General features: G+C 41.1%; 1 protein-coding gene and 1 pseudogene across 1 annotated transcript; one reads left to right on the top strand and one right to left on the bottom strand.

Moving 5' to 3' along the window:
- The first annotated feature begins 19,560 nt into the window (after window positions 1-19,560).
- Window positions 19,561-19,679, top strand: LOC126471864 (5S ribosomal RNA; annotated as a pseudogene).
- Window positions 19,680-22,281: 2,602 nt separating this feature from the next.
- On the bottom strand, window positions 22,282-59,461 carry LOC126469627 (uncharacterized). The gene is made up of 3 exons (XM_050096753.1): window positions 59,186-59,461; window positions 39,484-39,671; window positions 22,282-24,197 (listed from the first exon to the last, which is right to left on the bottom strand). Exons 1-3 carry the CDS (start codon window positions 59,328-59,330, stop codon window positions 23,985-23,987), a joined length of 546 nt encoding a protein of 181 aa, XP_049952710.1. The 5' UTR covers window positions 59,331-59,461; the 3' UTR covers window positions 22,282-23,984.
- Between the last annotated feature and the right edge of the window lie 12,628 nt (window positions 59,462-72,089).

The raw sequence follows: 72,089 nt of genomic DNA, 5'->3' as shown, positions 1-72,089 counted from the left end.
CGAGCAAGCTCCTTCATCTCCCATTACCTACTGCAACCTACATCCTTCTGAATCTGCTTAGTGTATTGATCTCTTGGTCTCCCTCTACGATTTTTACCTTCCACACTGCCCTCCAATGCTAAATTTGTGATCCCTTGATGCCTCAGGACATGTCCTACCAACCGATCCCTTCTTCTAGTCAAGTTGGCCACAAACTTCTCTTCTCCCCAATCCTATTCAATACCTCCTCATTAGTTACGTGATCTACCAACCTAATCTTCAACATTCTTCTGTAGCACCACATTTCGAAAGCTTCTATTCTCTTCTTGTCCAAACTATTTATTGTCCATGTTTCACTTCCATACATGGCTACCCTCCATACAAATACTTTCAGGAACGACTTCCTGACATTTAAATCTATAATCGATGTTAACAAATTTCTCTTCTTCAGAAACGCTTTCCTTGCCATTGCCAGTCTACATTTTATATCCTCCCTACTTCGAACATCATCAGTTATTTTGCTCCCCAAATAGCAAAACTCCTTTACTACTTTAAGTGTCTCATTTCCTAATCTAATTCCCTCAGCATCACCCGACTTAATTCGACTACATTCCACTATCCTCGTTTTGCTTTTGTTGATGTTCATCTTATACCCTCCTTTCAAGACACTGTCCATTCCGTTCAACTGCTCTTCCAAGTCCTTTGCTGTCTCTGACAGAATTACAATGTCATCAGCGAACCTCAAAGTTTTTATTTCTTCTCCATGGATTTTAATACCTACTCCAAATTTTTCTTTTGTTTCCTTTACTGCTTGCTCAATATACAGATTGAATAACATCGGGGAGAGGCTACAACCCTGTTTCACTCCCTTCCCAACTACTGCTTCCTTTTCACGCCACTCAACTCATATAACTGCCATAACTTCATAATATCAGCTTTAATTTGAGAAATACATTTCTAAGAATGTACGTTTGGTACACAGCTTATGGAAATGAGTCATGGACTATGAGGAAACCTAAAAAAAAGAGAATCTTAGCGTTTGAGATGTGGTGCTACAAAAGGAAGTTGAAAATGATGTGGACAGATAAAATAAGAAATGAGGAGTTCTTCCACTGATCAGTGCGCAGAGGAACGTTTGGAAAACGGTTATCAGAAGAATAAACAGAAAGAGAGACATGTGTTAAGATATCGAGGAATAATTGACATGTTACTTGAATGAGCTGTGTAGGGTAAAATCTGTAGAGTAAGATAGAGATAGGAACATATCCAAAAGATAACTGAAGGCGTTGGTTGCAAGTGCTATTTTGAGATGAATAGGTTGTCACAGGAGACGAAGCTGTGGTATGACGAATCAATCCAGTCAGAAAAAGTTTGACGAACTGGCAATAAACGTCATGTGTAAGGTTTGTGGCCAGGGATGTATTTACGTGAGTCGTTTCTGATGACACAGCAACTGAACCACTCTTCAGAGGGTCTAAGAGCGGATAGGCAGAGGGGAAGGGTTGTTGTTGTTGAAGTCTTCAGTCCTGAGACTGGTTTGATGCAGCTCTCCATGCTACTCTATCCTGTGCAAGCTTCTTCATCTCCCAGTACCTACTGCAACCTACATCCTTCTGAATCTGCTTAGTGTATTCATCTCTTGGTCTCCCTCTACGATTTTTACCCTCCACGCTGCCCTCCAACGCTAAATTTGTGATCCCTTGATGCCTCAAAACATGTCCTACCAACCGATCCCTTCTTCTAGTCAAGTTGTGCCACAAACTTCTCTTCTCCCCAATCCTATTCAATACCTCCTCATTAGTTATGTGATTTACCCACCTTATCTTCAGCATTCTTCTGTAGCACCACATTTCGAAAGCTTCTATTCTCTTCTTGTCCAAACTAGTTATCGTCCATGTTTCACTTCCATACATGGCTACACTCCATACAAATACTTTCAGAAACGACTTCCTGACACTTAAATCTATACTCGATGTTAACAAATTTCTCTTCTTGAGAAACGATTTCCTTGCCATTGCCAGTCTGCATTTTATATCCTCCCTACTTCGACCATCATCAGTTATTTTACTCCCTAAATAGCAAAACTCCTTTACTACTTTAAGTGTCCCATTTCCTAATCTAATCCCCTCAGCATCACCCGATTTAATTTGACTACATTCCATTATCCTCGTTTTGCTTTTGTTGATGTTCATCTTATATCCTCCTTTCAAGACACTGTCCATTCCGTTCAACTGCTCTTCCAAGTCCTTTGCTGTCTCTGACAGAGTTACAATGTCATCGGCGAACCTCAAAGTTTTTATTTCTTCTCCATGAATTTTAATACCTACTCCGAATTTTTCTTTTGTTTCCTCTACTGCTTGCTCAATATACAGATTGAACAACATCGGGGAGAGGCTACAACCCTGTCTCACTCCTTTCGCAATCACTGCTTCCCTTTCATGCCCCTCGACTCTTATAACTGCCATCTGGTTTCTGTACAAATTGTAAATAGCCTTTCGCTACCTGTATTTTACCCCTGCCACCTTCAGAATTTGAAAGAGAGTATTCCAGTTAACGTTGTCAAAAGCTTTCTCTAAGTCTACAAATGCTAGAAACGTAGGTTTGCCTTTTCTTAATCTTTCTTCTAAGATAAGTCGTAAGGTTAGTATTGCCTCACGTGTTCCAACATTTCTACGGAATCCAAACTGATCTTCCCCGAGGTCCGCTTCTACCAGTTTTTCCATTCGTCTGTAAAGAATTTGCGTTGGTATTTTGCAGCTGTGACTTATTAAACCGACAGTTCGGTAATTTTCACATCTGTCAACACCTGCTTTCTTTGGGATTGGAATTATTATATTCTTCTTGAAGTCTGAGGGTATTTCGCCTGTCTCATACATCTTGCTCACCAGATGCTAGAGTTTTGTCATGACTGGCTCTCCCAAGGCCATCAGTAGTTCTAATGGAATGTTGTCTACTCCCGGGGCCTTGTGCTCTGTCAAACTCTTCACGCAGTAGCTTATCTCCCATTTCATTTTCATCTACACCCTCTTCCATTTCCATAATATTGTCCTCAAGTACATCGCCCTTGTATAAACCCTCTATATACTCCTTCCACCTTTCTGCCTTCCCTTCTTTGCTTAGAACTGGGTTGCCATCTGAGCTCTTGATATTCATACAAGTGGTTCTCTTCTCTCCAAAGGTCTCTTTAATTTTCCTGTAGGCAGTATCTATCTTACCCCTAGTGAGACAAGCCTCTACATCCTTACATTTGTCCTCTAGCCATCCCTGCTTAGCCATTTTGCACTTCCTGTCGATCTCATTTTTGAGACGTTTGTGTTCCTTTTTGCCTGCTTCATTTTCTGCATTTTTATATTTTCTCCTTTCATCAATTAAATTCAATATTTCTTCTGTTACCCAAGGATTTCTATTAGCCCTCGTATTTTTACCTACTTGATCCTCTGCTGCCTTCACTATTTCATCCCTCAGAGCTACCCATTCTTCTTCTACTGTATTTCTTTCCCCCATTCCTGTCAATTATTCCCTTATGCTCTCCCTGAAACTCTGTACAACCTCTGGTTCTTTCAGTTTATCCAGGTCTCATCTCCTTAAATTCCCGCCTTTTTGCAGTTTCTTCATTTTCAATCTGCAGTTCATAACCAATAGATTGTGGTCAGAATCCACATCTGCCCCTGGAAATGTCTTACAATTTAAAACCTGGTTCCTAAATCTCTGTCTTACCATTATGTAATCTATCTGATACCTTTTAGTATCTCCAGGATTCTTCCAGGTATACAACCTTCTTTCATGATTCTTGAACCAAGTGTTAGCTATGATTAAGTTATGCTCTGTGCAAAATTCTACAAGGCGGCTTCCTCTTTCATTTCTTCCCCCCAATCCATATTCAGGGGAAGGGTATGGCAAATAATTAACCAGACTTTTAAAAAGAGAGTTTCACTTACTAACGAAAGGGAGCTACATCAAGTATGGTCCCTCGAACCAGAATTTAGGGGATGAATGTGGTAGCCATAAGGATGTAGAGAGGTGATAGAAATTAGCTGGAGAATGGTGAGTTAACTTCAGGCGTGACAAATTGTTATAGGCTGCTGAAAGACGAAGTCTATCGTCGTAGAGAGCGAATGGCACAAATTATTGCAGAAAACGATTTTTCTGGCCGAGACCATGAAACCAAGATCTCCGATAGACTAGCTTCCACAGGACAGCACGAAGCCCTGTCGTACGCCATGGGTCTCTAGACTCCAATGTGACGCTTTCCGCTGGAAGGAGGAAATGTTTATCTTGTTTCAAGAAAGAGATTACAAACAGAAATTAGAAAAAATAAAATAAAATGTTTTCTCGGGTGACTAGTCAATGGTTTGGCACACCACTCCTCCACATGAGCGTTCTTTTTCGTTTGTTCTTCACTTACATGTAACATTAATCTTATTTCTGATAGAGGATGTGCACAGGAATTTCTCATTTACTAATCTCATTTCTATTAAAATGGGTGTTTGATAAAAATCAGGTGTCTAATTGAAACAACGTTAATCTGCATTTACAAAAAGTTTCTCAAAAATTGTTTCACTTTGTTTCTCAATCTCTTGTGATGCTAAATTAGATGCAGTAGAAGGTCGTGGTTATTGCTTTTCTTCTTGTGTTGTATTTGGGAAGATCACTTTTACTCTCAAACTCGAACATATTATATTTAATTAATTCCATTAGTGCAAAAATGTACGATGGAGAGATAGCAAATACTCGCTGTTGTATAAGTGGAAACTTACAGGATATGAGGTTGCGCTGAAACGTCTCTGTTTGATTCGTTTCATATTATTTAACTTCTATTTCGTGACCTCATGCTCAATTACTTTTAATTTAGTTTTGTACTTCGTGTTTGGCCCCATTCAGTCGTACACAGTTACATTAAAGTATCAATTTTTCCAGTAAGCATCCAGTCCTATGTACATTACCTACATTTTGTGGTCCCAAATTTCCTTTCTCTCTTTATCATGTGTATGAATGAGTGAGTGAGTGTGTATGTTGCATTTGTCTTACATATGGTAAGAGTACAGCATCTGGCTGCCTGCTCTGGTAGCAACAATGTAGCCAGCGTAGCTTTCTCAGTCAAGGCAAAGAGATTTGTACCCTTTCGGCAGTCATTCGACAGTGGTTAAGTTAGTGGTGGAAAGGAAACCCCTAGTCTCTCCCGGCTACGGGGGGAAGTTCGTTGCAGGGAGTGTGTTCTCTCGGTACTCTGGACTGGACCTTGGGTAAGTGAAGATGGTAGTCTTAATAGCGACTTGGCGTTGGTGAATGTGTTAATGTGCGACAGTGTGTAGCTATTCTGATGTACACGTTTGATTTGCTAGTCAGTTTTTATGTTCGGTAGCCGAATCCTTGTATTTTTCAGAGTGTAGTCACAAGTATATTTTCTGTAATTAGTAAGTCTTTCCGGTCCTTGATTTGTGTAACCTGAACACGTGGTGTAGGAAGTTAGTTACTCCAGCACAGGTTTAAAATTCAGTTCCCTGACTTCTCTTTCAACTGTAATGGGACGGACGGAGTGGCCGAGCGGTACTAGGCGCTACAGTCTGGAACCACGCGACCGCTACGGTCGCAGGTTCGAATCCTGCCTCGGGCATGGATGTGTGTGATGTCCTTAGGTCAGTTAGGTTTAAGTAGTTCTAAGTTCTAGGAGACTGATGACCTCAGAAGTTAAGTCCCATAGTGCTCAGAGTCATTTGATTTGAACTGTAATGTATGTGTGATCTTTTCTCGCGTGTATGTGTTTTATTTCTTCTACTTTTCATTTCGTTATGATTGACATTTGTGTCCTTGAAGTTCTCACAAGCCGTAATAATTTTGCTTTGCCCACGAATATTCACGGGATTTGCGGGGGTTTCGCGCCATCGTAGCTCAGTTTGATGTGCAAGGTGAAGCAGATAAATTTCTTTGTGTGAAAGTGTTCCATAGTATTCTTATTCACATTAATTCAGTCATAGCCATAAGGATGAATCTCTGAGCCTTCTGACTTACTGTGATGGGTAAAATTCGTTTTATCTCTATTCTTGTGTTTGAGCCGTGTCTCTTTTTGTGAACATTTCCTTTTCATTTATCACGGCAAAATACCACAGCAATGAATATAATAAAAAGTGAGGTAATGAATTACATAAGGCAACGACAGATCATAGGTTAGAATTAGTTTGTGCGTTTTCAATATGATCTTTTATTTTAATAAACTATGTTAAACTGTGATGACTGTTTCTCAGACGAACCCGTCCGCTTTTGTAACACTATTTTTAATACATCTCATCTGGTGTTTCCGAAGGGCAAAAGGCAAGCATTATATTTATAGACATTGTCTGATTATCCTATTCTGTTTTTTTGAGGCTTAAGCTCCAGCTTCCTCTGAATTATTTGATTTAACGGTTGTACTTAAATTGTTCCCGCATGTTCATTCTATATATTCACTTGGATCTTTTTATTAATATTGACATGTCAGTTATGCTTACCAATTCAGTGTTTAATTCAGTTGTTATATTAAATTTTCCCAATTTTAATTAAATTGGGTGGCGACCCAGAAAAAAATTTGTGGCACAGAAAACTTACAGTAGACTGCAGAGTTTAACAGTGACTAATTTCCTCCAGTATCTGTTTGCAAATCACTCTTCAGATAACCATACATCCATTAATAACCATTCAGTGTGAACCACACAAAAAATCCCTGTTGCTTTTTGTTGTCGAATGTATGTTTTAAGCACAAGTGGGAAGCTGAACTAAATAGGTATGCAATGAGAGTTGTGAACCAAAGTAGGTCGTCGATGACATCATTGAGGACGTCACTGGTGAGTCATCGCTTATCCCCTCCCATTCCCCCTATGACTTCATGCACTGTTGCCAGATTTACCCTAATTGGCCTCATGCCTTATGTACAAAATGGCAGGGAATTCAAAACTTGGTGGGAACTTCAAAAATAGCCCAATTATGCTACAGCGTTTTACCCCCACCCCGCCCCCAACTCCTATGATGTCACTGTAGAAAAATGGCTATTTTACTAAGAATAAATTGGCTAGAAATTCAAGAACCTTAGATGGCACATTGATCTGTTGATGGAAGAAGTTCACTTGTGCCAAATACAGAATTCAGGAATGGCCACTGAGTTTTCCACTGATGTCACCGTGGAAGTAGAACTATTGTCCTAAGTACAAATTTGGGGCGAATTCATGATGGCGCATTGTCATGTTGGTGAAAGTAAGTCACTAGTACTAAATATAGAATTCAAAATTACCACTGGGTTTTTTCCCCTAATCTCACTCATCTGAGACAAAAGATGTTTGTTTCCCCTCCAGGTCGAAGCCTGTATATTAGAGAAAATACGCCAGTGCGTCTAGGACAAAGGAAAATAATTGGTGTGCTGATCAATTTAACGTTTTCTAGTAAGTGCGCAGCCCTGCAGAGGCCTGTAAGGCTATTTATAGCAGTCAACTCACTTATAGAATTCCTGGGTTTTCCCCTGTGACATCCCTATGTAAGCAGTTGTCACCATAAGTTTACGTTTGGCCGGAAATTCCAAATGGTCAGCACATATGTCTTGTAGCACCGTTTTATTTCAATTAAAAAAGTCGTAAGCCCACTTTTCCCCTAAGTTTACACAACTCCTGATGGCACAGTTTGACCAAGCTGTTGAGCAAATTACTTTAAAGCTGTGTGGTTGTCACTATTATGTTGTGTAGTAGGAACAATTGCGTCTTTATTTAAAACAAAACCGAGGAGCACCTTCTGGCAGCAACGCCGCCGCCGTGAAGTCCGCGCGAAAATACCTGCTCGGCCGTCAACCACAGCCAGGGCTGCCAGTGAGAGTAGCGTCGACTGTCCTCCTTCAACTGCCAACGAGACATAGTCAACTCGACCTCATATTTTAAAGGGAAAAGACATCAGCCCAGCAATCGATCGCGCCCGAAAATTTTTGCCATAATTCTGATAGTACGCAGTTATGAGCTTCCGAAAAATGAATGCAAATACTCCACAGGCGGCGGTAGGTGATCCTGAGGTGTAATCTGTCTCCTTGGTCCCTTCATGCCTTTCCAGAAGACAGACAGCGTCATCCTCTAGTGGAATTTCGGCGATTTTCTCTCCCACTTGAGCCGGCCTGAGTGGCCGAGCGGTTCTAGGCGCTACAGTCCGGAACCGCGCGACCACTACGGTCACAGGTTCGAATCCTGCCTCGGACATGGATGTATTAGTTAGGTTTAAGTAGTTCTAAGTTCTAGGGGACTGATGACCTCAGAAGTTTAGTCCAATAGTGCTCAGAGCCATTTGAACCATTTTTTTTCTGTCCCACTTGACTGAGTTCTGTCAACCTTTAAGCCTTAAACCTCCTTTTCACGTTGCCCTTCATGAAATCTGGTTTCCCGTGATGCGGTACCCTGCCCTTTATGGTTATGGGAGTATTACAAAAACCGTCCTGACTGTGACAGACTGTCACGAGGAGTTTGCATCTGTGTCCTTACCTCTGTCTGTAGCGAACCTACGCCCCTGCAAATACCTTTAGAAGCTGTGCCTGTTGGGATGAGGACACCACAGGAAATACCACCTGTAACATCTACCATCCTCCAAATGGTGACGTGCCGTGTCATTTATTGGGTGCAGTAATTTTCTAACTCCCCCCACCTTTTCTATTTCTGGGCGATTTTAACATGCCTTAACCATTTGTGCGGTGGCACCAAGATTACTGGCTGAGGTAAAGATGTCGAGGCTCTACTAACTCAACTAAAACTTTGCCTCGTCAATACAGGTGTCCCCACCCATTTCAGTGTGGCACATGGCACATACTTGACCATTGATCTCTCGATTTGCAGTACTGGCCTCCTCCTGTCTATACACTGGAGAGCTCACGATGGCTTTTGTGATAGTGACCACTTGCCACTCTTTCTGTCTCTACTCCAGCGTCATTCACCTGCTTGCTTGGCCAAATGGGCTCTTACCAGGGCTGACTGGGATGCTTCCACCTCTGCTATCACCGTTACCACCGTTGAATCTCCGTTGCATGGCAACAGCGATGAGGTGATCCAGACCACCACTAATATCATTCTTGCTGCAGCTAAATCTTCAATCCCTTGTTCCTCGTGTTGCCCCCAGCACAAGTCGGTGATTTGGTGCTCTTAGGAAATTGCTGCGGCCATTAGGGACAGTAGATGGGAGCTCCTACAGCATAAGCGCCATCCGTCCGTGGAACACCTCATTGCCTTCAAACAGCACCGCGTCCAGATACATCAGCTCATCAAACGATAGAAACAGGGGTGTTGGGTTCAAATGGCTCTGAGCACTATGGGAATTAACATCTATGGTCATCAGTCCCCTAGAACTTAGAACTACTTAAACCTAACTAACCTAAGGACATCACACAACACCCAGTCATCACGAGGCAGAGAAAATCCCTAACAACGCCGGGAATCGAACCCGGGAACCCGGGCGCGGGAAGCGAGAACGCTACCGCACGATCACGAGCTACGGACTGGAGTGTTGGGAATGATACGTCTCCACCACTGGATCACGTACCTCTCCTTCCCAGGTTTGGACCAATGTCAAATGCCTCTAAGGATTCCTGCAGGTGTACACGGAATTTACACATGGAGCTGTATACATCGATCCAGATGTAATCACAGAATGTCTTGCCAAGCATTATGCTCGCACCTCTGCATCTGTGTAATATCGCCCTGCCTTTCGTCTCCTAAAACTGCAGGTGGAACAAGAACACCTACCTATTGCTCCACGTCACCCTCAGCCATATAATGCTCCCTTCAGTAAGTGGTAATTTTTCAGTACTATTGCCGATTGTCCTGACACAACCCTTGCACCAAACAGAATCCATTCCCGAATGGTTAGACATCTGTCAGAGGACTACCAGCGCCAACTTCGTGACGTCTTCAACCATATCTGGAGCGACGCCGAATTCCCGTCTCAGTCTCGGGAAAATATTGTCGTTCCAGTGACAAAGTCTGGTGAGAACCCGTTAAGTATGGATAGCTATTGTCCTATCAGCTTCACCAACGTTCTGTGCAAGCTGCTCGAACGTATGGTGAGCTGCTGGTTATGTTGGCTCCTCGAGTCTCAGGGCCTTTTGGCCCCCTCCCAGGCCAGTTTTTGCCGAAGTCGCTAGACCACTGACCACTTGGTCTACCTAGGGTCTGCCATCTGAAGCGCCTTTTCCCGGCGTCAACACCTCATTGGTGTCTTTTTTGACTTGACGTAAGCCTATGATATCGCTTAGCGACACAACATCCCCGCTACTCTGCACAAATGCAGTCTTGGACCCGCTCCCGAGTTTTATACGGAACTTTTTGTCGCTCCGCACACTCATAGTTCGAGTCGGTGCTTCACACAGTTCGCCCCACATGCAAGAGAATGGTGTCCTCCAGGGCTCTATCTTGAGCGTCCCGCCCCGTTGAATTGCCGTTAATGGTCTTGCACTAGCAGTGGCAACCTCAGTATCACACCTCCTATATGGTGACAGCTTTTGTATTTCCTTCTGCACTTCTTCTATTGGTGTGGCTGAACGTCGACTGCAGGAAGCCATACAGAAGGCGCAGTCATGGGCCCTCACCCATGGCTTTCAGTTTTCAGCGGCCAAAACTTGCCTCATGCACTTCTGTCGTCGTCGCACTGTCCACTCCATCCAGAACTTTATCTTGATGACCAACTACTTAATGTAATGGAGACACACCGCTTATTGGGACTGGTCTTTGACGCCTGCTTTACTCGTCTTTCCTGTGTTCGTCGGCTTAAGGGAAAGTGCTGGTGGCATCTTAATGTTATTTGATGCCTTATCCACACCTTCTGGGGTGCCGATCTCCCTCCACTACTGCAGCTGTACAAAGCCCTTGTGGAGTCCCGTCTTGACTATAGGAGCGTGGTGTATGATTCCGTCTCGCCCTCAGCGTTGTGGCTGCTGGACCCTATACACCACTGTGGAGTTTGGCTTGGAACAGGTGCTTTCTGAACCAGCCCAGTGAACAGTCTCCTCGTAGAAGTTGCCGTTGCCCCAGCGTGGATTAGGCGACAGCAACTGCTTGCGAACTACACTGCCCACATTCATTGTTCGCCTTACCATAAACATTACCGTCTCCTTTTCCCTAACACGGTGGTCCATCTCCCGCAACAGCGGCCCAGGCTGGGGATTCTAATTGTAGTCTGTGTCCGGACGCTTCTTACTGCACTTGAAACTTTCCCTCAACCACGTTTCCTGCGAGTCCACTCATGAATACCTCCATGGTACATGCCTTGGTTACAGGTTCATCTGAACCTATTAGAAGACCCAAAAGGCTCAGTTCCACCAGAGGTCCTCTGCCAGCAGTTTTTTTTCTATTCTCACCGATTTCCAGAGTTTAGAAATAGACTACACATATGGATCAATGGTCGACGGTCTTGTTGGTTTCGCTTACGCTCCCGTTGGACATACTGAAAAGCGCTCCTTGCCGGATGGCTGCAGTGTATTCGCCCTTGAGCATATCATGCGCTCCTGCACCAGTGAGTCCTTCGTCATCTGTAGTGACTCCTTAAGCAGCCTACAAGCCCTCGACCAGTGCTTCCCTCGACATCCTTTGGTAATTACTATCCAGGAGTTTCTTTATTCCCTCAGCAACAGTGGACGTTCAGTGACCTTCACTTGGACCATAGGACATGTCGGGATCCTGGGCAATGAACTTGCTGACAGCCTCGACAAACAGGCTACCGGTAAGCCAACTCTGGAGATGGGACTGCTTGAGACTGATCTCCGATCGCTCTTTCACCGTAAAGTTTTCGCGATATGGGATACTGAATGGCACACCCTTAGTACACCAAATGAAGTACGTGTTATCAAGGAGACAACGAATGTATGTCAATCATCCATGCGAGCCACTCGTAGGACACTGGTGTCCTTTGCTAGCTCCACATCGGCCATACTTGGCTGACCTGTGGTCACCTCGTCCGTCGCGAGGACCCGCCTGAGTTTCGCTGTGGTTCCGCCTTCACTGGCGTCCACATCTTGCTGGAATGCCCAATTTTAGCCGCCACGTCTCTGGTATTGGGCGACAAAGTCTCAATGGCTCAGTTTTACGTTTTATTCGTGAGGAGGGTTTTTATCACAGAATCTCAGAGTGGACGTCTGGCCTTTCCCCCCAGGCTTCCACCCTCCCTCCAATTTAAGCCTTGGTGTTCGTCTTTTCCCTATGTGTGATCATCTCCCCTTTCGTTTTAGGCTGAAGATTTTAGTGTGTTGCAGAATGGCTGGCTCCGCCCTTTTTATTCTTGTGATCAGCCAGCCCAGGCCATCTGCTGTAATATTGTTGTACCCTCCACTAGTTTTCTTTTTAGTGTACGTTTTATGCTTTTGGTTAGCTTCTTTCGTCTCCTCTTTCCGTGTTGCTCCCCGTTACTTTACACCTTTTTCCTTTCCCTGACTCCTTTTGGGATTTTTTTAAACGTGCGACTTGTTTGCATGAGGAAAAAGGGACTGATGGGCTGGCTCAAATGGCTCTGAGCACTATGGGACTTAACATCTGAGGTCATCAGTCCCCTAGAACTTAGAACTACTTAAACCTAGCTAACCTAAGGACATCACACACATCCATGCCCGATGCAGGATTCGAACCTGCGACCGTAGCGGTCGCGCAGTTCCAGACTGAAGCGCCTAGAACCGCTCGGCCCCACTGGCCGGCAAGGGACTGATGACCATGTAGTTTGGTCCCTTTACACCCCAAACCAACCAGCAATAATGAACTTCCAAACGTAGAGCTTTTAAATTTCGCGTTCACCATTTCTTTGCCACTCGCTTAGCCCCGCTGTTGCTGCCTAATGACAGCGTGCGAAGTACTGTACACTGGAACGGATAAGAGTTTTGTGAAATACATCTGTGACATTGGTAACATGCTTTGTTCATTATGTCAAAGTGTGCTGTATCTTCTGCCAGAGAACTCTTTCCTCTGAGCACTTTTGCGTTATGAGTCAGAAATGAAGTTCATGTGAATGAAACGAATGAATGTGTCATTAAAGAAGTAGTGGAACGCCATTTCATTATTAACCATTGCAAAAACAACGTATTTTTCATAACGCATTTTTTTTATCGTGGTTGGGGGGGGGGGGAAAGGTGTACATAATGCCCACCACAAAAAAATTTTAAATTCCATCAACTTTCGTTAACTTTCATTAATAACATCACTTTTAAATGCGTACTGATTTATAAGCAGCATCCAGAGCCTGAAACTATCCTTCAGTACAATCTTAACAGCCGGCCGGGGTGGCCGAACGGTTCAAGGTGCTACAGGCTGGAATCGCGTGACCGCTACGATCGCAGGTTCGAATCCTGCCTCGGGCATGGATGTGTGTGATGTTCTTAGGTTAGTTAGGTTTAAGTAGTTCTAAGTTATAGGGTACTGATACCCTCAGAAGGTAAGTTTCATAGTGCTGAGAGCCATTTGAACCATTTGAACCAATCGTAACCGTACAAAAGCTTTTTCCGTAATGTCATCACAGAGAGGAGAGGCGCTTTATGACCACAACATTTTTAAACACAGATTTCGTTAACTGTCGTTGAGTTTTTTTAACAACAGCCTATTTAAAGATATGTGAATGTGTAAGAAGGGTCCATAACTTGAAAATATGAATATGGCAGTCGTTGGAAAAGTCACACTTACTACTAACATTAAAATTTTTGGGTTACGTTTTACTGAAAAACTGACGCAGGGGATGTGCTGTTCTTCAGCATGACTGATGTGATCGAATTGTAAATCAAAAACAATTAACTTATGTTATAACAATCACTCAGTTGCTTAGTTTTACTAATTTAGCTTTTGACGCGTATATGCACCTGTAGAATATCAATATGAAAATATTGTTAAATAATATTCAACGTATATGATCGTGAGGCTGAAGTATTATGAACTGTATTCACATTACTTACCTACTTGTCGCGTAGAACAGCATGTGTTCTCGTAGAAAACATCATAACACGTTTCACAGATGTGCCCACCTTCGCTCCTTTCTTCCCCCGCCTTCAATATCCAACTAGTAGGAGGGTTCGGGTTGTCACACCGCGCTCGGGCATTGGACAGCTGCAGTGGGGCACAATGAGTGACAAACAGTTGGTGCGCGCGAAATTTAAAAGCTTTACATTCAGATGGTCATAACTGCGTCCTATCGGAATTATGGCTCAAATTTTCACGCGGGATCGATTGCAAGGGGCTGATATCTTGCAGCTATTTTTTTCTCCTTAAAATATGAGATCGAGTTGTTGATGTTTTCTTGTGAGAGCCTATATCGCCAGGATCCTCCACTCCGCACCATATGATGTCACACTTCGCCCGACTACACCGGTATAGAGAGGCTGCTTCCACCTACGTGGCTAGAGCAATCGGCGCCACGTCATACGGTTAGGAATGCAGACGGATGTGCACCTTTTATCAGCTAAACAGTGTACTCCGAACACAATCGGTGCGCTCTGTAACACGACACAGCTTTCAGATGTATTCAGGAGACTACACGATTTTACGCTTTATGTACTCAAATTTTAGAAAAAAGACTGCTTCGTACTGTGCTACAGGAAGGCGATGTAAAAGTTCTGACTTTCCATGGCTGGATGGACAGGACTACATCGCTCTCTGCAGCCCGCTATTCAACTTTCAATCGATACAGATTTGGGATGATCTATGTATAGCTACTTGATGGTTTCAGCATCCCCTTGACTGTATGACGACTCACTCTTTCCATCCTACCTGCAAACAGAATGTATTCTAATGTGCAATCTAGCAATTCATTTTTAAACGATTCCTCACATAAATTACAAGTGTTTTCCCTAATACACAAGGTAAGGAACTTCTATACTGGATTTCGAACCACCACTCACCCCCAGTATCCAGACCTACTAGCCATGAAGAATACAGTGTGTTCGTTTTAACATGAGACAACTAAATATCTAGAAAACGATGCATCGTATAAAAAAATGTTATAGGTGAAAAGCTAATATTAGTAAAGGAGACATCTGTCTGTGCTACACATGGTTACATCCTAACATTTTCTTTCATGTTCGGATTCTACGTCAGAAACGTCAAAAAAATACGTTGCGCGCGGTCTGAGGGCCCTTGCCACGGGTCGCACGGTTGCCCCCCTCGGAGGTTCGAGTCCTCCCTCGGACATGGGTGTGTGTGTTTCCTTAGCACAAGTTAGTTTTAGTTACATTAAGTAGTGTGTAAGCCTAGGGACCGATGACAGCAGTTTGATCCTACAGAAACTTACCACAAATTAAAAAAAAACAAATACGTACGGTTTGCACAAAAAAATTTTCCCAATTGTAGCAGATGGCACCTTTGTGTTCTAATGGTTGGTATTGATATTAAAACGGTATTTGAGCATTGAAGATCTGATTGTACATTACTGATTAACATCGTTAGACTTTCACATTCCTGGCAAATAAGCTATCTGTAGGGTAAAGTCATTCTTTGGTATCTATGGGATTGATTGTGGTAACCCCACATACCGGCGGAATGCTTGATTTACGTGGCTGCCCTCGTACCCCGCCATCAGGATGACTGATTTCGAAGTGTGTTTCCATCCAACCGCCGTAATTCTTGCTTTGGCCACTACGCGGCTACCGGCGGAACACAAATCACAACCACTGTAATAAGGTAAAATGTCCATTAGATGATAGGCAGGCACACCTGCCATGGATATTCTCCGAAATCATGCACCTCGATGGCAGGAGGCAGGGGACTCGCCGAAATCAAGTATTCCGATGGGAACAGAAAACTAATACATCCATGTCGTTGTTCCTGGATCAGGCTAAACGTAGTTTCTAATCAGACATTGAAACAGCTAACCATCTTCTACTGTACAATGAAATTTGTAACACTAAAGTAAATTTCGGACATTAATATCATTCATTAGAAGGTAAGGGTTTACATTTAGATCGCAAATGAAATATAGAATCTGACGGATCGGTTATTAATTGCAAAAACAAGCATTTTTTGATTATAGCACCGTCTACCACGAATAGAAAACAATGACTCGAGTAAACCGTACTTATTTTTTGCGTAGAATCCGAACATGTAATACAAATGGGGAGTTACAATTTGAAGTTGATCCTGCTCACGCAGTAGGGGTGATTAGGAAGTGGCCAGTTGTAGCACAGACAGATGTCCCCTAACTAACATTAACTTTGCACCTACAACATTTTTTCGTACAATGCATTGTTTTCGAGATACTTAAACGTCGAAAATCAAAACAAACACCCTGTATTTTGGAGCAGCATGCAGAGCTGTTTTCAGACAAGCTCCACCATACACTGGAGTAGGACACGCACAAATGCATCCAGACTCTGAGTTTCCACTATTTAGATCAAAGACAAGAACATACTATTTTCAATTGGACCATGTCTTCTAAAGCAATTAACAGAAATGGTTAATCGATCACTGCTGGTATAATCAGTTTATACCACTAATCTGAAAAAAAAATCCACCCATCAAATAACTCAGAGGGCCTCATTATAGTACACTTACTATAAGGAAAGCAAGGAATTGACACCATTCATATATTATTCATAGAATGGCATGTATGAAGTTGTAAGTTCGCAACATTAAATACGTAAATGCAACATCACCTGGCGATGGGTGACAGTGCCTGAAACCGATAATTTTGAGATAATAAACAGTTATAGACTGACTGAAAAAGGTGTAATTTGTGAAAGCGTGAATGGTTTCTTTGAAATAGGCACAGCCGGGTTACTTCCCTATCCGACCTTGTGCTCCGTCTCTCATGAGCTCGTTGTCTGTCGGAAGTTGAACGCTTAATCGCCTTCCTTTCATTCAAACAAAATAATCAATCAACCAATTTCAGGATACAACTGTAAGACAAAATGAAGTGTGTTGCATCCAATCAGGTGCCGTTCGACTCATTTTAATGTTATCACAGACAGATAGGATTCTATGACGGCGGTCTTTTCAGCCCTTACATTTGTTCTGCATGTGGAATGTTTTTTGTAAGGCCTAAAAAGTAACGTAAATAAAGAAATAAAATAAACACAGATTTTATGGGATGAATGAGCAGTGAATTTATATTGAACTAATCCATGACAATACGTATCACATAATTTGAGGCTTTTTTCATGTCGAACTTCTTGAGTCAAGTGGAAACTATTGAAAAAATATCTAAAAGGCGAAGATGAACGGCGCCGCTGGAAGCAACTGATGTAAACGTAGCATTTGAACTTTACAGTGACGTAATTCTCAGACCAAAACAAAACGATATTTAAGGATGTGTAAATGGTTTAACTGTAGAAGCTGTTTTCATGATAATGATACATACTTCCAGGGCTGATGGAGACAGGCAAATGTATCAATATGAGATATGGAACTCTGCTACGGGAACGACCGCCTCGGAAGCCAAACATTTTGTGGGGTAACCCTGATAATAGAATTCGAGAACTTACGAATCATTTTTATGGATATTATAAGATAATTTATTACTCACAGAATTGATAATTTTGTTAGAGTTGGAATCCCCGACCAACACGCAGCCGCCAGACGTATGACCGCCACCGGGTCCAAAGGAGAATGCGTGCTTATTATAAAATCAACATTTTGTCATTCATCCGTCGAGATCCGACTATATCAACACCATACGAGACTGGTTACATAGTCATAAGGCGTGAAAGGGACCGTGAAGGGCAGCAACCTTGTTCGTGGTCTGACATCCAGAAAACCCTTTCTAATGTTTGTAGGTGGCACGCTGCGTGCAACATTGATGTGATTTGCAATCAGTAAAAGCTACTCGTCGCCTGCGGTGGTCCAGGGATAAGCTCATCTTCGGCTGTCGTCCGGATCCTGGATGACCATCAAACGATACTTCCCTGAAGTTACAGCGCTATTACTCATGCAGAGTCAAAGCGTCACATACCATTAGTTAATTGCTTAAACTTTGTTCTACGCCGCTGTGTGGGCACGTTGAAAGCACCTATGAATTAAATATCACGCTGTAAATAACAAGTCTATTTGTCCACGAATCGTATTTAAGCCACAGCACTGCGCTTTGAATCGTTGTCTTCATTGCCCTCTATCAAGGCACCAAATAAATATGAAGTTTCTGTGTGATGTCTTTGTGTCCCTTCTTCGTTCCCCACTGGTTTTCTATAGTTCATGGCAATGTTCCTTCTTCGTTTCCCACTGGTTTCCTATAGTTTATGACAATATTTGTTTGCGAAAGATGTTAAAGTCGTTATACCTGTATTTAGTAGGACTAAGTTCAAAACCTTAGCCGAGCGGTCTAAGGGGGCTGCAGTCATGGACTATATGGCTGATCTCGGTGGAGGTTCGAGTCCTCCCTCTGGCAGGGGTGTGTGTGTTTGTCCTTAGGATAATTTAGGCTAAGTAGTGTGTAAGTTTAGGGACTGATGACCTCAGCAGTTGAGTCTCATAAGATTTCACACACATTTGAACATTTGAAGTTCAAAACCGTGACTGATTATTCTTGCATTCTCTGCACATCTATAATACGTTCAGGTCGTTCTACAAGTGCATTTATTCATAAATAGGATAATACTTGGGCTCCCTCCACGAACATTATGCGGGAAAAGAGACGGTCTGGTAAGACTCGGTATAAGCTTAAATATTCTGTGCTTCCTGACATAGTCATCTGGTGACGTAAATACATGGTAAGGTAATACGTTGTCTGACTCGTATATTATCTTAATTGTAGCAGAATACTTTTTCGTGATGAACAAAGCCTCTCGTTTACTGTCTACCACTGGAGCTTCATGAACATTCCGTAACGCTTTCAATCTTACTAAACAAACATTTCACGAAACATATCGCCTTTCTTTGTGTCTCTTTCTGTCTCTTCTATTAATCCTACTGGGTAAAGGTTCCACAATGATGAGCAATAGTGAAAAATATCTCAATGTAGTTAGCAACTTCTTTCCTGTGTGACTTGTATTTCTTGACGATTCTTTGTATCAATCTCCTCCGAGTTTCTGGTTTTACTGCTATCTGTTCTACGAGTAAGTTGTCGTTCCCGTCATGGCCGTTCGGGTGGATACGCCGAGACAAATTACGTTTGTTCCTATTTACAGTGATATATCGACAGTAGTGTAATTGTTCAATAGTAGGTCACGCAATAAGTTGCGTTTATTACTGTTTAGCGTCAGTTGTGAGTGCCAGCAGAAGAAAAAGGTGGGTCCTCCGAAGATCTTCCTGCAGTTTTCTATAATTATCTATCGGCACAACCTGCATGCAGCATAATCTCCTGCGAAATTTTGCATGGAGCTGCTGCTGTAATCTACCGAATTTTCTTCTGCGATTAAGATAGTGTAGCAATTTCGGAAGGCGTAATTCAGCATTTAGTATTTGTATCTCTTATCTTCCGTTTCCGGATCTATATGATTACTGAGCGACGTATAGGTGGTTTTGGTCCGTTAACTGACTTTGTATTAGACTAAAACGTCTAAGTATTTTACATCAGATTGGTCGTTTAATTTTATTTTAAAATTGCTATTGCTCTGTTTACGGCCGTTTTAGCTTTGTTCAGCTTTTGTGTGTCAGCGAGACTTACTTTTAATTTTAATCTGGTATTAAGCTCTCTTTATCCAACGGTCTTGCCGCAGTGGTAACACTGGTTCCCGTTAGATCATCGAAGTTAAGCACTGTTGGGCTTGGCTAGCACTTGGATGGGTCACCGGCCGGGTCTCTCGAGTGCTGTTGGCAAGTGGGCTGCACTCGGACCCTGTTAGGCCAATTGAGGAGCTACTTGAGTGAGAAGTAGCAGCACTGGTCGCGAAAAATGACAACGACCGGGAGAGCGGAGTGCTAACAGCATGACACTCCGTATCCGCATCTGGAGACCCCTTATGGCTGAGGATGACACGGCGACCGGTCAGTACTTTGGGCCTTCAAGTCTTGTTCTGACAGTGTTTGTTTTTTATGAAGCTCTCTTTATTTTAAGAAACGTTCTAGCTTGCCTATTGAAGTAAAGTGGGTATTTCCCATACCTCTTATCATTTTTCCACACATAGAGGTCCAAATTATATCGCATAAATCTCTGGATACTTAAAACCTTGTGCTTACTGCTCAGATAGTCTGCTATCTTTTCCTTGTCATACTTACTTCCTAATTATGTTTACCTATCACTTAATATCCCTTTTCACACCTGCCGTAACTGAAATGAAATAATCGTTTGGTATTATTGGCTATGTATCTGGGGTTGTTCAGCCACTTGGTGCAAATCTTTCTATTTGACGCCAATGTGGCGATTTAAGCGACGATGAAGATGAGGTAAAACGATGAAAACAACACGAACACCTAGTCCCCTAGCGGTGAAAATCTGCCTATCGGCAGGAATAGAACCAGCGATCTAGAGGCAGTGAAGTCAACCACTAGAACACGACCTGTGTACGTCTGTGGTAAATGAGACCATAACAGCCTTATGGTCACTGATTTCCTCCAAAACAGCAATTCTGTCGAAAAGTTCGTGTCTGTTAGTTACTAGGAGGTCGAAGACTGTTCAAGATATTGTTCAGAAAATATATTAACATCGATCTTACACGAGTTTCAGTTTCAGGCACCTATTCACATGGCGTCATTCTCCAACTAGATTGTTCACAATTTGAAATCTTCCCTAATTACCATAACTCATTGAAATTTTCCATTACAGATGCTGAAGCAAGCAGTCTTCAGAAGAAACCGATTACATGCTGCCTTGTTTCGGAAATTATAATAACCTGAAATGAAACAAGAGGCAGTGCAAGGCCAAGTTCTGTTACAGTCACCACCAAAGTCTTAAACACAATAATGTTTGGGATAGAAAACTGCTGTAAGCTATTCAGCTTTCACTGATGTAGTTTATTATTCTCTTTTGTTTGAAGGTTAATGCCCCTCCTCATGGTACCATCCAGCTTTGTGAACATCAGTCTTTTATCGAGAATTCGAGATTACGTCAGTTACAATCATGACCTCGAGTATTCGTTCTTGAACATATGCATGTAGTGAGTCGTTGTCATACATTGCTATTTCTAATACATGTACAAAAAAAGCAAGTGAATACTGTATGGTAGTTCCCCATGAACAATAAATGACACTGTGAAGTTGCTAGTACTTGCATAAATAAAGTAGACCAAAAAATCTATGTTTGTGAAATTCAGACCCTGCTTAGAAAAAAGAGAAACACAGCCTTTTTACTATCGTTGGAGTGTACACTAACTGCTAATTAAAGTAGTTCTTGAAGTTGCTCTTAAGATCAGTTTTCAGTCATTTGATGTTCTTTTATTTTTATTGTAATATTAATTGTATTTTAGTCTTATCCTTTTTCACAAATATTTCTTTAGTAGATATGTGTTTCTAGTAAGGGTCTATCACTTTAAGAAAATGTAATGTTTTCAGGTGTGGCTAACAGATATTCTTGCAAATAAATTTGTCATTGCAGAGTTCTCATGTATCTTGCACAATAATACTTGAATGTATGTTATGGAGCAATTATTTAGAAGAAACATATTTCATTTCTGTGTGCAAACAGATGTATAATATTTCTGTCCAAGATCTAAGTGCTTCTATATTCCTTATCAGTTGTTTGAACTCACTTGGATACATTCAGCATAAGAATTTTGCAACAGTGTTCTTTTCATTAAAAAAATAAATATTTGTAAGACCATCAATGGATGAAAAGGACTTATTACTATGATATAGAAAGTTTTACAGTGTGAATGGCCAGTGTGAATGTTTCTTCAAAGTCTTACTAGTACACATGTGAAACTATTACATGGGTGTAATAAAATACATCTCACCAATCAATTATTCAGTCACTGAATGACTCGAATTGTGTCTTTGGATGGGATGTTTAGTGGTCAGATTTACTAATTAACTTTGCTTCAATAATTACACTTACTAAATTAGCATAAAAGCTGGTAATAATGCTAATCTATTCAAAAATTACTATTCATAAGATGTAACAAAAGTTTTTCATTGTCCAGTAGAATAATAACAGTACTTTGTGATTTCTTCAATAAGGAAAAGCTTTTTAGAAAAGGAGTGGGTGATTGAGTGATGACTGTATGTGGTAGAAGAATTGCTAGAAAAGAGTACCCCAAAAATTTGCATCACAGTTGTAATGTTGAAGTCAATACGACAGAACAGGTTTAAGTGAGAATCTGAAATAGGTTTTGAACTGAAATGGAGTACTAAGATGGTAAATGAACTATTAGCATTCTGTGCACATGAAACACTTGTGTACAAAATGATACAAACTGAACTTTATTACCAGAATGTTTACATTTATTTCAAAATTCAATTGTTTTACAAAAGTGAAAAAGTGTACAGTTCTGAAAGACATTGGTAGCAACAGAGTGTAGGTCAGAGAACACAAGTGCTCTCTCCCATACATTTGCCTTAATTTTTTATACTTCCTATGTTACGACATGCAAATATAACCTATGATATATTCATCAGATTATAGAAATATGTAATCACAGTGACACTTTGATAAGCGAAGGTTTCTCTGAAGCCACAGATCCAATTGACAGACTGTCCATAAACCTGCAACAGCAGTGAAACCTACCAACTGTTAGTTTGTTTAAAAAATGGTAAGCTATTTACAAGCCACACATTTGACAAAACAGGTCTAACAGCAGAGAACGCTCAGACATAGCGTCGCAAATGGTACTTTTACAACTTTTACAATTGTTTCCAGTAACTGGCACCACGGTGACACAAGTACTTAGTAATTAAGTTATAATCTTTCCAGGATTTACTGGTGACAATTTCATATGAGTTACCAATTCTGTAAGGTAAATGGTGGATGAAGGTAGATGGAAAAGATTAAAGAAACGAAGAGAAGAGGGAAGTTGTTTACAAAAACAATTTTGGATGAGGTCTGGGTAATGTGGCACAAATATTTCAATAAATTAGTTAAAGGCTATTAATTTGTGTATTCCAAAATGAAAATAGTCCTGTCAGTATGAAATGGAGCTCTATGTACTGTGCTTACAACTTTTATAGATAACATAATGGTGAAGGAATATGTTTTCTTCAGCAACAAAATTTACGTAGGACATCTAGTGTCGAACATAATGACTTGCTGCCTCACACAACAGTACCTGTACACGCAGTTTCAAAACCTTGATCACACATAAAGTACTCTCTCACTGAATTGTCTATATACAATAATTAGAGCAATGAAATTTGAAAAAATGAACTGCATAGCTTAAAATACGACGAAATTCCTCTGAGATTTCATGTCTGCCCTCTGCTGTGACGTGTTACTCCGAGGTCAACTTACAAAAGAGAAGACTATCTCTCACACAAAAATATCAGTTACAAACTAGCGGAGCTGCAATGCTTTGGGATACTGCTACAACGTCACCCATTGTACACGCAGCTATGTCTACAACTACGCGTAAGAGATCATATGAAAACTCTAAAAAAAGGTATTGGAACCTTTTTGCACAATTAAAAAAATACACAATAATTATTCAGTTTTACATTAGGAATGTTCCACAACACAATATACAATGTTCCATTTACGTAATCGAACAGATTTACTTGCGATTTATTATATATATTTATATACTTTTATATACGGTCATAACCCATAATTACAATAGAGTTGCAAAACGAAACGTATCTAAGCACTAAAAAGAAATCTGTCCTACAGCTAAGCGATAAGTAGACATGTAAACACACTCTGTAATCAAAAAAATTACGATTTATGTAAGCAATGCACTGAATGCAAGAAGTGATAATTGTATAAAATTCGGAGCACATTTTACCACTTCTCAAAACTATCGTGAGATTCAGTACACGACCCGTAAAGCTTAACCTAAGGAGATCACTGGGAATTACAGATACAAATCGAACGAATAGTTCTCTAATACAGATACGTGAAACAAACAAGTAATCACTGAAACTGTCTCAGGGAGACATGTTAGGAGATCATCTCCACTCATAACGATAAGAACTAAAATGAAATGAGACTTAGAAAGTAGAACTTAAAGACTAGAGGGTGGTTGTCCGCACCACGGCTCATCGTGAGCAGATGATGCGCCAGCCCACGTAGAGTGCGATGACGGTCCAGCACACGGGGCGGCCGTACTGTGGGGGAACCAGGCGCCCCAGCAGTGAGGCGCCGCCCACGCTCACACCCCCGCCACCCCCGCCGCCCATGCTGCTGCCGCCGGACAGACCGCCGCTGACCACTGCTGACGGCTCACGCGTCTTCTCAGCCTCCTGCTGCAGCTGCAACACACAGAAAGAGTCGCCGCTATGACACAGATGCTTCTAATACAAACAGAAACAGGTGGTTTTGAGGAATAGCTTCCTCCCAGTCTCTCAAAACAGACATTCTTCTCGTTTCTTTTACAAAATCATGTTTCCGCGAATCTTTGTCAGTGTCAGTTGGTTCTTACTTCGGTCAGATACCTTTAAATTTTGAAATACATAAATGATAACGGTGGTGATAATAAATTAGTCCGAAACATTTAACTTTTTAGAACTACGATTTTCTGTTTTGCATTAATTACTACATTATTTGCTTTGTAGAACAATAATTAATTTTTGTTGAGAAGATTACCATCCACGATTACTTCGTAGATTTGGAAAGTGGGCGAAAAACCTCAATCACTATATCTGTATGAGAGAATATAGTAAATGCTTACAGCTTCTGTTGATGTTATATACTTCATACACATGCACCTCCCATGCAAACGTCTTATATAGTACCTTTACCATTTCGTTTTCTCGTGATAGACATGTGTATGAAGAGCATAAAATAGACCAAAACCGTAAGTAGCTTCTGTAGAGTAACATTAGTACAAATTTCTTGAAACAATTTATGTTACTCTAGATGGCTGGCTAACCAGTGAAAAGTAATGACTGTTCTGTAAATCAAATAATATAGTAACTGTGGTGAAAAGAAAAAAAACAACAGTAGTAATAAAATGTAACAGCCCAATTTTTCATTATTGTCTTTAGAGTTAGGATATTATGAAATCTATAGACATATAATAAAAAGTACACATTCAGTTTCAGATTTTGGAAAACAGGAATTAGTCTTGTATCTTTTACAATAATATGTTTCATCGATTGTTTGTTATTATCAGTCTTACATATCTCTAAATTTTAAATTTCTATACTCTATCTACCTGAGAGGCAGACCACACCAAAAGGCGATCAGAAACATATAAGCTAAGCAGAAGCAACCACAACCGATATGCGAATTTGAAGATAAAAGTGCAAGGCACGACAGCAGACTTGAAAGGGAAAACACACTGTAAAGGCGTAGGTACAGCAAAAAACAAAGCAGAAAACAAAGACTAACTTACAGAAACAAGATATTTCTTGAAATTATTTACAGCATTTATTACTCACGGAAATGATTGAGATGTATTCTAAAAGATTAGTTTGAGACGTATAATCAGGTTGCGAAATAACATTTTGTTGTTACGTATTTAAAGAAAAGTCTTGGGAATCCATATAAATACGGTGAGTGCAATATATTATTGTTATGAACTGAGATTGGATTAGTCCTATACCAGGAAACTTTTATAACGCAGTCTTCATTAAAACGTACCAGCAGTTGTGCTATCCTCATCTAACAACATAATAATTATTCTCCCAAAGCCTCCAACCGTTGCATCATACTACACGTTGATCTTAATAACGACATAGCTGTGAATGAATCAAGCCAGTTTATCTTCAGTTTGAACTAAAAACATTGCAAAAAAGTGTAGAAAGGAGAAAAAAATGGAGACTCACAGAAGGAATAAGAATCGAATGGTCTGAAAACTTTATCAGTTATTTTAGTTGTTGATGTAATGAGTAGTTATCCTCTTCACAATACTTTCTTGCAACGAACTGTGTGCAAAAATCTTTTGTTCCCTTTTTAAGTAAAAGAGCGAAAGTATGCTATGTACTGACCGTGTGTACGCAGTAAAAGTAATTGTTTGACTACGTCAGCACCTCATACTGCTACTTGGTGGCGAACAGAGAACCTGTGTGACAAAATCAAGAAATCCTGTCGATGGAGATGGCACAGTGGTTAGCACATTGGACTCGCATTCGGGAGGACGACGGTTCAAACCAGCGTCCGGCCATCATGATTAAGGTTTTCCGTGATTCCCCTAAATCGCTTGAGCCAAATGCCGGGATGGTTCCTTTGGAAGGGCACGGCCGACTTCCTTCCCTATCCTTCCCTAATCCAATGGTACCGATGACCTCGCTGTTTGGTCTCTTCCCACAAAACAACCCAACCCAAAGTAGTCACAACAATTTAATCATCTTCCATATCCTTGCTGTCGTGTTATCACTTAATATTTGGTGGTAAAGCGAGCGAATAGCGCAGACATAGAATATTTTCAAGAAAGAGATAAGTGATTTTCTGTTGAAGGCCTGACGATAGATCACAGACAATGCCTAGCTTGACCGGTGTAACCAGCCAGCATACCAGTGACAAACAATAGCGGTGATTACAAAACAGTTGAGTACTGTTAATGTAATTTCCGATATCACTCTTCCTTCGAAAAGTGGAGAGTATATAAAATACTACACGTATTATATAGCTGCCGAATGTTGTAAAACATACAGAACAGAGAACTGTCGTAGTAGCGAGCACTGTTGTGAAATTTTTCACTACCGTCAGACGACCTTCCATGCAGCAGGTGGCTGTAAGTGGCGCAGTATCAGGCCGATAAGATACGATAGCAGCTGGCACATTACAGCTTGCGCCTTCAACGAGATTTCACATTTTTTATCTGAAAAAGAACTCTTCTCTTCGTATCAGCTGCCCCAAATATTATACAGTTCTCGATACAAATAATTTTTAAAATGTAATCGAATGAAAATAAAATGTGTCATCAGAGCAAAGGTTCCCTTTGGTTTGAGAGTTTGATCAGATATTAAAAATTTATCATTAGTGTCATGCAGATAGTACGTAAAAATCGAATACTGCAAATTCCTATCACACCAATGATAACTTTATACAAGTCGGTACACTTTTTATCATGAAATGTCGTTATCAGTGCATGAAACACCATCGCATTTGCCAGTGAATCATTCAATAATACACACGAGGAAATCTAAACACTGCGAAAATAGATTAGTTTCAAACTGAAACAAGTGTTGTGTATAGTTCCGGGCATTTTCTGTGTGGCAACCACGACGTTTATCAATTGAGGCGCAATATAATTTCTTAAGATTTCATCGTTAAATTGCACAAACTTTTGTGAAGATTCCATAATGAAGTTCAAACCATCACACTTAGTGTTCGTCCGCTTTGAGACCCAACAATATGTGTCGGATTACCGTCACCACGGTAGTGCCTTATATATTTGTGACCATCACTTTAGGACGGTTGCAGTGGTACTCGACCGATAACTGTACAAATGGTTCAAACGGCTCTTAGCACTATGGGACTTCACATCTGACGTCATCAGTCCCCTAGAACGTAGAACTACTTAAACCTAACTAACCTAAGGACATCACACACATCCATGCCCGAGGCAGGATTCGAACCTGCGACCGTAGCGGTCGCGCGGTTCCAGACTGTAGCGCCTAGAACCGCTCGGCCACTCTGGCCGGCGATAACTGTACATTTTGGCGATCAGAAAGCGGGGAGAAGTGTTCATGTTGCCATTGTAGCGTGACACGATAGCAATTTCAGTACGAAGGAATGAGATGCTATGACGTGCAAGTCATCATACAGCATATAGCAGACGGCGTCGACCCGTTGGCTCAATCAGGACCTCACTGTTCGGTATGTTACGGCAACGCTGTCAATATGCAGTCATGTCGCTCTGTCGTCTCACTGTGTAGGGCAGCAATTGCTCTTCTACACACTTTAGCTTCAGTGTCGTTCCACCACGTCACTGCTACAGCCCAAAATATCACAGCAATACAACCCTATCTCACAGAGATTCACCACTATTACAAGTTTAAATTTACTCACATGCTGATATTACACCCTTTGTCACGGGAGACGTATATTGACACTTGTTTGGAGGTTTCCACTACGCTTGGCGGCTTTTCAGTGACTGATCTTGGCGTAACAATGACTCTGACGGTCACACATACGGCCTGCCGCACTCACGCGTACGCAAGGTCTTTAGCACTCCCAGTGGCATATGCTATACGGCCTACGGGTTTGGATTCATTTAGTACAGTCTTTCCGGTTGTTGCAATTTCTTCAAGCGTTAAAATGTTTCTCTCCTTTCGTTACAATCAACGAATGTCTACAGAAATAATGTAGGAGAATCAAAAGCCTGAAATGTATCGCCTATTGCAGGTTTATTTCCTGAGAGACAGCTCTGAGAAGAAGGTGTCGCCGCGTCTTTTATCTCGGCATGACAGATGGCCTGCCGACCGCACAATTTCCAGCCCGCGGCGAACCTGATTACGGTAGGCGGAAGGGGACCGTGGAAGCAAGAAGTCGTGCCTGGCTGGGAGTGTTTTATTTGAGAAGGAGCCAGCGTTTCGCGTAACGAGATAACCGCTCGGGGGAGCGCCGACAGCCCTATCTGGGCGTTGGCGCCTGTGGCGCGTACAACCCGTGTCGGTATCACGGCGGGCGGGCTGCCACCAAACCAGGCGCGCAGTCGAAATCCCACTAGTGCGAGCCTACATTTACAGTTGTACAGGCCTGCTCGTAGCAGACTGTGTGAATTTATGTATTCCATCTCTCTTGTACTGTGAACTCGAACATGGTCTTGTGTCTACTAACACACGTTTCCTTTGACGGACGAGACTCTTACTGCAAGTATTTGTGAAATACTGTAGTTAAGTCAAAAGCTACGGTTCTCGCATCACGAAGACAACGGTGCCCGCTACAAGTTCAGGAAGATGGAGAATTCCGCCGTTATACTACGACTAATTGTCAAGCTTTCAGACCAACAACCTAAGATAGCGAGTGGTCTGTTCTAGCAGCTATTATTCCGTTACGACCGGGTTGATAACCCTGGGGAATTTCCAAACCTCCTACGCCTTAAGCAAGCTTTATAACTGAGTTCTGTTTCGTTTTCCGTGTTTCGTTTTACTGTCAATAATTTAGCAACTTTTCTACGACGAGGCAAAATTTCTTTTATTGACATGTAAATAAGAGGACTTAGCTTATTACCTTCCAATACTATTCACAGATGAGTTCAGGTATTTTCCACTACATAATCGAAATTCTCCTTTCTTTCACCTCAATACCAATATAAATTTGTTTTACTTCCTCTTATTAGAGATTCTTATTTTTATAATCAACGCCAATACATTACTTACTTTCCTAATACCATGAACAACTGAATGAGTAACATGACTAAAAGGAATCTAAACGCTAATTCAGCCAGAAATATGTGCATATGTTACTCAAAACTGTCTGCAAATACAAGCAGTAGTAACTGACGGATGAAAGCCGTTCTCAGTTGTGGACACTTGATCACTGAGACGCTTGAGCATTAGTAATTCCAACACAGCTACGGGGAACTCACCAGAAATTAAAAAAAAAATCATTCATATGTGTGTCTACTCCGGATAGTGCAGTGACCTAGCGCTCGAAGTTTCTGAAAGCATTCAATACTAGAAGTAAGTTTCACAACAAAGCACAATTTCGGAAAGTATATCTCCGCGAAATGAGGAAAGGCAGTATGTTTCAATGGTTAAATTTAAATTAGTATAGTAGGAGAGAGTGTTGTACATAGAGAAGGGTGTACCTAGCATCACGCGATGTTTTTTGGTCGATACTTAATTTAGTGCCAGATTTTAGAATTATACGAAACAATGCGCACTCGAGACCGCCATAAACAGTCTCTGCAGTTTTCTACATCTACACACCTACTGCCACCGTATGGCGAGTGGCGGAAGGTACCTTGTACAATTACAAGTCATTTCTTTTCCTGTTTCACCAGCGAACAGAGCAAGGGAGAAACGACTGTCTATATGCCTCCGTATGAGCTCTGATTTCTCTTATATTCGCGGTCCTTGTTGGAAGCAGTAGAATCGTTCTGCTGTCAGCTTCAGTTGCCGGTTCTCTAAATTTTGTCAATAGTAGTCTACGAAAAGAACGTCGCCTACACTCCAGGGATTTCCATTTGAGCTTCCAAAGCATATCCATAACAATTGCCTGTCGTTTGGACCTACTGATAATAACTCTATCAGCCCACCTCGAATTTTCTTCGATGTCTTCCTTTAATCTAGCCTGATACAGATCTCAAACACTCGAGCAGCTCTCAAGAATAGGTCGCACTAGCGTCCCATAAGCGGTATTCTTTACATATGAACCACACTTTCCTATAATTCTACCAACAAGCCGAAGTCGACCATTAGCCTTACCTACCATAATCCTAATATGCTCGTCCCATTTCATATTGCTTTGCAGTGTTACGCCCAGCTATTTAAACGACGTGACTGTGTAGCAGGACACTACTAATTCTGTGTCCCAACATTACGGGTTTCGTTTTGCTAGAAATTCGCATTAACTTATATTTTTCTACATTTAGAGCTAGTTGCCATTCATCACACCATCTAGAATTTTGTCTAAGTCGTCTTGTATCCTCCTACAGTCACTCACCTTAGACACCTTGCCGTACACAGCAAACAACCGTAAATTGCTACTCGCCCTATCCACCAAATGATTTCTATAGTTTTTGTTATTGATCGACATGACGTTGTGTATTACGTAGTATTGCGTAGAATTTGTAAATATTTCGCTTCATTACATCCTAGGGCTGTATAACACATTAAAAGTAGTTTATTCTTCAGGTACAGGTGAGTAAAATGCTATATATTTTTAGAACTACTTTTATAACGTGTGGACAGCTAAGCTATACTTCTTCGGCCGTGCAGCATTCAGAATTGGACACGTGATACTTGCAAATGAACTGAGTTTCTTTAATGTTTTAAGAACTCGTTTTTGACAATACTTCCCCTTAATTTGATTTCACTTCCTGATTATAGGTGTGTAGTGGAGTATTAACTACTGAATACAATACTAACAAAATGTTCTCGATTCTAAGGCATTTATGTTTCAGTCGAATATTTGTTTGTAGGTACATCATCATGTTGTATCTTGAATATGTCCTCATATTTAGAAAAAACCTTAATTTTCCGGAGTAATCTTTGCAATTCCAGAACGAGACTGCAGGACATAAAAATTGGATGCCTTCATTTAAAAACAGAATACGAGAATTTTCTAAGTTTCTATCACAGGGTAGGCTAGAGGCGAAAGTATGAGGTGTTCCAAGGAACTACACTCTCTCCTATTATGGCACAACATAGTAGGAAAATGAATAACAGAATGGAGCATCATTACACTGAAGATTTTCACTTAAACACTGTTTAAATCTAACATGGAATATTTTTAAACCAACTACGAGAAAGTTAAATGTGTTTCAGCGATTGGTAAAAATTGGTATCAAAAATTTCGAAATTGTTTTTGGGTCGATGAAGGTTAGTATTTTAAGAGGAGTATTTTCTTTTGCCTGTATGGTGTTGGTTTGTACGAAACGATCTGAGAAGCAAAATAACGGGCGCACCCACTTACAGACGGTTGTCTATCAACGTAGTGGAATCCGTCACTAAATGATTCACTTTTAGATTACAAGACTGTACAACACTGTATTCGGTACACTGTATGGGACATAATACCTCCAATTGACAGTTCACTGGGAATGGTGACGAGAAAAGTTAATGTCGCAATGTGGCCTTGCCATATATTAAGAAGACTTGGCGAAGTCGTATCATAAAATGCTTAGAGATGTCTGAGAACTGCAAGTCAGTTCAAGTAATCGGAGCGAAAAGTAAGAATATGATTCCGGGAACGAGATGTGAGAGGTTTATCCGAAGAGCGCGTTGGGTGCGGGACGCAGTGGCCGGGGTGATCCGATATAATGAATTGAGTGTCGGAAGTAATGGGATTGCCTACTGGACGGCATCTGTAGCCGGGCGTCCCCTCGCCAATGTCTCGCAGGATAACACGTTTTCCTCTAGTCCAATAATCAAATTAGACCCTCGGCACTGCAGGTCACTCAGCCGTGTAGCAGCGTGAACCCCACAGGGATGACACTTCGCTGAAGAAAATCTCTTGTCCTTGGGGACAACGCGTTTCATTCGATATATTATTACGTGTTTGTGCAATCATATTAATTGCGTAATAGTCCCAAATGAGAAAGACGAGAACATGCGTTCCGAAGTCGATATGTTGGAATGTACTGGAACATCATATCTTCCGTTTCCCTGCACGAGTTGTAAGTTGTATTTAACTAGGTTGATTGTAATTTAGAATGACATTTATATACATTTCACTAAGTATCTCAGAGCTACGATCGTACAACAACGTACTGATGATACGCCTTAGAAAAAACGAACTGTACAAAGTATCTCATTTCGTGACCAGACTGTCCAAGGAATCACGAACCCTGCTGCAAGTCAGTACTAGTATCACTTTAAATACAAACTCAGACATTTTATTTCAGTGTCTACTTAGAAAAATTGTTTGGCAATCAATGGCAAATCTTCTGTTTAACGACTTATTTATACTGTTTATGACACTCTTGCGAAAATTTTTGTGTGGTTAGGGAGGTACCATTTCTTCTTGGTAACCCGTTACTCGAACAAATCTTAAGATTTCCAACAGATTGAAACGTGTCACTTTACACAATATGATGCATAACAGATTAACTATAACATGTGATAAATGTTTCAGCTCCCTGCAAAGTGTTGCTCATACACTTTGTGTTGGTAACGCTTCCCGCAAAATATTTTTGCAGAACACAATCATAAAATATTTTTTAAAAAAAATTTATAAGTTCGTTACAATTTTTTGCCGACCTGCGATCAGTTAAAACAGTGGTGGTACAACTGAAGCCTAATCAAAAATCACCGTAATGATGGACGATCTTAATCTATGTACCCGTGCGATGTAAACCGTTTTGGATATCTGATGTGGTTAAAATGCTCTTGTTTAGGAGAATGCTAGTTGATGGCATCACATTGGAGGAAGATAACAGAACAGTTGTTACAAGCAACGTTGCTAGGGTGGTCACAAAGATAAATGATCATAAAATTGATGACAAATAAGTGAAATTCACAACAATGTCAGGAACTGTGGGATGAGGTACAGCACTTCACGTGACTTGTTATTTTGTCCCTTAGAACAGGAAGGCATCATGTTCCTCATTTTGAACGTAGCACCAACTAACACGACACAAAACTCAACGTTTTGCATACACAGTAGAGAGAATTCTTGTCAACTCCTGAACCATGCCAAATTTTTGTGTTTATAAATGTAAGTTCTCAAACGAACTGACGTACGCGCGTTCCTTCACTCACAATGTATTGTAAAGTAAGACGGGTAAAAACGAGACGAAGGCCACAACGCACACTATTAACTCTCTGGAACTATAAAATGAATGTATTCAAGAAATTTTCACAAATTATTTAAAAATTCAGTTTTAGTAAATACTGTTATATTACTTAATAAGCAAAACATTTATCAAAGTAATACACACAAAAATTCCGTCTTCAACTACAAAAAATAGTATTGTCAAACATGCAAGCAACGTTTCAAATACTGTGGGTCTAAGCTTTCTACAACATGCACATGCTTCATTTTACACCTTGTATCACTGTGGCAAGATAATATAATCACTGATACAGTAGTATATCCTCTACGGTATTGTAGCTAATACAAAGATAAAATGGCACCATAGAACCAAAAACTAACCATACAGATACTATACTATATCCGGTAGCACAGGTTTACTTATTCACTAATAGCACATCATTTCCTATGATTGATGTTACTAAATTTACATAATCAGAGAAACATCTGCAGCCTGTTATGGAATATCGAAATCAAACTGTGTTCAGCTCTGTATAGGGAGTGAAGGCGGGAAATTTATCATCTGTTTCCATGAAGTTAAATGTTGTGTTAAAGGCTGTTTTTTAGAAGGAAACGGAAATGCTTCAAAAGGTGATAGTACTGAAAAATTATGAAGGAAAAATTTTCATATAAAGACTGTTGTCAGCGTTACGGAGATATATCTATCATGACGTTTATCATGTTGGGCACATAAAAACTTGAACTGTATGTGGACATTCCTTCGGCAACAGTACCTGGAACGTACTTGCAACAGGGTGAACCCCTCGACGTTACTGGCCGAATTGGCCAACAGTGGAATGGCGTCTCTATTAAATCTATTCCTCTGTTGTTAGCGGCGAAGATGTTTATGGGTCAAAAAGGACCTTTCTGTGCTAGATCGTTGTTTATGTAGTTTACTTTAAAATCAAATTCAACAGAGAAAGACTGAAAACAAGGTGGGAATTGTTAATTTGCGTTATGGATTGTTGTGTGCTAATTAAAGAAAAATGTATAACCAGTTACGATTAGCTACACAGTATTTGTCTACACGAGCTGCAAAATGCATACAAGATGGCAAAAGTGTTTATGCACGTGAACTGTACCCATAAACTGACAATAAAGTACAACAATCAGTTTACTGACCCAAGCAGCTTTCGCACTCCTGACAACTTCAGACAGCCGAATATCAGAAATATTTGGGTAAGGAATGTGTGTCTAATTGGTGTTTTCACTTCAGAAAGGTTCATTGTAATAATTCTTGATATATGTCAGTTTCCAGTACAAATCTGTGTTCTCATCTGTTACCGACTGTTACTGTCATCAGTTTCTCTAATTTTATAATTGGTACATCATTAAGACTGAAAGATATTCGTCGTAGATGTCAATAACAGCATTAATTGTTCCAACATTACAATAATTTACAATTGTGATTTTTCCCTTTTACCTGTACCTTACATTCTACGAGCGCAAGGTGAAAAGTTACTGAGAGTAACAGGCAGTGATTGGTCAAATAATGCAACAACGTACAAATTCTGCTTCTAGGCCTAGCACAATGGTAGCGTGGATACAGAAGCAGTTTTGTCTCAAGAGACAATTTCATATGCGGAATAATTAAATGTTACTGCTTTTTAAAGTGGTTGTGGTGACTGCGTTTAAACAGATAAATTGGAAGACCGCGTCGTCATACTGATCTTTTCTTTGGAGAATTGATTGATAACTTAAATTCACCAAAAAACAGAGACGGATTCTGCTCTTCATTTTCAGTTGTTGTGCAGTGGGCAACTAAGTTTGTAAGTGGAGGTCCTAGAGCTGCAACTACCCATCAAAACGATGAAAAATGCACAATATGGTACTGTAATGTGGGTGACTGGAAGTTAATTAAATGCGTAAGGACATACAAGAGAAAAGTGTGGAACATTGTAGATGTACAATGAACTATCGGAAAGCATTGTGCAAATAAAACTATTGCACTTGTTGAATGCTGAACGAATGAAATTATGAAAGCGAATTCCTCATCAATGTTTCAAACGTTTCAGAATGGAATTTTATGCATCGATTTGTATCTGTAGATGATTCATGAATTGAACAGTTCACACCAGAAACCAAAGAACAATTGAAGCACTAGTTTGATACAACTGACACTGAATCAAAATCAGGGAAGTCGATTTCATATGTTGAAAGCTAACTACTCTCACTGAATACGTTGCAAATAGGCAAGGAATAACTAGAAAAAATTACATATACCTTCTGGATTAACTGGATGAAGGAATACGGGAAAAGAGTCGTGGGTTACCAAAAAATCGTGTTGCGTCAGGACATTGGACAACATCTACACCTACCTCTATATAGATACTCTGCAATCCACCGTACAGCGCATGGCGTAAGGTACCCCGTAACTCTACTAGTCATTTCCACTCATGTTCCACACACAAATACAACGAGGGAAAAACAATGGTCTACACACCTCAGTATGGGCCCTAATGTCCCGAATTTTATCTTCGTGGTCCTTATGCGCAATGTATGTTGGAGGCAGAAGAACCGTTCTGCAGTCAACTTCAAACGACGGTTCTCTAAATTTTCTCAGTAGCGTTCCTCGAAAAGAATGTGGTCGCCCTCCAGGGATTCCTGTTTGAGTTCCTGAAGCATGTCCCTAACAATTCTGCGTTATTCGAACCTATCAGTAACAAACGTAGCACCCCGCCTCTGAATTGCTTCGATGTCTTCATTTAATCCGTTAACGTGATTGAATACATAGGAAAGTGAGGGATTCGAAGTGCGGATTACTAGAACATCCACTCTATTCACCAGTTTTGACAATAGTTGACTTCGAGGTATCCCACATCTTAAGAAATTTGGACTAGAAAACGTATAGGTCATGACAGTCATAGACAAACATTTCCTAGATCTGAAATATGATCTGATCATTAAAATATGTGGTCTTAACTTTGAAGACTGTTTTGATGCAGCTCTCCACGCTATTCTAGCTCGCGCAAGCCGCTTCAACTCTGCATAACTATTACAACCTACAACCATTTGAACTAGATTACTGTAGTCAATACATCTACAATCCCCCCCCCCCCCCCCCCCCACACACACACACACACACTTCCCTCCATTACTGAACTGATGATTCCTAGATGCGTCTCCATGTGACGTAACAAGTAATACCTCTTTCTAGTCAACTTACAGTTTGAAATTCTTAGCTCCCGAATTCGATTGAGTATCTCCTCATTTGCCATCTGATGTTCTTATCTAATCTTCCGTATTTTTCCTATTGCCGGTCTGAATTTTATGTAATATTTACTTCGTTAGTTATATTGCTCTTGAAATTATAAAACGCATATACTCTTTCAGTGTCTCATTTACTTCTCTAATTTTCTCTACATCGTCTGTTCAGACCACATTCAGTTACCCTCGCTTTACTTTTGCTGATATTTATCCTAAAATCTCTTTTCAGGGCACTATAGATCCCGTTCAACTGATCTTCCAAGTCCTTTCCCGTTTCAGACAGAATTAAAATGTCTTCGTCAGACCTCAAGATTTTATTTATTGTCCCTGAATTTTAATTCCTGTTACAAATTTCTCCTTGGTTCCATATTTCCCTTGCTTAGTGTAAAATGGGACATAGGCTACGGACTTGTCTCGCTACCTTGTCAACTACTGCTTCCCTTTCATGTCCGTTGGCTCTTGTAACTGCACCCTCGTTCCTCTACGAGTAGTACATAACGTTTCGCTCCCTTTATTTTATCTCTGCCACTTTCAAATTTCGAAGAGTGTTTTCCAATCAGCTTGACCTATGTATACAGCCTCTATCGATAATCTTAATCTCGTGTTAATAATACACTGCTCGACAGTATTAGTCTGAATGCAGTGGTACCACTCTATTGAGATGTTGTATATTCACATTGTTGGTGTACAAGTAATCTCAAGACTGAGCTCAACATTAAAATAACTGAAGAGCAAGATAATTAGCAGCACCAGTGGAATACAGGTAAATTTAAGATGAGCAAACCGACACTGATGAGGGATAACGTAAAGTCTAGACGACATCGAGGTCAGTTGTGGCTTAGCACATTGTTAATACGGTTCTTAAAAGAACCGTTACAGCGCTGATATGAACAAATTTAAGAGAATCGTGGAAGTCTACGTGAGGACCGCCGAACAGGTATTTGAACCCAGCTCCTACATCAACTACTGAGCATTGTCAGTGCGAAAAAACCTCTGGTCAATCAATTTCCGCACTTCTAGCAAAGATCGCGTTTATTGGGGATAGGACGTCAAACGGGCCGACTTAGAGCAGGAGAGGCATCTCAGGACATTTTATTTTCCAGTGTCTATACTTTTACAAATAAATTCATAAAACCTTGTCAGCATCACCAGGAAGGATTCAGGATTCACACCCATTGCAGTGGAAGTTCTAAATAATAACGAAATAAATTTTTTACTTGCGAAATTTCATCATTTTTTCACTTACAAATGGCTGCATTTGTTGCTATAGGTACACTTTTCTTCATATGTTAGAGAGATTCTTCGATGAATTTTGCACAGCATACAAACCATACTTACAGGTGTACGAAACTCTAGAATTTATTTAATTTATGAAAAAACGAATGAGCTGTTATATTTTAAACTTCATGTTTAGAGAATTCTAGAGTTTCATACACCTTTGGGTATGGTTTGTATGCTGTGCAAAATTCATCGAAGAATCTCTCTTACTTATGAAGAAAAGTGTACCTATAGCAACAAATGCTGCCATTAGTAAGTGAAAAAATGATGAAATTTCACGTGTAAAGAAAAATTTATTTTGTTATTGCTGTGTACATAGTTACGCGTAGTCAGCGCGTACACAACTTTCCCACTAGAGCGCGCCCTGCTAAGCACAACAGCGCAGGCGCAGCGCTCGTCCGTCCCCGCACTACGAGATGGCGCTGCCATAGAGACGGACCAAATATCTGCTTCCGCCGATCCGCGAATTAATACGTAACGCAGCCAATGAGATTGCTGCTAACGTAGAACCTTTTCTCCTTGTGGATCACACTCGTGCAGTGATACATGGACAGGGGTATTTGTGAGAATAAGACGAACATAACAATAGCAAAGGAACTTCAGATTGTCAATTGTAAATAGCATCCTGAACCAAGTTAAGTAATTTTTATGCTTGTTATTATTTTAATAAATGTGTGTGAAAATTAAGCAGGTTCTGTTTAAAGTTGGTCACTGTCAATCTGCTACTCTAAGCGTGCCAGTGGCATTTCTATCATCTGTCCTAATGGCAGAAGATAAACACACCACGACAAGACCACGAGACATATTGCTGACACTCGCCTACATCGTTAGAGCGACAAGTCAAATAATCTGATGGTGTGTGTACTGAAGGTCTTACAGAAATTTCATCATTTTTTTACTTACTAATGGCTGCATTTTTTGCTATAAGTACGCTTTTCTTCATAAGTTAGAGAGATTCTTCGATGAATTTTGCACAGCATACAAACCATACTTACAGGTGCATGAAACTGTAGAATTTATTTAATTTGTAAAAAAATGAATGAGCTGTTATATTTTAAACTTCATGTTTGCAAAAACATAAATTTTCTAGTTAATTACCTCAATTTTTACCACAGTTTTTAGCAGATTTGTAATATTCTAGTTTCATACACCTCTGAGTATGGTTTGTATGCTGTGCAAAATTCATCGAAGAATCTCTCTTACTTATGATGAAAAGTGTACCTATAGCAACAAATGCTGCCATTAGTAAGTGAAAAAAATGATGAAATTTCACATGTAGAAAAAATTTATTTTGTTATGTTTTCGAACTTCCACTGCTGTGAGTGTAAATTCTGAATCCTTCCTGGTCATGCTGACAAAGTTTTATGAATTTATTTGTAAAAGTATAGACAGTGGAAATTAAAATGTCCTGTGATGCCTCTCCTGCTCTAAGTTGGCCCGTTTGACGTCCTACTGCCCTTAAAGTGAAATGGAAAGTTAAAGGTTTTCAAAAGCTGGAAATACTGCAAACCACACAACTTTGTGAAAAACATTCTCTTCATCTACAGAATGAGTAAAAACAGTTTATTTCACTTCCAGATAAGAAAGTTTTCCACTGTCAGACTACTTTTCACCTCGCGCTCTTACATAGAACCGAGTTTCTAGCACAGGCAAGCACTACAGTAGTGGAGAGGTGGAGCTCACCCTGCAGCGGAAGGACTCTGCAATGAGGTGCAGCTGGAGGCTGACGTCGTAGTAGCAGGAGGACAGCTTGTCGACGGACTGCACGACGCGGCGGCAGAGGCGCGCGTCCCCGGGCTGGTGAGCGGCGCGCACCGCGTCGGCCACCACGTCCGGCAGGCCAGCCGGCTGCCGCAGCCAGCGACCGCCACCTGCCACACCCACACACCGGCGCTCGCTCACACTTCTACTCCACTCCTTCTTCCTTCTTCGCCAAACACCTTTCGTCCGACATCTTCGCACTAAACTTCTAAACTGTAAGTAACGCTTATACCCAGACAGAAAATCTACCATCTGAAAAAAAAAAAAATTATACGAACCGAGGAGTACCGCTGGACTCAAGCTTATCCCGTATCGAGGAGCAATGGCGGCACTTTTGGAATGATTGTGGAATTAATAAACAAGGTATCCGAGATCCTACTCTGGAATTACCGGGCTTTGACCTGAAGAGATGTACCTGGACTAAATGAAACCGTATCAGAACGGGCCATGCAAGATGCAATGCATATAAGTACAAGCGGGGTCTTTGCGACTCACCAGCCTGTGACTGTGGAGCACCAGAATCGAACGTCCTCTATATTATTGAGGAATGCCCCTTAAGAAGATACGCCGGACATGTATCTGAGGTTATATATGCGAAACCCTCTGCTTTGGATTGGCTGTGCACTCTAGATGTTGAGCTTTAAATATATGAATGAGTTTCTAGTCCGGCTTGCCAAGCTTTTAATGTGTAGTTATTTTGTCTTGAGTGTTTGTACTTTATCCTTTTGTGCTATTGCTTGCCGACTGGAGTGTCCGAGCGGTTGTAGGCGCTACAGTCTGGAACCGCGCGGCCGCTACGGTCGCAGGTTCGAATCCTGTCTCGGGCATGGATGTGTGTGATGTCCTTAGGTTAGTTAGTTTTAAGTAGTTCTAAGTTCTAGGGGACTGATGACCTCAGAAGTTAAGTCCCATAGTGCTCAGAGCCATTTTGATATTGCTTGTTTTTTACACATTGTTTTGTTTTATACATTTCGTTTACATATTGTTGTACTTATATAAAATATTGTCGCTGTATTGCCATACGCAAAATAAATAAATAAATAAATATATTTATATTTATATTTATGGACTCTTCCGTCAGCTCTCGGTAGGGCATTTTCATATTTAACGTTGGAAACCAAAGACACTGCGCTTTTGTTCTACTAATATTTGTTGGGCTAGCGTCCACGGGAAATAATAATGAGCAGAAAACCAGACACTGGATACAAATACACTATCGACTCATGCAGAATTTTTGGTCGTAACATTACGTCAGAAATGTGACTACTCGTTTTACGCACTAAACATGTTAGAGAACAATGCCAAATTACAATTTACGGAATGGATGGTCCATACACAGTGTGGTTTCGTTATGCACTGCGGTTCATTCTATTTTGTAAGTTGCAATTTAACATGGTTGAAGGAGTTCCCAATGCTCCATTCGATATCTCTCACCGAATGTTATGACCAACGAATATGTGAAGTTCGTATGTCTTTATTCCTCATGTTCGATCTCCTACACACTAATGTGTCTTGTGAACGCTAGTCAGTTGTTTCTTCATGATGTCCCAATATGGCGGAATGTGGTTCGAAATAAACCAATATTAGTACAGCAAAAACGCAGTTTGTTTGCTTTCCAACCTTAAAAATTTTAATACTTACACATATGGTATTATTATACAACACAAGCTCAGAGCATGCCGAGGAGTTAAAATAAAAGAACAAATACACTTAAATAAAATGTTGTTTAGTCATGATCAGGTAATTATTCACAAACTGAAGGTAAATATTCAGCCCGAACAGACATAATCCTAAATAACAGACCAAATAGGCCTGTACAAATACCTCGGCTATGACATAGCTTATGAGGATGATCTTCAGATCGATCACAAGATGAACAACTACCAGAAAAAAATTGAGTCATTCTGGAGAACATTGTCTAGGAAAACGAGAAAAGAAAAACAAATAAAATTTTACAAAGGGATAGCTGTGCCAGTTTTGCTTTACAGCGCAGGATTTTGCTAAGATACAGGGATCAGCAACAATGAATAACTGGATCGGTGGAAAGCTGCACGAGAATGGACACTTTTAAAAATGGCGATGCGTAGAGAACTTAATATTTTTGAAATAAAAGTTAGGATCTGAAGAAACAAAGAATATGCTCTAACAGCTAAATAAAATACAAGAAGAGCGCTTAGCGAAACAAGTTTTGTGATATAGACCGGATGGTAAAAGAGAAACTGGCAGTCCAGGGAAACGTGGGCAACAACTTCTTTTGTGTCCTGAACAGACGGACTGCCAACACATTGGAATGAGAAGAATATTTTTGTTCACAGCCGCGAGTGCAGGAGTTTTTACTTAAAAATTTACTGAGAAGTGACGCAGACGGAATATATTTATTTGCAAACAATGTTATTTCAGTGTAAGATTGCATAATTTTATTTTTTATTATACTGTTGTTTTAATTTTTCTCATTGTAATGAGCCGCCTCGGCTGTTTGCAACGATCTTCAGATCAATTGTAGATCACAAAGTAATACGTCAAGGACAGAAAATGTGTACGCGCGATGCTTCACGATTATAAGATTTTGAAGTAAGTCACTTGCAAATGGACATACGGGACCGAAATCGGCTGATTTAACTAAAAAATATTGTGATGATTCAAAAAAGGATTTATTTTAGTTTTCCTAAGAGTTCCTTATTCAGAACGGCACTGCACGACCAAAGGTTACAGAAACGGCCATCATGTAAAGAAAGTTTAATGTAACGGCAACTGGCAATAACAGCGTAGAGTGTCTGTGCACCAGTAGAAACCTGAAATGCATCCTTAAGCGTTTGCTTTTCCACAGATTTCGCAATCACGATTAAATATAATCCAGAAGCCACTATCAGTTGTTAATAAAAATGTGTATAAGTGCCTACATATTCATCATCGGTGAACTAATGGACCAAAAGTGGAAGCTACGATCATTAAGAACACTGCACATGGACAGTTCAAAAACTAAAACACATTGCAACATCCAGGGCTGAAATGAATCGAAAAAATTACAAATTATTTAGTATATTCTCTTAAAAATACGAATTAAGAATCCACCCATTTAATTTACCTGCATTACAATTTTAAACGAGATGCTCATAAAAAAGTCGCACTCTTCAGCAAAGAATTAGGAAACATCAAAAAGATTAATAACCCATATCTCACTTACATGAAATGTGATCATGTTCATGAGATGTCATATTTAATCCATAACCTTATTGTGGGAGATTCAATTATTATGTAACTGACGTGTACCGTACGCATTGCAGGTAATGGAATATCATGTAATCAAACAACGACGTAAATATGGTGTTGTATATATGTAGGTAAATCGCTGAGTTGGTTTAGAAGCACAGACAGGCCCTGAGGTATTTACGGCGCTCTAATAACGATGATGTGAATTCTCAGAATGGGTTTGTGAAAATAAATATTTGTTATAGACGACTCGACTCTGTTTATTAATATAGAAATTATGTTGTAGTCAGGAATGTGACTCGTTATATTTGCAGGCCATCCTTCATGTACACGACGAATCTCGAAACACATAAATTCTGAATAGCTTAATAACTCTGTTGACGAGTTAGATACACAGCATCATTCATGCACACTACGGTTCTCAGACACCCGTTTCCAAAAAATGTAGTAGCACATTGTCCACGTAATTACATTTTTGATCTTTACCTCTGTAAGTCTATATAAAATACGAATCAAACTCAATTCACGCCCATAACAACATAACACAATCATACACGCTATAAACAAGTAACCGAATAAATGCCGTAATACGGCACTAAACACAAAAATCATAGAAAAATAGACCGTATATGCATGATAAAGCTAAGATCAATAACTGGTAATGCTGTTACATAATTTAAAAAATTGTTACTCTAAAACAACCAGAGGAAAACGGACCTTTCCGTAAGCGTGCCATAAAGCGAGAACGACGTGCGAAAATATTTACATTGCTGTTGCTATACATTAGCTTGCTCTTGAGACTTGAAACTGTTTCTCATTAGTCTGTGGAGAAAGTTAAAAGTACCTATAAAGCTACTAATATTGAAATTACTGTTCCTATTATTAGTACCTGTGTATCGGTGTGCCTTAACTACAGCTGTGTTCAGAAAAGCAATGCACGTTTACAGGTATTAGATTTTTTTTTTTGTTTTGGCATAGCTGCAGTCATCACTGTTGCGTGTAGTTCTAATTAGAGCCAGAAGTTGTTGGTCAAATATGAATTTTGTATTCTTTACGCAACAGATCTTCAACCATCAGTAATGAAAGATGAAGTGTTAATACGGTAAGCTCACCGTCTCGATTAACACATGTAGTACTGACGACAGTAATAAGATGTACCTAACATATGCTAGATTGAGAAGATCACTGAAGGCTTAAACGTCAAATGAGTACGATGGTATGGGAAATTTAAAGCTTGAAATGCTTTTAAGAGTATTGTTATACAAAGGAAAGCTGTAGTTCTTGAGGCACAAATATTCATCATGTGTCGCTTTAAGTGGACAGCTCAAATCGATAGTTTTATCATGAAAATGAGAAAAAAATTTTGATGTACGTTTTGTTATCATGAAAGACTAGGCAATTGACATTAGTGTCTAGAGAAAACTGTTATTAACAAAAGCACACATCCTAAACAACGGGCGTCTTGCTTGCTTGGCAAGACTGAAGACCCTCTCCTGTCACGTCTTTATTTAGATTTCTTTTGGCTTTCCTAAAATACTTGAGACGAATGCCAAAATGGTTTCATCCTGGCGTAATCCTTGTCTATATGAGCTAATGACTATGGGTTATAATAACTTTGGAACGAACGAGGTGGTGCAGTGCTTCTGAGACTCGCTTCGCATTGGCGAGCAGCCAGCTTCTAACTGCCGTCCTACCACGCTGATTTAGGTGTGTTGTTGTTTCCTTTCATAACGTAGTGCTAATGAAGATATGCTTATTTTGAAGTATTTCCATCTATATCCTTATCCGATCAAAACTATTCTCCAATTATACCAATTTTCCATTTCTCTGATGAATACGATGTTGACGAGTCGTCGAACCTCAACTTTCCTTGCTTGCAAACATTTCGTCGACCATGTTACACTGTCTTGGTGGTTAAGTTGTAGAGGGAAATGTCAGCCGATTCTGAAAGGGTTTTCTCAATTGGCTTGGTACTCACTGAAGAAGTGGTGTCGGCGAGCGCCACTAATGCGATGGGTAGTTATCAAGTTTTAATTATAACTTTGAAAAAAAAGTTACGCAAATAATTTGCAGGTAAACGTGTGTAGTACTCCCACGCCACCGTACCGCGGCAAGCTGCCAGAGGAGCCTAAACAAAATGGCGCTGCCTGTTTCCGCTTCATCAATAATTTGGTAACTTATTTTCAGGTGGTAATTAGAACTTTATGACTAACCATCGTAATCTGTGGGAACTAGGAAGGAGTAAATATCTGTACTAACATCATGCCGAATACGAATTCAGTGTTTTGCCGCCACAACACCTCAGTCTACAAGTCGGCACAGGCTCAGTTCACTTCAACAAACTGCGACAAGGTTGATCGGCTGAAGAGCACAGCATCCTGTTCTAAAGGCAAGGATTTGTCCACAGGGAGAGAGGAGTGTGCGTTCGATATTTCCGTCACGTGCGGCCGGCCGAGGCCTTGATCGTGTGGCAACGACGCGCCACCATCGCAGCCTTCCGTTACTCGCCCACTTGCAACGTAGAGCGAGCTTCGTGTCACTGCAACTGCCAGATGGGCAGGGAGGTAGCTTAAATGAAAGCGCGAAATAGCGCAACGGTGATATTTTATTCTGTCACAGGAGTATCTTGGTATTTTTCTATACTGTCCTGCAATTCGCATTTCTTTCCTTCTTGTTCGAGTCTAATGACAACTTAATACTTTACACAAATTTCGTACTGTTCGTAGTCTCTGCTTCATTCTCTGCTATAATGTTAGGTAGATGCATTACGATACGTCTATTCCGTCATCAAGGCTATTCGACTAGATTGTTATTCTCATCTGTTCTCATTCTTCCTCTTTATATCACATTTCATCTGCTCTCTTGTTTTTGTATACATGTGTATAACACATCAAATGAAAAGCGTAAAACTTCCCTTATTCGAAGTCTTCTATTGCGACTGTTTCATTTCCATTTATTGTTGTGTTCCCGTGTTACTTCTTTATTCATCGGTGGTTCCTTTCTCTGAAAAAGAGTTCCCATTATAAATGCTAGCCAAATTTTCTTACCTTAATTGTATAATGCAGAATAACAAATGTATGTAAAGGCTGGTGAAAAATTCTGTTACCTTGAATAACAGTTTCTCTAGATTTGATCATCCTCCTCTTTATGCAACACTTACGTAAGAACTAGACCACTTCAATAGTGCGCCCGGCTGGCACGAGACGATGTCTATATTATTTCATAAAAACAAAAATGACACTCTAGACGTGAAATTGACTTTACTGAAACTGATTAAACTTTCATTATTTATTTTGCCGATGTATCGATAAGTTGCCTTATCATTTCATCTTTATGTATATATTTAAAAAATATTAACAGATATTGACAAACCACCCTTATGATTTTCTTACATATCTCCTGCGTATGCTTCACGCAAGGTACTTGAACATTCGTATGTAACAAAGACGACACTTGGGAGAAAGGAATAGCATATAAACTCCTCATAAACGCTTCTCACACTACCCGTACCATGAGATATTAGCTTAACAAGAAATATAATTTCTTTCATCGCCATAATACATGAATACAAATAGCCTTGCGGTCGTACTGTGGCACGGAGCCTGTTGCAAGCTACATTACTTAAGGCCGATACGGCAGAATGTATATCGACGTTTGTGCTTATTACTTAGGGAGCTTCATAATGCCAAAATGTGTAGCTAAGAGATCGGCGTGGCTGACAGTTGCAGGTTCAGTAAGTATAACTGGAATAGGAGTACCCATGCAGGGATACCTCATGCTTCCACTTTCCTATCTTCTACCTTCGGTCTTGCATATTTGTATGGGTGGCTCGCCAGCATCCACGTAAATCCAGTAGACAGGGAATTAAATGAACCCATGTCAACTGCTGTGACTTTTGTGGCTGTGCGGTATCTTCTCTGGACTCAATTCGTTTTGCTTTACTCAAAGCGTCTTTAGTAGTCAGTTTTTTGGTTCCTACACTATTTACACGCGTTCTTCTATAAATAGGTGTCCGATTTGTGGCGCACTACACTGCACTGATACACAATATGTTGTCGTTTATATGTTTTTATACATCCACATACACCTCGTGTACTTTGTGCCAGTACGGTGTGATTCAGATCCTAAGGCTTTGTGTAGAAGAACCTATGGAAATCAAACAGGTACCACAGAAACTGACAACTACCAATAATAATATGGTGTGAATCAATGGCCGTGTTAATTTCATACATTTGGACGTCACTTCTGCGCGTTGCGTGTCGTTAACCTACCCCAGTTAGTCAAGTTAGAAAGGGTTAAAACGGTTCAATTGGCTCTGAGCACTATGGGACTTGACTTCTGAGGTCATCAGTCCCCTAGAACTTAGAACTACATAAACCTAACTAACCTAAGGACATCCCACACATCCATGCCCGAGGCAGGATTCGAACCTGCGACCGTAGCGGTCGCGCGGTTCCAGACTGTAGCGCCTAGAACCGCTCGGCCACCCCGGCCGGCTTAGGAAAGGGGACCTACATTTTAACGTGGAATACTAACCACGTGTTGTTCTTGGCGACCTCTCACGTCGCTGAGAGGTGTGTGCTAGATTAAATGCACACTGAAAATGTCTTTGGTCGTACCGGGATTCGACCCCGCGAACTTTCGCTCCAAATAAGATTTTTATAGTCGCAAAAGACGGAATAACTCTGATGTTACTTGTAATCTGGGAGTGTGACGAGAAACCTCAAAAACAAAGAGACAACATTTATTTGACAATTATATCTAAAATGTTGAGTTTTTAAATCTTGCCTTAAATGCAATGTGGCAAGTAGATAAAAAAGAAGCTCCTCATTTGACCAAGCGAGGCCGAGTGCATACGGTTTCAAGCTTTCCCACGCCATTAAACTGCGAAGTGCGGGCCGGAAATAGAGCCCGGGACGTGATGGTGCCAAGCAGTAGGCCACAAAGCAGCAATATGAAGAAGCGGCCAGGTTAGGGTAGGTTAGGAGCAGAGCGCACGTGGGTACGCGAGTGCAGACAAAGCTGCAGCGGCGGCCTTGTGTGCAGCGGGTCCGGCCGGGGGGCGTCCTTGAGCAGGCACCACCTCCCAGCGCCGCAGCGCGCTACTTCCGCGTTATAAAAAGCCGCCAGTAAACATACACCACGCCGCCGCTGCTCTCAGGCTCCCATTTGCAATACACCGTGTGCGTCGTCTAATTGTGCTATTCGGAAGCCTTTTGCGCTTATAGGCAAATATTGTGCCAATACACAATTCCGCCTCGTACACGAAGACAGAAAGCTGGGCGAATGAAGCAGTCAAATGGTATAACGAATTTCTCCGCAGTATTTAAACCGTAAGAATCCAACTGATTTAGCACGCTGATTTGTAAATGTGGACTCGACTTCAGGTCGGTAACAAATCACATCGATTTCATTTCCTGGAAAGTGTGCGGTCAGAGTTTCTGGGATTCGGAACGTATTCATCCTACAGATCACCTTACTAAAACATCAATTAGTGAATGCTCGTTTCTGGATTAAGCGGATGGAAAATACGAGAGACGAGGCGTCGATATTCAAAGAATAAATCTTATTTCCTTAAGAAAATTCAGCTCCTCACAATGGTGTTGCCGGCTCCGGTGGCCGAGCGGTTCTAGGCACTTCAGTCCGGAACCGCGCGACTGCCTCGGGCATGGATGTGTGTGACGTCCTTAAGTTAGTTAGGTTTAAGTAGTTTTAGTTCTAGAGGACTGATGACCTCAGATGTGAAGTCCCATAGTGCTCAGAGCCATTTGAACCATTTTTTGAACAACGATGTATAGGAAATTGGCAAACTGACGTAACTATTAGCGCTTACACTCTGTTCACCATAATTTTCATCTGCTTCTGTATATAAGGAAATTTGTGGCCGCAAGAAAATTCTTTGAGTTCAGTAACAGTCGTAGGTCGTCCTCCGCCTACTAGAATCACATTAATGATGAAATGTACTCACTGAAAAAACGATGGAGAAAAGTCATTGATCAAACAGACAACTCGTGCCTTTTTCTTACGCAAAACGCAGTCTTCCATTACAAGACCGATAAGTTTCCATCTTGGAACTCAACGCAAGGAGTCTCAGGAAATCTTGACAACCTTTGTATTTCACACACACAGTTCGCAATACGTTTCTGATAGTACGCGAAAGGAAATTTTATTGTTTGGCTAACACTCGTCCATTTTAATCTACTGGGCCACAGAAGTAACTGTTTCTTTCAAATTTAGCGATGTTTCTTATCAACGGCATTCTTTGTTTTGTGGAAGGAGTAGTACATTAATACAACACTAGAGAACATTTTCAATGAAATTTTCGAGAGAAAAAGAGCGAGAAATTGTTTTAAGTACGAAAGCCGAAGAATCGGGCAAAGACCGGTTACGCAGTGTTAAAGAGGTGAAAGCGCGCTGTGTCGCCGACCTTGTACGTCATATCCAGCGCAATTAATCCTTGTTTTTACAAAGAGAGTCGCCGTATACGCTAACTAGCGTGTTAACTCTGTATTTCCTTTTTTCAGAAACTCTCGAACGACGCTAAAAGACAAGTAGCGTTCCGTTTAAATTATCCATAGCTGTTTTAACGTTACATTTAAAATACAGTTTAGTGGTTCTAACTATACTTTGAAATGAATAGTCCCGTGAGTGCTGTCGCTTATTGCAAACCATGTCCTGATATCTTCAACCATTGATGAAATATTAATGCTGTTGACGTTACATGATAAAATATGCATATTTATCAGCTTAATATGGTAAAACGTCATCAAAACTATATAACTTTTAAACGGATCACGGAACCGCGCTTTGTCATCCTTGGATCAGGAAAGATAATAAATGAGCATTTGTCTTGCGATTGTATAGTCGTCGTCACCTGCTCTTTCCAACGAAATGGCACTAACATCTCTTCGATCTCTTCGTTTTCTGTAAAGTTATGATACCCGAAGCAGAGTATTAGGACAATCATCTTATCCAAAGGTAAACTCAAATGTAATGTTACACTACCTTAAGTCTGATATAATGCACATTACGGACAGTTGTATATTTGCGAGTACTTACTTATATTTGAGGCGTCAAAAATCTGACTCTGGCTTACAGTTCACGCCATATATTTTCATTGATTGCACTGATTAGTTACCAAAATCAACACAGCCAAAGACTTATTCTAAAAACGTTATCGATACTCTTTTGGAATATAGAAATCAACCGCGTAAACGTTCAAAAGCTGTAAACGTTACTAAACTGCAGTTCGCTTCGAAAACACGCCCAATTTGCAGGACAAAGATTTGCTTCGAAATTTAAAGGTAGCTATACAACAGATTTGTCAGTTAAAACTAAAAATACATAATATTTTGTAGTTATGAGTGTGACGGCTCAAAGAATATCAGCAGTAACGCAAACATAAATCACCAAACACATCTGTACCGGTACCACGATAAGCTCGCATCATTAAAAGTCAGTGAGACACTGACTGTTGCTAAAAATTCATGCTCTTGTGGGCCACACTTTGTACAGCATCAGAGATGTATCAGAGGTGTAGAGCTGGTGTATTACATTTTTCATATACTACGCGGAAAACGGCCAAACGTAATATTGCAACATGAGAGAAGATAATGTTTCCAAGAGTGAGCAGGAAAAATTTTTTCGAGATACCATTCAGAGTATACAGAAAAGAAAAGTTATAAACCGGACTAAACAATACGAAGGCTAATTTCAATTTTAGCGTATTCTCCACCTACATGCAAAATTAATTAGTTTTGCTTCGTAACGTCAAAGAAGTTGCACAGTTGATACCTTTCCAAAATAATATGATTTGGTATTATATTACACAACTGTATCTAAGTCTTCATAGTCCCATAGAGCCGCTGATCGGATCGACTGACTATTTCTTAGAAAATCTAATGCATGATATTTATTGTCTCCTTCCTTTTTGTTTAGTCTTTCGCCTGTTTTTCTACTCAGTTGTTATTGTATTTTTATCATAGTTATTGAATGGTTAATTACGGACCCACTCTCAATTACTGACATTGACTGATTTGTGAAACTATATGTATTTTGGTTTGTGATAAATTACCAAACAACGCAATAAAGGAACATAAACCTTCCCCGGAAGTTATTTGTCAGTGTCGCCTCATTCTTATCACTTCTAGCGACATGCTACGCTACTATAAAGCAAAACACTACTGCCGTGCTAAATGACTTTTAGGCAGTCCCATTGTTATTTTCATACACAGTTTACTCAGTCACAGATACAGTGTAGAAGTATGTTTCTTACTCGTTTTGTCATAAGCCAGAACATAACTTTATACTCCTGTATTGCAACACATGTACAAGCGTAGTCTCACCTTAAATAATTTCTGGGAGGTCTTATTGCTACCGACCATACATTTAGTCTCATTCATACAGCTACATTCAGATTTGCATGCAAACGCAACACTCTCTCGTTTTTTGGTGGATGGTGTTTTATCCAGAGACGCTTAATTATTGCAACGGTTTGCGGCTTTCGCCAGTCAGCTACGATAGTACCCAGTGTAGCATATCAGGTCAACCAACTGCAAGGTTTAGCGAAATAAATGTGTCGTTATAATATGTTGTAGTGTGAGCTTTAGAGACGAGAAAAGGAAGGGTCTGATGATAATTACTATTATTTTGCCCTTTTCAACGAATACTACTTAGAAGTGACAGGTACTAATTTATTAAAAACAAGGTAATAATTTACACATACAACGTGGGTCGTAAGAACGACAATGTAGCCACAGCCAGTTCACTGTAGTGTGTTATTGTTGGTAACGATTTATGTCCTAAAATTCGAATTTTAATCCAGTTCTGAAAATCTTTGTGGCATTCTCATCGCTGATAATTGTTGTTAAACAACCTCTTGACATAATCAATCTTTTTTATAAACAGAGAAGGTCACTGACGTGATTTTGAAGGCGGGTAAACATATATTCAGTTCTAAATATCAAATGAGTTTGAAAAAAAAAAAACCGACAAAATGTGGTTATCTCGCGAATACAGAATACTCACGGAAGCTGAATAAGCGGTGGAAAAAAAATGAACTAAGAATTATCTGGAGTTATTTATTCACAACAAAATAAATTCGTGCAGCTGTGAGAAATTTATCTCAGCGTTTCTGAGTAAGCATTCTCTAAGTACCGTACGCAAAGAATAATTTGATTAAAACATCTTTTGTTTGTATGATATTAAAATATGTAATGGAGGGCACAAAAGAGGAACATATCCCAACACCGTAACAACAATTTATTTTAAATCTTTCGCATAGTAGTTTCCCAAAAAAAGTAGCGATACCATCTCATCAAGAAAATGTCAGTCAGCGTAGGAAACGGGAACTCGCCCAGTAACACATGTCATCTATGACCATAAATTAAACAATTTACTTACAAGAGATTTCGAGCGGTAAACATCCAATGATCGTCATAGAAATGACCAAAATTATAAAGTCTTTTAATTTTATGTGTTGATGCTAAAAGATAGCATACTTATTATGACATAATTGTCCATGAAAGAAATTCAGGCCGACTATGTGATAGTGCTTCCGTAAAAGAAACTGAGGCTCTGTCTCATTACAGTGAGCACGAAGTATTCACCACCTTATACGTTGTTACTTGCTTGCTTACTACGAAAACCGTCACCTGAGAGATCCTCATCCCGGTGTGTAGTACAGTTCTTTGGAAAAGCTAGCGCCATTGTAGCGGGTCGAGAGCCCATTTTCGAGGATACAGTATTAGTGAAAACATGAAATGCAAAATGTCAACGTTAGTTCAAAAAAAGGAAGTTCCTTTATTGCAGCTTCATCGGAATAAATGCACAAGAATTGCTATCACCCTTTCACACTCTAGCGTGCAAGAAAATGGACGAGATATAACACCAAATAATTGATGACGTACAGTCTATCAAAATTACGGCATATTTGTTAAATTTACAACAGTCAGCCGCACGGGAATGGAAACTAGCTTGGACTTTAGCTTCAACAGTTTATTTGCGGATATCTCAGATTTTTTCTGCAAACTCCGTTTTACTGACGGAAATACGAGTTTCGGAGACTAGGCGAATCTAAGTAAAAATATAACACCTTTTCTGGCGGCCTATTACTACTGGTCGACAATAGATTCGGGACAGTACACTTCAGCCACTTGCATATGTTCTAAAAACAGTTCATGCAGAATGGAACGAAGAACACCATTTCAATAAACTAATTACTTACTTTACAATAAAATATTTGCAATTGTCAGCTTTCCCATTGAAATATGAGACAAAGTTAATTTATTTCTGGAATGAAATATTTCTTTTTAAAATTTTTCAGTTTCATTATCTCAGACACAGTAAGATGAAACTGTGACAAGAAAACCGAACTCCAGGATTTTCTGTGAAATTACAGTTCAGAATGTGCACTATGTACGTAACTGGCACTTCTGCCTGTTACCTGAGCATTCAGCGAGAGTTTCATCGGGGAACTCTGCTTTGTCAAGTCCAGACCTAGTGAGTATTCGAAGTTAACTCTTAAACTGAAATTTAGCCGGAAGTGCACCAGAGTACCTTCACTCAAATTATAAAAGCAGTGACTGAAACGTATGTAGAAACACACAGACTGATGATAAAGTTTAATGATTTCTTCTTGAAATTCACTCACCACCAAGGTGTGCAGGGACACATTCATATGTATTGTAGATTTACATAACCTGCTGTCTTAAAAAGGGCGCTAAATCTTTAAAATAGCATTATCTAGATACTTGCGATTGTCAAATAACTTGAATAATTATATTCCAGGCTTTTAGTATTTCCTACGCTATTTTGAAATAAACTCTTTCATGATATGCGATTTTTCAGAGGATTTTCTGAGAGAAATAAAAAAAAAAAAACGAAAAAGTGTCAATTTCTCCATCGAATCCAAAGACGTAAGTAAAATATGCATAAATCACAGTTATCATTTGATATACTACACTGGGGTATCTTTCATCGATACTAAAATATCTTAGAAATGCTCATGCATTGTAGATTAACCAATATTCCAATGCATTTGCCGCGCCATCGGTGGACGGTGCATGCTCTAGCGTTTTTGTGTTTTCGTTTCTATCTCGGAGACAGACATCAACTGACAAGGAAATTAAGCTGATTGTTTCTTTCCCCTCTCTTTAAAGTGTGTCCTATTCTCTTGCGGAAGAGGAAAATACATCTAACACCTAGTCGCCAAAGGGGAAGACAAAGAGCTTTCCGCAGAGAAATTTCGGCGTTCATAACGGTACTGCTGAATTTGCACATTATTTCACAGATGCTGGAATTTTGTACAGTATTCTGCCGAAGAACACTCTAAAAAGCGCCACCGCATTTACGTTGAAGTTCAATTGCACGTTCACTACAAATGAGTCTGCGCGGAAACGGAGCGAAGTAGTCGCACTGCATTCCGGAAACAGGATGTCTGTTACCGGAACACGATGCTTTGGAACTGGCACGTGGTGATTTAGAAAACACAGAGAAACAGCGGTGTCATTTATCGCCTCCGAATTTGGGAAGTGTGTCACAGACCAGCCCTACCGGAAAGCTGTCGGTAATACCCTGATTAACATCCGCGCTCTAATGTAGTACTCCGAAATACTAATTGAGGAATTCTCGGCGTGCTTTAGCACATGGACAATACGTGCACCATGGCCAGTGGTAGAAACTCGCGTTTGGACTGCATGACTTTTCTAATCACAACACAAACTGAACGTTTTCTTGCTAATTTAATATTTTCAAAGTATACAGGGGAACCAACGACAGTTTGTCTTTACTGTATAATAGAATATTACTACAACGGGTTTCACATTCTGGAAGCTGACGACGGTTACATTTTCGATAATGTCAGTTTACTGGCTGGTAATAAGTGCTTAATTCCACACAAATATTTTCTAGAGGAATATTTGTAAGTAAATACGTTATTAAAAATGAAAAAAGCCTGAAACGATTTGTCGCTCTTCTGGGTATTACCGAGCTTCATATGATGCAGCCATGTACTGTCAGCTTTCTGAAGGTGATGCGGCAGAGCCTGAAACTGGCAATGACATTGTTGCGTGAAATTAAACAGAAAAGACAAATTATATTTGCTCGGAGAATTTCTCACGTAAACAAAAAATTACTTATATTTAACATACAGCTACAGTGACGCCACACCAGCTCTTAGCAAGACTGCAAAACTCTACGTTATACTTTTTGTTGGTAAATCCTCATTTATTCTAAATTTACGAGGCCATCTGTCTCACATGTGACAAGCAGCCGATCTAACAGATTTTAGGAACACAACGTGTAACACGCTACACTGGCACTAGTGCGCCTGCAGTGTCGCGCTGTCGAGAATAAGACAGTGGCGTGACCGGAAGGATGCGAGAGAACCAAATGACTCACAACACGCGGTGGCAGTGGGAACAGTGTCTCATAATATTAATCTTTCTGGTGATTATACCTCTGAGATCAAATACATAAAACGGGAATTCGATGGATGAGAGGAACATTAGGCTTTTAAGTTCTGTCGACGACAGGATAATTAGAGACTGACCAAGGCTAGAGAAAGAAATCATTAATACTGTTTTTACAGGAAATATTTCCAATAAGCGATTTTAAAAAATCGGGAAACTTAAATTTGGATGGCCGGTGCTGAGATATACAGCCGGCTAATAAATAACGACAATCTGGTCTGTTAAATTACTATGTCTTATCACCTGCGTCACTGACTCGCCTCGCCGATAATCACTCATTAAGAATCTTATGTTTAGTGGGATAATATCCATCGGTTCTTGCACCTACCCCCGCATTTTCTGGTTTACGAAGGTAGAGACAAAGTTACCACTCTTCCGGCAAAACTACCAGTTTCTCTGTAATGGGTTCCCCTGCCGCGTCCAGTGCCCGCTCAGGATTTCTGTACGAAACAAATTGGTTGGATCCCGAGGAAGAGCGCACCCGTAGCGCGACCCCGGCAACATCGGCCGCGCGCGGCCACGACGGAGGCGGCCGGCGAGCGTGTTACAACCTGCGCGCCACCTGTGCCCCGGGCATCAACATCCCCGGCTGCGGCCACAAGATCCACTCTCAAGGACCATTCCTGCCTGGCCGGTTACAGCGCATCTGCTTCTAGCGCTGGACCATTTACGCTGTTTTTCTGGCCTCTTCACGTTTCAGGTCAGCGGAGTTCCACACCACTCCTGTCACGCGATGAACAACATTCAAAGACGGGATTCACACTCTGAGCGTTCACCTCAAAATGAACCTGCAATACAGTGTTGCGTCAGTGTACCACAATACGGCAAAACTCTATAAAAACAAAATACTGCTCATCTACTAGAACATCGAGCAGACAAAAGACATACTGATGACTCTAACTAAGCGGATAACGCTGAAGTTCTCATAACACGGAGAAAAAAATAAAACTGCCAGCAGTTTTGCCTTATAAAATTTATACTTGAAGGTTCCTGCGATCTACGAAATCTTTCCTGGCAGCGAACTTGTTGCAGACATTTCCGTAACGATCGATTATAAATGTTTGCTAGTACACAATTTTACAGGCGAACCAAAAAGGACCATATAATTTTATTTCAAAAGAAGGTTTTTAGTGATTATGTTAATTAATTATAATTTTAACTCTGTTCCTTTGTACTTCACAATTATCCGTTAGACCAAAATATATCTCTCTCTGTTTCTCTGTCTCCAGGCACATATCTAACATATCGTATAGGATTCAGTTTAGAACGCTAGCTTTGTACAAGAATGTGAGCGCAACCAACGAACTCACTCGTCGAACGCGGTGACGCAGAAGAATGCCGTCCCATAGAATCTTGAAAACTCTCAAGAAACATAGTTACTTTGTCCACTTTCATATCGTAACTCGCCTTTCTAATGAAATTTTTACCTTTAAAAACGATGGCAGCAGTAGGTGGACACTACAGAGACTGGAGTGATATGTGTCTGAAATATGAGTATCAATGTGCACAACAGGCAACCAACAAAAATGTCTCTTCATAAAGGAAGTCAATGACGAATTTCAATACATTGAGATGGTTAAGGTTATGAGAAATGTCACATTTACTGGCTGGCTGAGAGGGGGGAACCGTAAATACATCGAATTCCAACATAAAATAGAGACTGAACATGTTCGAACATCAACTAATAATTATACCGCACATACGTATAAAATTATTTCAAGTTCTAGATGTTGAATTCCTCTCAACGATCTTACACACACACACACACGCTTTTAGATGCGACGACGCCAAAGAAACGACAAGACAATCGACAATGGTGACGATGACGCAAATCGCTGCACTTTTCAGGATAGATCTGAATCCGTCATAGTGCTTCGTGGCGAAACAGTGTTCCTGCGAAGACAGTCCTGTGAAGTGTAGCTATTGGACGGTCGCTTCTGTTTGCGCACAGAACCCGCGGTGCCGCTATTCGTGATTCAAACCTGCAGCGTCAAGGCTCGGATCGGAAAGGCCACAGCTTACTAACACGCATCCTGCTGTTTGCTTAGCGCCTCGCTTGACGCCACCCGGTCAGTGACCCCTGACTCAAGAGGACTACCCATGATGCAACGGTCAGAAATATCCGTTTCTGTAATAATAGTAATTCAGTGATTTAGTCTCACACCGGACTTCCGAAGGGCTATGTCGGTCGCTGCAGGTCTTTTATGACTATATTGGGAGTGCATACTTTGCCTCTCCACTTCAAGACATACCGAACACAATGCATGTAACGATTTTTATCACGTCTTTCTTCGACATACGACATCATGAGTGTGTGTCGGGCACCTCGCTGAGCACCCATACTGATCCATACTGATACTAAGTTCTGATGCCAGAGGAGTGCAATTACTGATAACAGCGCATGGCACAAGCAGAGATATGCAGGCGGCAATATTAACTGCACGCATATGGATATGATGTATACTGTACAACTAAAAAACGCCCATGTCTTCGATAAAATACCGTACACATGCTGGCTCACATTTCTGAGGTATAAGGCGGAAAAGCGGGCATACACACACAGACAAGAGGCATCAGAGACAAGCAAAATCGAAATACGTACAAGCAGAGAAAGAGAAAGAGAGAGAGAGAGATTTTTACGGGGTCTTTTCGATGGCTTCACTGTGAAGCGCAGTTTACACAGAAACACAAGGAATTAGTACTCTACAGGAAAGACCAATGCATCTTTATCTTTCCCTTGACTAGCCACTGCCTAAGCAATTTATAGCTGCCTCAATTCCCTCGAAATAATTACTTCCCATTTGAATACATGAAACAAAATTTGTTCCTTCGTTGGGGTACGACGCTGTGACGCGCTAACAGATTATGAGCTTGACACCTTAGGCGTGGTCGTTCCATTGAAAGCTAACAGTTCAAAAACGCGCTCTCGTTTGACAATTTGTGGCCACTTCACCTCATTCACAACAGCCAAACAAGAGGAAAATTCAAAACACGAAGACTATATCGCGATTAGTCGGTTCAACAATAGTCTTACAGGGAAACTGTTGAGTCGATATTCGTAACGACTACACTGTTGCTTCTCACCATTGTAGACAGTTATGTGACCTGGGACAGAAAAAGAGATACGAAAATGTTTGCTTCTTTCGCTTCACGTGGACTAAAACGACAGTCGGCACTGGTGCTGGTACATGAAATCGGCAGAAACAATGATCACCTGCGTATATTTCCTTACTCGTAAAAAGGTACTCTAGTTGTTAGGTAGTGGGCGCTTAAAAAGTGGTGTATAAACACATTATTAACTTATGTGGCACGTAGACTGGAGCTCAAGAAAAAAAATGTAACATATTATTACAAAAGATTTCTACACGACACCAAGAAAACGCTCAACGAGTCTTTGCGTCCAATAACACTGAACAAAGAAATCTCTTAACTTTTGTCATAGGTACCCACATTCTACTAATCGAGGATGAGTTTAAAATTATGGTGATAGTTGTTCTTGCAAACGTCAGGTGCACTGATGACAAAAAGTAAAGAGTGTCCATCTAATTTCGAATTTGTAGAATCGACTGCTCTGTGTTTCCTATTGGAGTGCAGAAGCAACAAGGCGCGTCGACTGCAACAAGTGGATCTGTGCAAGTTGGGTCCTGTTCAACAAGTCCGCCGCACTGGCTTTGCGCCCAGACTTCCCCTTTCATCTGTTGCACCGGGGGGTGTTGTCGGCAGGAGCGGCACACGTCGTCGTCATAAAACTTACATTGGCCAAGGAAAAAAATACCAGTGACAGAGAATTAGCCGTGACGACACAAAAGAAGGCAAATCACTATTGGCCCAAGACAATACGTGCTGCCACCCACCCAAACTCAATCGCAACAAAGATGACGAGGACAGAAATGTTTGAAGCCAAAACACAAAAGCTAAAGAATGGCTGTCAGAGAGCTACTTACGTCTGATTGTTGGCTCGGATAGGCGACGGCGTCCTCTGAATATCACGTTCAGGATGTCCATGAGATCGCTAAGCAGCTGGTCTAGGATGCGATAATATTCGATTATGTCCTCATCAGTAGGTGGTACAAAGAACGGCCGAGCCATCTTCTCTGGGAGAGGCGTGACGTCTCTCGCGCTGCGCGTAGCTGACAGTTGAAGTTGCTGGTCCCTGCACGTCGGCGAGATGTCTGCTGCAGCACGTGGCTCTCAGCTGGAAGGTGTACCCAGTTGGCAGGCGGCGATGCTACTGAGAGGCGCGCCGCGCTGCAGCCTCTAAGCTGGCCGCCCCCTTCCCCTACCCACGACACCAACGCTGGCACACCCCCACCACCGGCGCCCGCACGCGCCAATCGCCGCGCGCCGCTCCGCCGCGCCAGGAGTGACGTAACGTGGCAGAAGCTACGCGACGCTAGGTTGTCAGTTCAGCGAGAACGGAAGAAAAACGCAGATAGAGCGTGCTTACAAGTGGCACTTGCATGTGCTTGCAACCTACGGCGGTGTGTGGTCGACATCGACGAGTAGGTTATCAGTCCTCGAACACAAAACTAAATGTGGGATGCACCTAACTCCGTATCTCAGTATTTCGCAGTTGAATATATTTGTTATTAGTCAGCTAACATTTCTGTTTGCGGCAGTCATTACAGGGCATCATGATATCACTACCGTCGCGAGATGAGATATAAGTGACTGAAAACGAACTGTATGAGCTTGCCACGTACAGTTTACTCCCATATAGAAGTTCTGACAAAGGTCACTGATTGGTTGACAGCTAGTCCACTTCCTCATTTTTAACCGCTGCCGAGTTTTGTATGTTAAGATAAAGGGAAGCGCTATCACTATCGGATACCTACTTGATATTTAGCTCTGTGTGGTTCGCAATAAATTGTAAAATGATTTTGATTTAAGTCAAAATAAAAAAAAATTTCGAAACGCTTGCATTTTGATCTTCATAGGTTGACACTATTTTATTCGTCAGCTTATGCGAACAAATATTGAAGTCAATGTACACAGCTGCACGTGCGTAGAATTAGCCTAAGTGATAGCGCAGAACTGCTGAAGTGAATTTTACACTAAGCTAAAATATTTATCTTCAACTTTAACTTAAGAATTCGTTTATTTCATCACGAAACAACAGGTTCATTCTTCGAGAAACCAAATGTTATTTAACTTCACACCAATCCAAGGCAAGAGAAAGTAGTCACCAACCCACATGTTGGTTCGATCGCCACTGAATGACTGTAAGTACTGGTTTGTCACGTATCAGTTGTCTTAGCCCAAAAGTAATGGAAGAGCATATAGTTCCATCTGACAATGCGGTGCAACTTCGTATTTTTATTTAAACACAAGATATTGTAAGAAGCGAAAGTAGTATTACGTATAGGATAAAATGCTGTATCTGCATCAGTCTGAAGTAACACAACGTGACACAACTCATCTAGTGGTCCAGCAAACTACACATATCGTCAGAGAATATAAGCTAGAACGGTAAGATTAATTCTCACTTTAGTTTTCCGGACAGCATTACGCAAAATATGACCACTCCGGCATATTAAGAGATTATTTAGGTTCCAATTATGGCCAGCAATGTCGCGCAATACGTGTTCCATCAGCATTATGTTTGGATCGATTCCCAAGACAAGTAAAACCCGGAACTAAAATCTCGTCTGAAGTCCAACTATGTTGCTATCCACACTGTTTTGAAAATGACCCTCGGAAAACTTCCAAAATTTCAGTCGAAACCAGGCAACATGACAGAAAGTGACACGGAACATCGTATAGTACACATTAACAAATACTTGCAGGAAACATACACGAGACAGTCCTCTATGACGAATAAACGGACACGAATTAATCTGCAAAAAATGTCTTAAATGTTAATCATATATGTTTGGAATTTTCTGTTTAACTGTAAACAACCATCTTCGTTACGCCAATAACTTCTATGAAATTTTCCGTCATAATGCTTAAAACGCGCCCGTTGTATAGTCTTCGTTTCTTTCATAGTGATTTTTGTTTATGGAATCGTATAATAATAAACCGGGTGTAACACTGTATTTTTTCAGTGGTGTGTAATTATGGTGAAATCAACTTCATTCGCTGCTGTGATTTTAATACGACCAAGAAGTGAGAATGAAACCTGTGCGATGTACGCTAACATAAACAAGATATTGCGTATTATATGTTGTATTACATTTTTCATTGTTTTTGTTGTGTTACATGTTTTTTTTACATTGACCACCTCCATTTGTAATCACTGTATAACTTCGACCGCAATACAAGACAGCAGCAGGATTACATTGTCTTTATGAAACGTTATGTGCAGCAATCAATTGTTTTCTTGCCACGGACTGATATAACCCCAAACACGATGACTGCCCTACGGCTAGGAGGTACTATATCATCTTTGTACAGCAGTGACATTGTATCCAGAGACTTCCGCTCAACACGCCATCACGACCTCGCTGGATTGGTTTGACAAAGTGTTATCTAAGCATTCATCTATCAGTGTTCCGGTCTACCGATGAAACAAACAATTTGCCAAGTAAGGTGACAGTGTTCAGAAGAAAAGGTTACCAGCACAGGAAACATACGGTACCAGCTTATTTCGATATCAGCATAATAGCCCATGAATAACGTTTTATCCAAAAGAACTCTTGAGCTCTATAGGTTTCGGATCGCTTATGTGATACAACACATAATAGACAATATCTTTTTTATGTTAGCGTACATCGCACGCGTTTGTTCAACTTGTTAACCACAGTTTAAAACGGCAAAACCATGTAACAAAGATCGCCCTAAAAAGTTCCAATAATAGTGAGAATAATAACAGGAAGAAGAAATGTCTTATCTTAGAAACGACCTTTTTTTTTACTTCAAGTACCAGGTACAATCCCGATTGGATTGTACTCTTTGTAAAATTTACCTTTTGCACAATATGTCAAGAAACAAGGAGTAACATGTTGTCAGTAAAGATGAACACGGAGGGTAATACGAAACGAAAGAACCGTGGGCCGCAGAGGAACAAGGAGGCTTCATCCAGTGTGTTAGCCCTGCAAGGAGGCCGGTGCTTTACTGATAACAAACAGGCAGCTACACACGATACCACGCGTTTTTGCTGCTATGCTAGGGAGAACGTGTAAAGTGGGTCTCAAGATTATTCGCCCCCCAAAAGGACCGTAGTTCTACATCCGTCGGCTTACCTTTCAGAGTGCTCTTTTTTATTTACGGCTCATCACACGTGTTTGATACTGCGTTTAAAACATTTGGATGGAAGACCTGCTTAATATCAGAATCATTTTCCTTCCACTTTTTCGGATCTACGCAGGCGAACTGAAAAAAAATGTTTATTTTAAAACGAAATTTTTATTCAGTAGCCTTAAAGAGTGCTACTTACTTACAATTTGTATTAAACCAGAAATATTCTGTGTGAAAATATTCACACTATCAAAATTTTCGTGAGGCGCATGTCCATTACTGCAAGCATATATTTTACAAATTTTTCTTCCTTCCTCATGCCTATAGTTTTTCAATGAGAACTAACATTTTTAGCAAATGAACTAAAATCATGAGTAAATCTCAGATCAAACATGATGAACTTTTGACACTAGTCTTATGAATTATATTCAGCTACCGTTTTCAAACTACCAGAAATGGGATTCTCTTCGTCTAGAAAATAATGTGCCACCGAATTTTACTAACCGCATTACCCGTGTTGTAACAAGCCGGAGAAGACGTACCTACTGGAGTACACTTACAGGCGTTTGGGAATTCGTCCGCACTGAAGTTTGTACGACGGCACATAGAAACAAGAGGCTTCCGCGCGTTTCTAATGTAGCATATCTCATTCTCGAAGAACTCAGGTGTTTGTCTGTTGATGCTAATTCTGTGTGCCACGTAGGACAATAAAAATACACTATATATCTTACGACACACTTTCTCTTCAAGGCACAGATAAAAACAAAGTGGAATTTAGTTTACTTTATATTCCTCTTCCCGGAATTTTTTATTTAAAAAAGGGACTTAGTTCTATGTGTCTCAAAGTTTCCGTTTAATGGTTTTAGAAGCTCTAGTTTAAAAATCTTCAGTAATACATGTGAAAAAATATTGAGTTCTTTTTATATCGTATCTGCACTATGTCAAGAAGTTGTGTCCGTAGGAATGACAAAAACGTGAATTGATTATTTATGTAATGGATGAAATAGCTTTCCCTGGGACTTCCTGTTGCTGACTCCATTGGCACATTTTTTTTTTTTTTAAAGTAAAGGATTCGAAAGACCGAACGTTGTGCATTGTTAAGCCGGAGCAGCATTATTTACAATTAAAGGTTTGAAACTGGCCGAAGACTAGTTTTGAAGTAGAACTCTGATACTAAATAAGCCAGTCATTCCGTACCGATTTTGACGGAACATTTCACTTCAGAAAATTTTCTTAAAATAATGCGCAAGACAATAAGGATTGACAGAAGCTGTTGTATAATCTCTTCCTACTGACGAGCTAAGTTAAAGTGATGCTTACAACTGCGTCGCAACAATATACTGTTTCTCTTGTGGCAATATAGCATTTTGAACGTCCTGAATTGCAGATTCTAGCTTTAAGGTTGTTTCCTAAGTGTATTACGATTTAGAGTGTAAACAGTTATGCACTTGTGACCCCATTGCAGTTCAAAATGTATTAATAGTTCGATAGCGCTAAGTCGGTAGCTAATCTTTTAGATTTTTATATAAGACACATCCTGTAAGTTAATTTAGGCGAGGTTGAATGTAGACAGAGGGAGTCTACCTCCCCTTGGCAAAGATGTAGCTACGTCAAACATGTGACTAAACGTCCATAGTAAAATTAAGAAATAATAAAAATGGTTTCGTTAAAACTGAGTTTGGTAAAATCTCCTCTACAACACAATATACAGAGTTGTATAGCAATAATACAACACGCAATTACGTCTCCATCAGTTCATTAAGTGTATGTCGTGCTACACTGTTGTAAGTGTCGCGCAGGAAAACCGTATTTTGAGGTAAGGGTAACAGTCTGTAATTTATCAGTAAACGTATCGATCATTAACTGACGTTTCTGTCGCATACGTTGCCGGAAGTGCCGCGAGGTAGAATTGTCAGTTTGTGGTATGATATTGCGTCCGATTTGCTTTAGTCGTGTTCAGTAGATTAACAAATTCTCTACTGTCCTATAATTCTGTCAGTTTACATATTAACTGCAGAATTACTAATAATGTTTTTTATCATTTAAATTTCCACTGATATATGATCTTCCACAGCCACAAAGATACATAAAAAAACTGTAAGGCCTTACGTGAAAACGTGAGTCGTAAGTTAGAAGACACCACATTAGAATTTCCCTATGCAGTTCAACGAATCAAAAACTTCACAACTGTACTTGAATATTACATGCATGTAAAGGAAGTAATGCTCTAACTAATATCTGACAGTAAGAAGATAAGACAACTCTTGGTTTATTTTAAATTTCAACGTGAATAAGCTCTGTACTGTCCCACAGACCATTGTTTCTCCAGTTCACATGTCACCATTCATCAGAATTGATTGTTCGTTTCGTGTTTCCATCCTAATCATTACATATTCTTTGTGGCTCATTACTACCAACAATCCATTATTTTGTCGAACAGGTATGTGCCTACGTTCATGGAGAAGGAGAACTCTGGCTTGTACTGAAGGGGTATTTAAATATCGTTATTAACATCAAAAAGCTGCAAACAGTAAATATACTGCCAGAATTTCTCAAAACAAATGGTGTAAACTTTCGTGTTACCACACTCTGTTATCCAGAACTGTATCGCAGGCACATTAAGAGTTTTCCCGCGACGTTGTGTTAACGGTTTCATAATAAAGTTCGAATATTATTCTAAATTTAATATTTCTCTACTTAGAGTGTGATCCGGTTGGTAAATATCAAACAAATATACAGCTCTGGTACACTGTCGATAAAAATGTAAATAAACAAAAGCAGTTAGCGTCGAGGCCTTCTAACTGATCTACTACTCCATTGGCAGGTCTTCCAGTGATCCGGGGAAAGCACACAAGGGACCTTCCTGAACGACATGTGGCACTGCTCCACCTCGCTGCAGTTACAGTAACGAGACAGCATAAGCACAACTAGCGTAAATATAATTATCGGTATTGCTTTTGCAAGCTCTAACGTTCGTAGGCCTAATTTTTGTTCTATCATCCCAAGTTCAGTTACACAGTTCACGGATGTTAAAGTAGTGGAAACTACGGTTAGCACTGATGACTAGATCAGATTCTGTAACTCACGACACCCTTGCATTTGTTAGGTACGAATATCTGGCGGAAAAGAAGTTTCTCCAACAACATCAACTTGACATTACCATCAGTTCGGCTCAGAAATTAGGCCACACGAAGTCAGAGACTTTACATTTAGTGGGAGATCGCTTTAGAAATATAACAGGAAGCGCTAGATACGGGCCGGAACATTCTAAAAGACATTAGCGGGCCAAATGGAACAAGCTCCCATTATTGCTTCAACGCCGATAAGAGACGAGGTCAAGCAAAACTGTGTCCCACGCATCACGCTATCTAGTACATGTCTGTGGGACATGTTTCCAGGTCGCGCGAGGATCGTCGCTGGAAGAAAGAATTCTTTCAAGTTTCATCTGCGCTGTTCCATGACGTCAAAACCATCAGCAACAACTTATCTCGTATGCCAAGAACACTAACGTGAAGCTGCTTGAATAAGACTTATAACTCTGAACGTATTTGCAAATGAAAAAAAAGTAGTTGGTGTAGTTACTATAATATAAATGAAGAAAAACATTGAATTTATACGTAATACATACGGGAGAAACTGAAATCAATAGAAACCTTCTAACATTTAAGAGGCTGACTCAGGGGCACTACCAGATGGATAGATAGATAGAAAGATAGATAGTGGGGAGAGAGAGAGAGAGAGAGAGAGAGAGAGAAGGGGAGGGGGAGGGACAGAGAGAGAGAGAGAGAGAGACAGAGAGAGACAGAGAGAGAGAGCGAGAGAGAGAGAGAAAAGAAAGACTGAAGGAGGAGCTGTGCGCGTCGTCATATATTTGTGTAGTTAGAGCTAGTGCGTCGCAAAAAAACTCAATAAATTACAGCGGAAAAAGCTACAAGAAAGGGTCCGAGTATCACGTAGTGCCTTAGTGTCGAAACACTACGACGTCAGGAGCTAAGGCAAGCAACGAAATATATTACTTCCTTCATATCACACCAACCTTAATAAGCACAAGGACAACATAGACGACCCATAGCGGCATCGCCAGTCTTCTTTCCGACTCATCAACCATGAATGAAATAATAAGGAAAAAAATACACTCCTGGAAATGGAAAAAAGAACACACTGACACCGGTGTGTCAGACCCACCATACTTGCTCCGGACACTGCGAGAGGACTGTACAAGCAATGATCACACGCACGGCACAGCGGACACACCAGGAACCGCGGTGTTGGCCGTCGAATGGCGCTAGCTGCGCAGCAATTGTGCACCGCCGCCGTCAGTGTCAGCCAGTTTGCCGTGGCATACGGAGCTCCATCGCAGTCTTTAACACTGGTAGCATGCCGCGACAGCGTGGACGTGAACCGTATGTGCAGTTGACGGACTTTGAGCGAGGGCGTATAGTGGGCATGCGGGAGGCAGGGTGGACGTACCGCCGAATTGCTCAACACGTGGGGCGTGAGGTCTCCACAGTACATCGATGTTGTCGCCAGTGGATGGCGGAAGGTGCACGTGCCCGTCGACCTGGGACCGGACCGCAGCGACGCACGGATGCACGCCAAGACAGTAGGATCCTACACAGTGCCGTAGGGGACCGCACCGCCACTTCCCAGCAAATTAGGGACACTGTTGCTCCTGGGGTATCGGCGAGGACCATTCGCAACCGTCTCCATGAAGCTGGGCTACGGTCCCGCACACCGTTAGGCCGTCTTCCGCTCACGCCCCAACATCGTGCACCCGCCTCCAGTGGTGTCGCGACAGGCGTGAATGGAGGGACGAATGGAGACGTGTCGTCTTCAGCGATGAGAGTCGCTTCTGCCTTGGTGCCAATGATGGTCGTATGCGTGCTTGGCGCCGTGCAGGTGAGCGCCACAATCAGGACTGCATACGACCGAGGCACACAGGGCCAACACCCGGCATCATGGTGTGGGGAGCGATCTCCTACACTGGCCGTACACCACTGGTGATCGTCGAGGGGACACTGAATAGTGCACGGTACATCCAAACCGTCATCGAACCCATCGTTCTACCATTCCTAGACCGGCAAGGGAACTTGCTGTTCCAACAGGACAATGCACGTCCGCATGTATCCCGTGCCACCCAACGTGCTCTAGAAGGTGTAAGTCAACTACCCTGGCCAGCAAGATCTCCGGATCTGTCCCCCATTGAGCATGTTTGGGACTGGATGAAGCGTCGTCTCACGCGGTCTGCACGTCCAGCACGAACGCTGGTCCAACTGAGGCGCCAGGTGGAAATGGCATGGCAAGCCGTTCCACAGGACTACATCCAGCATCTCTACGATCGTCTCCATGGGAGAATAGCAGCCTGCATTGCTGCGAAAGGTGGATATACACTGTACTAGTGCCGACATTGTGCATGCTCTGTTGCCTGTGTCTATGTGCCTGTGGTTCTGTCAGTGTGATCATGTGATGTATCTGACCCCAGGAATGTGTCAATAAAGTTTCCCCTTCCTGGGACAATGAATTCACGGTGTTCTTATTTCAATTTCCAGGAGTGTACATCACGTACTCTCCTACACGTCTTTTAGAATAGGCATATGGAAGTTTGCCTTGGAAATTGTCAACACGTCACGGCAGACTTACAATTTTTGCGGAAGGCAAAGCAATAATTTATCTAAAATATGGACTTTTTATTACAATTTATTACTTAAGGTGAACCCTCTATCTAAGTTGTACTCTGCACGAAATATTTTTCGAGTTGTGCGTCAATGTTCTCTGTCTTCTCGAATGAAAATCCTCTCAGGTAGGATCATGCAGTAGAATATTAATTACGATTCTTATCATGAGAGAACTAGTTATATGGTTAAGTGGAGCTTTGGTTAGATCCCCATTGTTGAACGAGAGATAAGAGATTTATCGCAATAAAAAGAGATTTAGAAAAGTTAGAATGCACTTCCAATTATTTGAAAGTCTACGTACAATTGTTCAGAAGAAAATTCGATGCGTTCCGCCATTTCCGAGTTAATTACGTTTACCAATCAGGCCGTTGCACTAGCACATTCAAATGGCTCGCCAGGGACAGTGTTGCCAAACTTGTGCTTCGTCTGGATTCATAAAAGAAACAAGAGAGCGATACAAAAATTGGACGTGGGACGGCAGTAAGGATCGAACCCAAGCAAAGGCTGATCAGTATTGCGCGCTATCATCTACGCTATGAGAAGAAGTGACACTAATTTTATCTGCCGGGCCTCTTGAGTTTAGGCGTACAATGGACTGATTGGATAGTTTCAGTGTTAATTAACTCGGAAATACCGGAACGTATCGAATCTTTTCGTTACAATTCTTTCTCAGCACAATTTACCCTGCAACACACTTACATCCATTTCAGACAGTTTCTGACCATCCTCTACATTTAATAAATAAAGATACTTCTACTGTCTGTATTTCGTTTCTTTCCGATACGTAATTCGGAGTGAAAGCTCCATCGTCAGAGTTTCCGTAGTGACCTACTGCGAATGTTTCACCACGTCATGACGAAAGCCACAAATGATTTCGAAATTGTGACGATGCAGCATTCGCTCTGAAGTATGTATCGGAAATAAAAAACCGTACGAAAAGCGGATAGTCGACGAACTTCTTTTCGTAGAATATACACTGGTCAGCCAGAACGTTATGACCACCGACCTACTATCAATATGAACCCGTCCAAGCGATAGCAGCGTCTACTGGCGAGGAATGACTGGTAGTGAAACACACGCACGTTGCATGTAGTATCAGTGAGCATGCTGTGCGTGTGGAGAATGGGGAAGGCGTGCGATCTACCTGAGTTTGACCGAGGGCAGATTGTGATGGCCCAGAGGTTCGGAAAGAGCATTTCGCGAACTGCACGAATTGTCGGGTGTTCGAGGAGTGCTTGGCGAAACAAAGTCCAGACGTCGTGGGGTTGGGAAGCCAAGCCTAATTACACATTTCGGATGTTGTAAGTTAAATAGGACAGGCGGCGAACAGTGGTGGAACTAACATCAATCTACAGGGTGTTGCAAAAAGGTACGGCCAAACTTTCAGGAAACATTCCTTACACACAAAGAAAGAAAATATGTTACGTGGACATGTGTCCGGAAGCGCTTACTTTCCATGTTAGAGCTCATTTTATTACTTCTCTTCAAATCACATTAATCATGGAATGGAAACACACAGCAACAGAATGTACCAGTGTGACTTCAACCACTTTGTTACAGAAAATGTTCAAAATGTCCTCCGTTAGCGAGGATACATGCATCCACCCTCCGTCGCCTGGAATCCCTGATGCGCTGATGCAGCCCTGGAGAATGGCGTATTGTATCACAGCCGTCCACAATACCAGCACGAAGAGTCTCTACATTTGGTACCGGGGTTGCGTAGACAAGAGCTTTCAAATGCCTCCATAAATGAAAGTCAAGAGGGTTGAGGTCAGGAGAGCGTGGAGGCCATGGAATTGGTCCGCCTCTACCAGTCCATCGGTCACCGAATCTGTTGTTGAGAAGCGTACGAACATTTCGACTGAAATGTGCAGGAGCTCCATCGTTCATGATCCACATGTTGTGTCGTGCTTGCAAAGGCACATGTTCTAGCAGCACAGGTAGAGTTCAAATGGTTCAAATGGCTCTGAGCACTATGGGACTTAACTGCTGAGGTCATCAGTCCCCTAGAACTTAGAACTACTTAAACATAACTAACCTAAGGACATCACACACATCCATGCCCGAGGCAGGATTCAAACCTGTGACCGTAGCGGTCGCGCGGATCCATACTGTAGCGCCTAGAACCGCTCGGCCACACCGGCCGGCACAGGTAGAGTATCGCGTATGAAATCATGATAACGTGCTCCATTGAGCGTAGGTGGAAGAACATGGGGCCCAATCAAGACATCACCAACAAATCCTGCCCAAACGTTCACAGAAAATCTGTGTTGATGATTGCACAATTGTATTCGGATTCTCGTCAGTCCACACATGTTGATTGTGAAAATTTACAATTTGATCACGTTGGAATAAAGCCTCATCCGTAAAGAGACCATCTGCACTGAAATGAGGATTGACACGTTGTTGGATGAACCATTCGCAGAAGTGTACCCATGGAGGCCAATCAGCTGCTGATAGTGCCTGCACACGCCGTACATGGTACAGAAACAACTGGTTCTCCCGTAGCACTCTCCATACAGTGACGTGGCCAACGTTACCTTGTACAGCAGCAACTTCTTTGACGCTGACATTAGGGTTATCGGCAACTGCACGAAGAATTGCCTCGTCCATTGCAGGTGTCCTCGTCGTTCTAGGTCTTCCCCAATCTCGAATCATAGGCTGGAATATTCCGTGCTCCCTAAGACGCCGATCAATTGCTTCGAACGTCTTCCTGTCGGGACACCTTAGGTCTGGAAATCTGTCTCGATACAAACGTACCGCGCCACGGCTATTGCCCCGTGCTAATCCATACATCAAATGGGCATCTGCCAACTCCGCATTTGTAAACATTGCACTGAATGCGGAACCACGTTCGTGATGAACACTAACCTGACGATGCTACGTACTGATGTGCTTGATGCTAGTACTGTAGAGCAATGAGTCGCGTGTCAACACAAGCACCGAAGTCAACATTACCTTCCTTCAATTGGGCCAACTGGAGGTGAATCGAGGAAGTACAGTACATACTGACGAAACTAAAATGAGTTCTAACACGGAAGCGTTTCCGGACACATGTCCACATAACATCTTTTCTTTCTTTGTGTGTGAGGAATGTTTCCTGGAAGTTTGGCCGTACCTTTTTGTAACACCCTGTATAATGCTGAAATGGGCACGTGGCCATTGGCACTGTACGTTCACGCAGTGGTAGAGGGTTGCATGGTCTTGTGAATCCCGATACCTTCTTCATCATGCCGATGGGAGGGCGTGAATCCGTTGCCTTTCAGGGGAACAGCTCCTTGACACCTATACTGCGGGACGGTGACAAGCTACCGGCTGCAGTTATTATGCTCTAGAGCAGGCTCGTCCAAACTGTGCCCCTGGGGCGCTAGCGCCCGCGATCGCCCGCAGCCAGCGCCCTGGGCGAATTCGTATGTTGCTGCAGTGGTCGAGCTGTGCCGCTTAGCTGGCCGTGCGGACCGCCCGAACCCCAGCCGATAGATATATTTGTTCGCCCGTTTTCCCTTCGGGCAGAGGACGTCTCACAAATGCTACAACTAGAACTGATTGACGTACAGTGCCATATCCGCCTGAAGGACCGCTTTCTTATGTGTAAAACTTTGGATGACTTTAACAGCTGTCTTCCACGAGAGAAATATCCTCTTTTGCACAAGCACACGGCCAAAGTTCTCTCATTGTTTGGTTCCACGTATATTTGCGAGCGCTTTTTCTCTCTTTTAAAGCTTTCTAAAACTAAGAACCGGTCATTCTTTGGCGATAAAAATTTGACCAATTCCTTGAGGTTAGCAGTGTCACGGAATATTGTACCAAACCCAGACAAAATCGTTTCCTCGAAAAAGAAAAACATGTACAATGTTAATTGTCTTCTTTAACAATGTTGTCTGTAAGAATTGAAGAGCTTTATAACCTTAATTCTATTTTAATAGGTTTTCAAACTTGGTCAGTTAAAACTACATTCCTGGAAATGGAAAAAAGATCACATTGACACCGGTGT

The sequence above is a fragment of the Schistocerca serialis genome, chromosome 3 (genome assembly GCF_023864345.2).
Source record: "Schistocerca serialis cubense isolate TAMUIC-IGC-003099 chromosome 3, iqSchSeri2.2, whole genome shotgun sequence".
NCBI lineage: Eukaryota > Metazoa > Arthropoda > Insecta > Orthoptera > Acrididae > Schistocerca > Schistocerca serialis.
Note: the sequence above shows the minus strand (reverse complement) of the source record. Positions and strands in the feature narration are given on the sequence as shown.

Coding starts and splice junctions, on each gene's coding strand:
- LOC126469627 (XM_050096753.1), bottom strand. CDS start 59,330: ATGGCTCGGCCGTTCTTTGTACCACCTACTGATGAGGACATAATCGAA. Junction 39,672..59,185: donor ATCCGAGCCAACAATCAGAC/GTAAGTAGCTCT, acceptor TGGGTGTGGCAG/GTGGCGGTCGCTGGCTGCGG. Junction 24,198..39,483: donor CAGAGTCCTTCCGCTGCAGG/GTGAGCTCCACC, acceptor TGTGTGTTGCAG/CTGCAGCAGGAGGCTGAGAA.